General features: G+C 33.9%; 3 protein-coding genes and 1 long non-coding RNA gene across 5 annotated transcripts; 2 read left to right on the forward strand and 2 right to left on the reverse strand.

The window, feature by feature from the left end:
* Positions 1-1,060: 1,060 nt before the first annotated feature.
* LOC141671928 (immune-associated nucleotide-binding protein 9-like) lies at positions 1,061-7,688 on the forward strand. 2 transcript variants are annotated; one of them, XM_074478377.1, is made up of 6 exons: positions 1,061-1,212; positions 1,999-2,246; positions 2,426-2,703; positions 6,531-6,695; positions 6,767-6,850; positions 7,288-7,688. In XM_074478377.1, the coding sequence occupies exons 2-6, from the start codon at positions 2,015-2,017 to the stop codon at positions 7,489-7,491; spliced, it is 963 nt and encodes a 320-aa protein (XP_074334478.1). In that variant the 5' UTR covers positions 1,061-1,212; positions 1,999-2,014; the 3' UTR covers positions 7,492-7,688. The 2 variants fall into 2 exon arrangements, with proteins under 2 accessions (XP_074334478.1, XP_074334479.1); XM_074478378.1 differs by lacking the exon at positions 1,061-1,212 and having other exon boundaries at positions 1,987-2,246.
* A 559-nt stretch (positions 7,689-8,247) lies between these two features.
* On the reverse strand, positions 8,248-11,240 carry LOC141670445 (glycine cleavage system H protein 2, mitochondrial-like). The gene is made up of 3 exons (XM_074476285.1): positions 11,045-11,240; positions 9,535-9,794; positions 8,248-8,585 (listed from the first exon to the last, which is right to left on the reverse strand). Exons 1-3 carry the CDS (start codon positions 11,118-11,120, stop codon positions 8,457-8,459), a joined length of 465 nt encoding a protein of 154 aa, XP_074332386.1. The 5' UTR covers positions 11,121-11,240; the 3' UTR covers positions 8,248-8,456.
* A 561-nt stretch (positions 11,241-11,801) lies between these two features.
* Positions 11,802-17,661, reverse strand: LOC141672370 (uncharacterized). Its single transcript, XR_012555480.1, has 3 exons — positions 17,574-17,661; positions 17,349-17,439; positions 11,802-12,126 (listed from the first exon to the last, which is right to left on the reverse strand). It is a non-coding gene; the product is annotated as an uncharacterized LOC141672370 (long non-coding RNA).
* Positions 17,662-28,188: 10,527 nt separating this feature from the next.
* LOC141672439 (F-box protein CPR1-like) lies at positions 28,189-31,067 on the forward strand. The gene is made up of 4 exons (XM_074479043.1): positions 28,189-28,287; positions 28,413-29,572; positions 30,466-30,550; positions 30,787-31,067. Exons 2-3 carry the CDS (start codon positions 28,413-28,415, stop codon positions 30,524-30,526), a joined length of 1,221 nt encoding a protein of 406 aa, XP_074335144.1. The 5' UTR covers positions 28,189-28,287; the 3' UTR covers positions 30,527-30,550; positions 30,787-31,067.
* Positions 31,068-53,391: the final 22,324 nt, after the last annotated feature.

Below are 53,391 nucleotides of genomic sequence, written 5' to 3' on the forward strand. Positions count from 1 at the left end.
CGGAGCCACATTGAAGCTTTACGTCGATACATTCCTGCAAATATGGTTAAACATGTGGTTGCGCTCACTAAGCATGGTAATGCTGCCTCAAGATCAAAGCATCCACGTCAGCTGAGAGGATGGGCTATCAAATTCGATAGTGAGCAATCGAAAATAGCATTTTTACAATCTTTAAATGATAATGTCATTGGAACTGAGCTGGTTGCCAGTCCATTTACTGGTAACACTTGGAAGAGTGACATGCAGGTGGAGAGTGATGCAACCGTCAGACGTTTTAAGTCTGAAATGCTGGGGGAACTAAACGCACATATGTAGGATATTACGATAATATACTATGCTCAGTCCCTGTGCTTAGTGTATTGTTACTATGTTATGTGAACTCATTCTCATCATTGCAGATAAATACCTCATAGTTGTCACAGAATCTGGTCCTGTTTATAAAGAAAACCTTCAAATTTCATAGCATGAGGACATAAAATTATTATTCTATAAAGTAAATAAAGACTCTCATTACCTGGTGTATTCATGTTTTGCTCAGGAATAATTTCCGTGACAGTAGATGAGAGCTCTGACAGTACTGTTAAAAATTAATTTGAAAAATTGGGCAGATAAACTCAGCAATATGGATATACATATAGTACTTGAGTATTTGAATTTAATTGTTCAAATAACTTGATTAAAAAATTAGACGGTCATAAATAAAGGATTACCAAATCAAAAGAAAACATATTAAATTATATTTTATTATTCAATCACTTGATTAAAAAGATCAATGATCATAACAAAAAAAAAATCTTCATTATTTAAATTATTTAATTAAAAAGATCCGACGGTGATAACCAAACCAATCATAAGAAAGCATATCAAATTATATCACATTCAATAATTTAAAAATTTGAATGTTTGTAAGTTAAATAAAAAGTCTGATCAGTATTTAAATTCTACAAAATTTATATTTCCCATTTAATTTTATTAATAATTTTATTAATAAATATTCCTAAATTTCTAAAAAGAATAAAAAAGTATTAATCGTATTCAACCGGAGCTCAGAGTTGGTGTCAAACTCTACTTTGTCATTTTCCAGGGTCCTACATGTTAAGTTTACTATATTATACTCTACGCAGGATATAGATAAAGAAAAGTTGATTATTTGAATACTGTTCAATATTATTCTGGTCCTCTCTTTCACACCCTGCTGTTTCATCCTCCAAGGTATTACTTCAGCTACTAGCACTACTTTAATCTTTGTGGGTTTTTGGTTTTTATTATTATGATCCTTGCTTTGATCTGTTTCTAGTGTCTAACATAGTAACATATGTATGTGTGAGAGAGAGAGAGACGGGGAGAGATGGAGAGATAGAGATAGATAGAGAGAGAGAGAGAGATAGATAGAGAGAGAGAGAGAGGGAGGGAGGGAGAGGGGGGGGGGGAGAGAGAGATTGTTATATAATTATCAGTCAAGACTTGATTATGATTCTTTTAGATCCAAGATATTGATAAAGCACTTCAATTCATTTATGTTACAATTAGTTTGAAATTGCTTTTAGTTCTTGAAGTTTGTAAATATGTAACATCTGCTTTTGTTTTTCATCAAAATTGTTGTAGTTAGTGGGGATGTTTGTTTGTTATGAAGTACCAAGTAGGTTTCTTGATGTGGGATTCGATTGGATTGCAATTCGAGTAGTGTTAAGTAGTGTGGACTACTAGCTGACTACTAGCTGATTGATTTCGATAACTCTTTAATTTTTCCACAGTAAAGTCAGGCTAAATGAGGACAGGGCTTTAATTACTGAATCTGTTAAAAATAGTATCTTTTTCACATTTCGTGTTTGCTAAATGCATGTGTCGCTGTACTTCTGTTCTTAGATAAAACCTATCAAAGAATGAAGACCCTTTGATACAATCCCTAGAACAAGTTAAAAAATAATACAAGCTACCAAGAATAATAACCTATGTACTTATCCTAGATGATGGATCCTTTGGAAGTTCTTCTTTTAGGTAACGTAATTCTATAATGGGTGGGAGTTCAATTGATGATGATTGGGAGTTAACTTCTCCGTCCGGTGGACCTCGAACTCTAGTTCTGGTTGGATGTACTGGTAATGGAAAAAGTGCGACAGGAAATAGTATTTTGCAAAAGAAGGCATTTGTATCTGATGCGAACTCAGCCGGTGTTACTCGTACTTGTGAGATGCAAAGGACAGTATTAAAAGACGGCCAGATTCTTAATGTTATTGACACTCCTGGTATGATTTCTCTCTAGTTATTTAGTTGGATACTGCTATTTTATCTACTAAAATGTACATAATTATTATTTGGAATCCTTCATTTTCAAGGGAAGAAACTTTATTTTGTGCTGAATTGAAATGAAAGGAACTACATAGTGACGTGAAAATCATTAAATATTACACAATATCAATGGCAGGGTTGTTTGATTTTTCTGCTGAAACCGAATTCATTGGAAGAGAGATTGTTAAATGTATCAACATGGCCAAGGATGGCATCCATGCTGTTCTTGTCGTTCTTTCAGTCCGGACTCGTTTTTCAAAAGAGGAAGCAGAAGCTGTTAATAGCCTGAGGACGTTGTTTGGGAACAAAATAACCGATTACATGATTATTGTTTTCACTGGCGGGGATGAACTGGAATTTAATGAAAAAACTTTGGAAGATTACCTAGGTCGTGACTGTCCTGAACCATTAAAGGTATTTTGTGCTCAAGTCAATGTTTTTTTCGTCTACCAGATTACCTGTTTATCATACATTGAGAATTTGTATTATGAGTTCTATATAAACTGCCGGGGCACTCCTTTTGTTCTATGCTTTCTCTTATACTGCCATCTATGTTTGTGAAAATAAAGTATAAAAAATTCTAATTATCAGATGCTAATCCCATGATTAGTTCTCAGTAGGGGAACGGTCTATGCTGCTACAAAGCTCAATTTTGACTTCAAATTTAAAAAACTTGCTTCTTTTTCTTATTCACTTTTTTTTGTTAATTTTCTTTTCTGTACCTATGCTTCTTGTTGTTGAATTTGAGATCCTAAGATTGGTATATAGAAAATGCTGGAAGATAATTACCCAATTAATTTTGTATTGACTATTCTTGATTGTCAGATAATGCAATGTCTTTGTTTGGTCCTCTTAGATTTTTAGTTACTGTGAATTTGGAGGCCGGAAATTCGAGATAAATGTGCATGCAGCAACTCTTCTCAGCTTCAGAGCTTCGCTTAGTTATACAATATAAAGTTTAAGGCTGTCTTTTTTTTGTCAAATTTATAGCAGATTTCATTAACATGAAAAAAAACTCAATCGGGACAAACCCCCAATTGATCATGCAACAAGGTTAAAAAACAAATAGAAGAACTAAATAATTAGCCTCTTTGTTTCCGGATTGCTTAACTGACTGAATAAAAATATTCTGAAAATTAAAAATGAAGATAATGGTTTCTCGAGCGATCCAGTCTGCATCTCCACCGAACACAGTAGTTTCACAATTGACCCTCACATTAATTCCATGGATAGTACAATGTTCAGAGGACTCAGTTGCAAAATCTGAGAGGGCCCTCATGTTATGAACAAAAATATTTTGTGAGAGGTGAGCACATGCGATTTTCACTACCGTTCCAAAAGCACCCCAGCTATCTACCTGCCGGACACCAGCTATAAATCTGCCGAAAGTGTTGTTGATGCGAGATATCCAGATCTCCCAATATACCGTAAAATCCATTTTCAACACATCGCATAAAGCGAAACACATCGCACAAAGCGAGACAATCAAACACATAAATAACAACTCAATTAAACGAAACGAAAAAGAACCGAATTTTTGAACAAAATCCGATATTTATTGAAAGAAAGTTAAAAACAAATGATAAAAATGTTATATGGATGAAGAGAGAGGATGAAGATAGAGATGAAGATGGGTAGAAAGGGTGAAGAAGGAGGTGTGATGATTAGGGTTAAAGGAAGATGGGGCGGCTGACTCTCATCGAGAGAGATAAGTTTAAGGCTGTCTTAAATTAGACCCAAATCATTATTTACTAAAACCAGATGGATCTCCTGGTTCCAAGACAATCAATTTTGATATTGCAGTAGTCTTAATATGTATCACATAATAGATAATGAATTACTATAACAATGTATTTTTTTAGTTCTGAAAACACAATATGTTAAGACCAGTCCAGCCAGTGACGGAACCAGGAATCTAACATGGGGGACCAAAATAAATATAAGTAGAAAACATACGATTTATTTGAGATGTGCACGCCTTTCTTTGATCAAATAAAAAGAATCAATGATCTACTCGGCAGAAATGTTCTCCGCAATCTCCTTTTCAATATACACTATCAAATAATCCCTAAAAAATTCATCTTCCATTCGATTGCGAAGACTTGTTTTCACAATTTTCATAGCAGAAAAAGCTCGTTCAGATGTTGCAGTAGATGCTGGAAGAGTCAAGACTTTAGTTTTAAGCATCTTTTTTTTGTTTCAAATTGTACTATCTTTATCTTATATGTTTATTTATTAATTATTAAGATTAATGAACAAATTCCATGATTTCCATCTAATCAATATTATTTTGAATGAAATAATTAACAAAATCAATAAAATTTTGTATAATCGATTCTCAATTTCAAATTTTGTATAATCAATTCTCAATTTCTAGGGGGACCAAAAAAATTTTTGATAGTAAATTTTAAAATTTTATATTAAAATTTTGGGGTTATTCCGCAGTTAGCGGGGACCGGGGCTCCCTTCGGTCCCCCCCTAGTTCCTCCCCTGAGTTCAGCCCTGCTATTTGTATATATATATATAAAGAAACGAATTCTTTTATTGATAAACACACACAAAACTAGGTGGTATTCGAGAGAACACCCACTCTCCACAAACACACTTAAGTCAATCTTATTTCTTCCATGTCTCAAACTTATAAATGGCTTCCCTATTTATAACCCCAACCCAATTCATAATCCCTAAATTAAAGCTGGAAATATTATTATTCCCACTAAGTCCTTTTTTTCAAATTCATAACTGAGACACACACTAGTTATTCAGATTTGTAACTGATTTAATATTTATTGTATTTATTATGTTTCTTAACATTACTCGCCGCCCAAACTTGAACCTTGTCCTCAAGGTTCAAATGAGAAAATTGTTCCATTCTTTCTTTTTCCTTTTCTTTCTAATCCAGAATGCCTAATGCCTGCCTCTCTGCCAATAATTTTCTAAATTCCTCCCAGTTACAAGAAGGCCGTTGACATTCCCCGCAATAGTCCAAGAACAAAAGATCATTTCTTAAGTATACTGCAACCGACCAGACCTTCTTAGTTGGCGTTGAGAGGTTACCAAGTTCAAAAAAACTGTCAAAATAACTTTCAGCCTTTAACGACCTACCTTCAAGTTTTAAGCCTTCGAATATGACTATTTCAAGTTTTAAGCCTTCGAATATGACTATTTCAAGTCTTTGTGATAAAGAGTTCATGGATGAGTTTGGAGGCGATGAGACATCAAACAAACAAGTCTCTTGTTCTTTGTTGTTGCCATTATTAGAATTTGCCGGAATCTGCCCTAAAACCTCCAATATTGGTGGTTGCTGATGAGTCCTTTCATCTTCTTGAAGTTTTCCAAATTCAATTTTTAGAAAATCTGATTTAAGCTCTCTATCATTCGCTTGTACTCCCTTCAGCTTCTACTCAGTTTCGTGGACCGACTTCTTGGCCTGTTCCAAGCCTTGCGAATCCTCACGAGCAGACAGAGATGGTCCAGTAGTCTCTGTCCATTTTTTGCAAGTATGGCTACCATACCTTCTTTGAGGAAAGAAATGTTTTTTGAAACTTTTCAATATCCAACTTCAGGAATTTTGTTTGCAACGTTTCAAATTTTTTTCCTACAAGTCGTCGATTCGATTTTTAACTTGTTTTGCACTTGTCTGCCCCAAGAACATAGGTGCTCTGATACCACTGTTAGGACCAATCCAGTCCTGCTATTTGTATATATATATATATATATATATGAATTCTTTTTATTGATAAACACACACAAAACTAGGTGGTATTCGAGAGACCACCCACTCTCCACAAACACACTTAAGTCAATCTTATTTCTTCCATGTCTCAAACTTAGAAATGGCTTCCCTATTTATAACCCCAACCCAACTCATAATCCCTAGATTAAAGCTGGAAATATTATTATTCCCACTAAATCCTTTTTTTTTCAAATTCATAATTGATGCACACACTAATTATTTAGATTTGTAACTGATTTAATATTTATTCTATTTATTATGTTTTCTAACACAATAGTAGTAACTTACTGACTTGTGCGATTTCTAGTTGGAAGAGTGATGCACACATCCCCTTCATGCATGTCTCATCACATGCCCTACCTCATTCCTGCCTCTTAACAATAGTACATACTTATAATTGGTTTTCAATGTAGATTTGTAATTGAAAATATGCTTAAAGATATTAGGTTAAGTGAATTTGTTAATACAATTAGGTGTATTGATATATTTGTTGGACCTACTACAGGAACTTCTCAATCAATGTGAGAATCGCCGGGTGCTCTTCAATAACAGAGCAACTGACCGGAGAAAGAAAGATGAACAAGTTCAAGAGCTAATATCTCTTGTGAACCTTGTTGTAGCAAAGAGTGGTGGAAAACCATATACAGATGAGTTATTCGTGGAACTCAAGGTAACTCTTTATCCAGTATTATACGTTATTGCTGTGTTAAAGGTAATTACAACACTGAGTGCTCTTTGCAGAAAGGAGCTAGGATGCTTCATGATCAGACAGAAGTCTCTAAGCAGGAAAATGAGGAGAAACTTATTAAGCGATTAACTGAAATGGTATCTCTAAACTCTAGCCACAATTATTTTCCGCATATGTTACTTGCCTATATCAGTTCATATAGTGCTCAGTGCTCTCAATGACTGTTATACTTCATACTTCACAGTGAAATATAGTAGTTGCTTCTGAGTATCAGAGATAACATGAGTTGATAATCAGGAATTTTTAATTGACTTGGAAAAATAGAACTATCTGGGTAACCTTATGCATGGCAAGCTATTAAATTGTGAAGATCAATCGGATAATGATCTAAGTTGTGTATTGATGCACTTTGCACACAATAGTCTTCATAAACATAATTAGGTACTGAAAAAATATACTTTTGTTAAAGATATTTTACTTGAGACCATTAAAAATGTTTGATGGGAAAATTCAGTAATCAGTAGCCAAGTCTTTTGAAGAAAAAAAAATTGATCACAAAACTGTCATTCGGCAGGTTGAGTTGAAGGTCAGAGAGACCACTGCTAGGCTTGAGCAGCAGCTCGCAGAAGAGAAGGCTGCAAGATTGATGGCACAAAAGATGGCGCAGACCGCTCAAATGAAATCAAGTGATGAAATTCATAAACTGAGGGAGAGCTTAGAAAGAGCAGAGCGTGAACTCCGAGACCAAGCTGGAAAGGCAAAATGTGCTATTTTGTAGTAATGATTTTCAGATATAACTAATCCTTGGTAAATATTATCCCAGAAGTTACTAGTTCTATATGGAGGTTTCGACCTTGTCGGGTCATGACCATGTGGAAAGTTAAAACCATAAATCGTGTCACCAAGTTTGTTCGAAACAGGATTGAGTCTATACTTTTATCATCATGTTATGTTATATGGATATCTGTTTATATACCTTGTCAATTTGTCATGGCCAAGGATCTAAAAATGGTTATGAATTACATATTTTAAACAATCATGCTAAATTTTTTCATCTACTGTCTATGCTTTATGTAAGAATTTTTTAAGATCATGCCAAATTTTCCAAGTACAAAATGTATACATAAAATGTGAGCCATTCAAAATGAAATTCAATAAATTTTCGCAAATGACATATCATGTTTTAGTTATTGGTATCTGTATACTGTCTGTATGTACATAGCATTCATTTCTTTTTGAAGAGAAAACTAATATAATAAATTAAAATCTCATCACTTGAGATATTTTTTTGGGTTCATTTTATTTATGAGGAGAAAATTAATTAATAAATTAGCAACTCAGGACTTAAAATCTTCTTAAAACATTTCTTTAAAGTTTTTTGGAGATCCTGTATTCCTGTGCAAATATACCTAAAACTCTTTTCAAATTTGCAAATCAAATAAATATTTTCTCACATTTGCCTAAAATTTTTAATTTTAGTTTCAGTTTCAATTTCAGAAGGGAGGTGGTGAGATTTTGCTGCAATTTCAAAATATAATCCTCCAAGTAAATAGCTGGAAAGCCATCAAAATTATTCTTTAAAATAGAGACAACGTTATCCAAAGATAAAACATTTGCTCAGGTAAGAAGAAACACAGCTATACTAACTGGTTTTCAGAGAAAACAAATCCAGAAAAGCATCCATTCAACTTCCATTCAGGTTTGATGCTTTAAGAACACCCTTTAACCGTGTAGTAGGAATCACTAGTGCTTTGCATCTTCTTCATCACAAAACTTCGAGTAGCTGTCTGAATCCATGAGAGATTTTAATTCATCATTGTTGCTCAATTCCACCTTCATGATCCATCCTTTTTCATACGGACTTCCGTTCACCTAAAATAGAAAAAATGTTTAAATTTATGAAATTTAAGTATGGTAAACGCAATGGGAAGCAGACACAGACTAATATGCACCAATCTTTAGTAGTAACCATCTAGACTTGGCACACTAACAATTCAACTAATTAAGAGTCTATGTTATCTAGACTTTGCAATTCAACTAATTAAGAGTCTATGTTATCTAGACTTTGCAATTCAACGTATAATCTAGACACTGTATTGTAATTTGGATAGAACCTTGGTATGAGAAACACTAATATGAGATGATGCTAAATATAAAGCTAAGCCTCAAATGATGCATGTGGGCTGAGCCATTTCCATCCCAAGCGGTGGCCCGGTTTCGGCGTGGCCCGGCCCGAAGAGCGCTAGACCGAAGGAATGAGTCACAAGGTTGAGATGCTGACTGTCGTAACAGAGCCACAGATTTACTTCACTTTCTAACCAAGGCATGCCAAGTGCATTCAACAATTTTAAAAAGCTGGAATACTCTAGCCTCTTCAATGTATGATGACAAATTACACAAGTCATTCTGCAATTTTATATCGTTGCCAAAGAGGAGAGCTAGTTGAACACTCCAAATTGCTTTTGATATTAAGTGTCACTAATAGTATACAAAAAGAATCCAGATATATACAAAAAGTTACATCAATGACCCCCCCCCCCCCACACACAACAATGATGCAGCTTGATACTTGTAAAATGTAAACTTAACTAGAAAATATACTCAAGAAAAAGAAAAAAGGCATAAAGTCAATTTATAGCGAAGCTCACAGATTATCTAAACATTCACTTGCCTGTTCAAAATGTGCACAGTGCACTAAAAGAACGTTACTGACCGGTCCTTATCTTCACAACTAGAACATATATATTCTCAATTTACAATTTTAGTTAAGCAGGTCAAATTCATGGGAAAAATACCAGAGTGTTGGCTACAAACAACTCACCAAACCAGGAGATTCATCGAGTTCTTTATTAACCTCAACCACCTTCCCAGAAACAGGAGAATTGATGTCACTTGTGGCCTTTACACTTTCAACTGCACCAAAGCTGCTTCCCTGTGTAACAGCAGTTCCTAGTTCGGGTAGTTCAACATACACCACATCCCCTAAATGATCTTGGGCATGGTCAGTGATGCCTACGGTAGCAGAACTACCCTCGACCTTTACCCATTCATGTGAGTCAGCGTACTTCAGATCTTTCAGGACTGCAAAATTAAAAGGGTAAACATGTACCGCAAATTCAATTAGCTATGGAAATACTTGAAAATATGCCACCTTCAAACAAAATCCGACCACAAAAAACAATAACAGAATAAAATGTTAAGGTTGCATATATGTGGCTCTGAGGTCGAATCTGTAAGACTGAAATTATTTGGAAAAACAACATATTAAAGAATAAAGAAAATCTTGATGTAACTATCTACACTACACACACAAATCATATAAGCAGAACAGATGTCAAACATCTAGCAGCAAAACATATACTATGGTATCTATGAGATGCATACAGAAAATGTGAACGTCCAGATTTAAGAAGACATGTTGTGGTTAATGGCTACTCATCCGCAGTTAGAAGCTACTAAATCCTAAGATATGAAATCCTGTATAATCTCATTAATTCTATCATTATCAACCCTTCAATGACACACTCTTAAAAATTTTCATCTCATGCAAAAAACAATCACAGTATCACCAACACACACACAAACACCGGATGTCATATCATCAGATTAAATCAGAAAATGAAGAAATGAACAATATTATGAATGCCTAAGCGTTTTTGCACATTGACAGTAACATATGCGATATTTCTGAACTACAGACAGATACTATTAATAATTAGATTATGGAAGATAATGATTACATAGACAAATGTTGCTGAAAGAGGTTAACAATCCTATATCTTTACAAGACAAACCCATTCTTAGTGTAGCCTATAGTTCTAAAGAATAAAGAATACAATTTAAAGTTAAGCGAAAAGAAATAAAAGGTTGAACACAAATCTGCACAAGTTCTCTTAAGGCTGTACAATGATTTCTAATCTACTACTATAATTAAGACTACTAACCAGCAATCATCAAAACCTCCCATTAAAAAATTTAAACAAACAATACTCTGAGAACTATAGACTCTCTCTCTCTCTCTCATCGCTCTCTCTCTCTCTTCCCCTCCCTCTGCTCTCTCTCTCTCTCTCTCTCTCTCTCTCTCTCTCTCTCTCTCTCCCTCTCTCTCTCTCAAACACACACACACTAAAAGAAAGAGCATGCCGCCACCCTACATCAATCCATATATAAAATACCTAAACAACTCAGCAATACATCAACCAAAACACAAAAACAAGCACAACCCAGTTGATAAAAATCAGATCTTTACATCCAAGAACCACAGATCAAGCCTTTTTCATAACCAAAACACATAAAAAAAAGTAAATGCAATAAAAGGGGTTGAGATATACCAGTAGCAAAACCTCTGTTGAAGACTGAAATCTTGAAATAAGAAGCAGACTTTGATGCCCATAACCTCATTGCCATTTTTTAATCGCCCACCAAACAACACCTTATACTCTTCTGTCACAGTAGTAGTGTTGTGTGTATGTATTGTATGTATATGTGAATATGACTGCTGTTTGGCTTAATGGGTTGCTTGTCATACATCATGGTTGGTAAAGTAGAGATCTACTTCAATTTATACAGCTTATTTTATTTGACTTTGGACCTCAATATTCTCGAAATAATTCTTTTTAATAAATATTTATTGTTTCATTTCTGGTAGGAAAAATATACTAACTTAGTAATATTTATCATGTGAAATTACAAAATTTTTAACAAGTTGTGATTTTGTTAAAAGAAGCTTTTTTCGATAATTATAAATTGTTTACACGTCAAATTGATGTTTTTTGGATTATTGTTTACGACTTTTTATTTACACTGATTTTTAAAAATTTGTTTTGAGTTTTCACAATTAAGTGCAAGTGATAGTGCAAAGTGCAGTGAGAAAACACATAGTTGTGATTTACATTACTAGACTGGTGAAGCTGAGTTAGCGAGACGATGGCTTTACAATCCTTGTTGATCAGTGCATTGTTTTGATGGTGTGATTGGATTGTGCAATCTGCTCTTCACTTGAACAGGCTGAAACAAGTACTTTATGCTTTGTTAAAACTTTAGGTAATGTTTATAGCAGGAAACAACTGGAAACTCTGCTGCATTTTCTCCAAAAACCGGCCCCATCAGATTTGTTGATCAAAATGTTGTACGTTCTTATATCAGTTACATATGGTTCATTTTCAAGATGTTTAATTATAGCCTATTTCAATGCATACAAGTTTAGCATACTATTACAATATAGAAGTATCTGGTTGGGGAGATTAATGCATCTGATCCACAAATTCTTGGCATTTAGGTACATAGAAGTATCTGCCATTTCTGGGTCGACAGTCGAGACCAACCCTGAAGTAGGCTGATGAAAGAAGCATGTGGGGATTCTTTGGTCCAATCACTCCTAAGCACTTCATTCCTTCAAACATGGATTTTGCATCTAAAATTGCAGAGAAATCATGATTAAGACTTCAGCAGAACGAGAGTATTACATAAATGTTTTGAAAACGGAAATGTTGGGATAAGTGATTATGCGAACATTAGTTTAAATTCACTTTTATAGATGTGTAGTATCTACCATTAGTTTCTCTGCCGTCACAGTTTTATTTAGAGGAGGAAAGGCCAAAACATGAATTTTGTTATCTTAAGTTATTAACCTGCAATTCAAAAGATTAAAACTGCTAGCATTATCAGAAGAAAATAGCTGAGAATGAAAATACAGAGTTGAAGTCAGTAATAACTACAATTATATATCAGTTAGAATCAGTTTGGTTGATAATTTTGTCGCATTTCATCTCATTTACCATAATATGAAATCAATAATTTAATTGTAGCATAAAGATTCTCGAGGATAGTAGATATGGCTCCAGACTTCCAGTCACAACTCTGATCATCAAATTATCAGAAAGGGATAGAGTGTGAGGAGTTTTAAAATAACATATCATAGATTTAAAATAATATGGACAAAATGGGTATAAAGTTTGAAAAGTGACATTCCTTGTATTTATCTATAACCCACAAAAATGCATGAATTGTCTAAACACAGATCAAGGATGATATTAAAGATGATGGTTGTGCTAATGGTCTAAATTAGTCTTGGAGAAAATTTGGGACAATAGTTTAAATTAAGATGGACCAAAGAATGATCACTAATCCAGAACCACAAACTAATCACTCAAAGTAGCATCTTTTATTCATTTGCCGAATTTAGGAAATAGGTAGATTGACCAGAAGAAATAAGAAAAAAGGTTAACCAAACTCAGACCTTGTGTTCTTTGTGCTCTGAACACCAATTTTTAGATGCAATCTCGCTCTCTGTAACCGTTGTAACCCTGCACCTGCTTGTCATCCTCAAACCACAGCCATCGACAAGCAAGCCAACTAGTCTACCACCATGTCGACCCTGGAACGTTCCATGACAAGTCCGGCTTCCATGACAACTTTATCAATGAACAAATTCCCTTTCAAAATTCTAGAAGTCAAGGTCATTTCTGCCCATGACTTGCCACCTGTTTCAAAACGTTTGCACACGTATGTAATGGCATGGGCACACCCTGATCACAAACAGATTACGCCTGTGGATCACAAGGGAAACACCAATCCTTCGTGGAATTACAGGATGGTATTTAATGTAGATGACAAGTTCTTGTCATCGGATTCATCAGCTCTTATGATGGAAATTTACAATATTTCAAGGTTAAGCAATAAACCAATTGGAACCACATGGCTTCCTATTGAAATTTTGCTGAAAAATCCTCATTCAGAAATTATGAAAAAGCCATTGACCCTTCAGATTTGTCGTCCGTCAGGTGACTTCAAAGGTTTTCTGGTTGTAACTGTTAATCTTGTGAATACTACAATTAGAAATCGGAATGAAGATGATGAGCATACTTCACGAAGATACATGATTAGACAACTTAGCCATCGTCTTAGTCATTCAGAGAGCAGCAAACGGATGGCATATCTGGAAGATGAGGAAGAACATGATGATGACAACACGTTGAGCGATCCTGAACGTGGATCGGTTGATTTAAACATGAAACCTTTACCATCAGATATAGCAGTTGCACTCAATAATGGTGGGCTGTATTCACCAATTGGAGGCAATTCAGGTGTTGGGACAGCAGTATTCAACGAATGGATAGAAGGTGGTGGTGACCATAGCATCAACCAACAGGCCAAGAGGCTGTCATTCTTTCCATCTAAGAATGCTGTCAAACGGGAATCAAAAGCGAGGCCACGTCATAGGAGGTATTCCGATGGAGGGCTACTTTCATATTTTGCCAGTGCATTCATTTGCGGGGCCAGTAGTACGAGTAACAAAAATACAAACAAGATGTTAAAGAAGAAGAGCATGAGTATCAAGAAGAACAACAGTCATGTTTTGGATTATCCTCCTGAACCGCAAAATCTGCAATCGCCATACCAATAAATTATAATCAAGTTTTTTGATCAAGACTCAAATACTTTTAAGTTGACGCTCACATGTCCTTAGCACGTCTGTGATATACTCTTAACATCTACTCTTAACATTTTTGTTGTAATAAGAAAGGTCACATTTTCTTTGTAAATCTTTTGTTGGAATTCTAAATATTCATTTTGGATAGTTGCAGATTGTGCACCAGTTTCTTATTAGTTATTAATACATCCTTGTGCCTCTTGCTAAACTAATATCATGTTCTTAAGGGTTTGTCACAAACCAATTTTCAGGATACAAACGATTGTCAAGTATACCAAGACACCACCGTCCATAATAACTACTAGTGTAACAAATTTGGAAAACAAAGCTTTTTTATACAGAAAAGACAGTAGAGGAAGAGTAGATGCATCAAAATCATTTCATCCTCCCAGTTGTCAATACGTATGATGGAAAATAGAGAATTTACCACAATAAATAGACGTGGGCAAAGTTCTTGGGGCAACTAAAATTAGGAAATGTGGTCATTTGTAAATGGGATAGAGTACTAGTAATTCTCTAGGGAGGAACAAAAATGTTGAATGTATTTTAAAGGTCTGCCATTTAGCTTAATTCTTTTCATCAACTTGTATACAAAACCAATACGAATACCGGTTGATTAAATTAAATAAACGGGGGTGGGTGGACCTGAACCGAGACCACTACTTAAACCGAACTCTGATATCATGTTAAATAACAAACGGTTCTAAAACTAGGATGTTATACTCTTAACAGAATTGTTGTAGCTTCAGTTTAACATATACGATGTCTTGATGCGGACGCTTGGAATAGGGCATGCCTTCTCTTCATTTATCTTGGCCCTGTGGGCCTATTACGGGACTTGTGTTAGGAAGGCACTACTTGTTAGGGGAATACACAAAGTATAGAATCAAATAAATAATGCAAAATACACGCTCAATATATGACGCAGAAAAATCTACGTCCCAACTTGTATTACTAATCAAAACAATTATCAATAATACAATCAATCTCACTAAACGGTATTCACTCAAGTGATATTTAAGTCAAACAATACTCAAGCATATATCAAAACAATAACATGACTACGTATATATAGACATCACAAACTTTGCCAACAATACATACCTAATCTGATTACAATAATAATTGTCTACCCATACAATTATTACGCATTCCCATTATAATAATAATTGTCAACACATATAATTATTACCCAACTCAATTATGATAATAATTTTCTACCCATCCAATTATTATCCAATCCAATTATGTTTTCTATCACCAAGCTCATACTATCTATTTGATTTAACTCCAACAATCCTCCCCTTCAACCCAATATGATTTCATGCACAACCGAATTAACGGTCACCATCAAGCCATCAACGTCGATCCGCCAATACCTCCCCTCGAACAATAACCCCTCCTTCGATTACAAAAAGATTTCTCTTTTCTTTTCGACCTTTGAGTATCTCTAAATCTCCTTTAGTGACTTTCAACATACTGTTCTTCATCATAACAGTATATCCCAAATCAACTAATTTACCCAACGAAATTAGATTTCGATTTAACTCCGCCGGTATGTATCTTACTTGAGTTAACTTCTGAACACAACCGTCGTGGCATTTCATTGTTACCTCACCAATTCCAGCAACCTTTACCGTTTTACCGTTCGGTAAAGTTACAATCTTTCCCTCACACTTTTTGTAGGACGAGAACCACTCCCTCCTACCATATATGTGATGAGAACATCCCAAGTCAATCACTCATTCTTCTTTTGATCCCTTCTCTTCTTGAACCAAAAGAACATCTTCATCAGTTTCTACAAGCGAAACACTACCCCCTCGATTTTTCTTCAACTCTCTCAAATCTTCTCTTGCCTTTGTACACATAAATTGTATATGACCCATTTCCTCACAATAAAAACACCTGATATTAGAGTTATGTTTCTTAACATACTTCTTTTCCGTGTCACGCGCACGTACCACGAATGCACTTCCATCAGATGTGTCACTCGATTCTTGTTTCATCAATCTTTCGGCCTCCAGAAGAAAAACAATAGTCTCATCCAAATCTAACTTCGTTTTCCCAACCAATAAGAAGTCATCACAGTATTATACTTCTTCGGTAGAGACACCAGTAGTAGAACAGTTTTGTCCTCATCATTCAATTTTTCATCCAAATTATTCAGCTGATTGATTATGCCATTAAAACGATTCAGATGATCTCTTAAATCTCCGTCTTCTTCCATCTTGAGCCCGAACAAATCTTTCTTGAGAAACAGCTTGTTGGTCAAAGACTTTGAGTGATAAGTCTTCGTTAACTTCTCCCACAAATTCTTGGGATTGTCCTCTTCAAGAACATTATACTTGATTTCCGGTGCAAGGGCCAACCGGATCGTTGATGCCGCACGTAACTTCATGTCTCCCCATTTTGTATCATCAACTTTAGTAGGCTTCTTCCCTCTGAGAGTCGCATATAACCCTCGTTGAATTAACAGATCTTTTACCGTGCTTTGTCACAAGGTAAAATTGTTTCTTCCATTAAACAATTCAATCTTAAATCCCCCAACTTTCTCCATCATGAACCTTGGCTCTTGATACCAATTGTTAGGGGGAACACACACAAGTATAGAATCAAATAAACAATGCAAAACACACACTCAATATATGACGCGGAAAAACCCACGTCCCAACTTGTATTTTTAATCAAAATAATTATCAATAATACAATCAATCTCACCAAACGTTATTCACTCAAGCGATACTTAAGTCAAACAATACTCAAGCATACATCAAAATAATAACATGACTATGTATATATAGCCATCACAAATTTAACCAACAAGACATACCTAATCTGATTACAATAATAATTGTCTACATATACAATTATTACTCATTCCCATTATAATAATAATTATCAACACATACAATTATTACCCGACTCATTTATGATAATAATTGTCTATCCATATAATTATTACCCAATCCAACTATATTTTCTATCACCAAACTCATACTGCTTGCCATTTTCTATACAGTTCCTAACATTCATGGAATTCTGTTATATAGGCTTGAGCAGGTCAATGTAGAAAGATATTATAAAATAGTAAATGCTGCTGCATTCTGTTAAAACTTTGGCAGCAAAATATGTCGCTATTGTCTATTGCAAAATTTTATCACAGATAATATCTTCAAGGAAATGGTCTGAGACAATGGTTATACCTCTGAAACCGTGCTGCAGTGATGTTTAATATTCATGTTTGAAATCAGGTCCAACCTTGTGTTTGTGCAGGTATTCGGAGTAATAAGTGCACTGCAAAGTACGGCAGAAGACGACCATTTATATCAGTTGGATCTCCCATGATATAATAGAACCTAATCTTTGGTGCCATCATTCATCATCTTACAAAGATATAAACAGGATATAAGACATCTAAATTTTTTTACCTCTTGGACCTCGCCCACGTCCATAGTATTTCTTTTCTTTAGCAGGCTTTAGAGCATCTCCAATAGGATACCAAGAATAGTGGTAAAGTATCATATGCATGAATTAGCATGACATTCTTATTGGCCACTCATGTGAAGCTTATGGTATTAACCAAAGTATCAAACTTTTGACAACATTTGGCACCCTACCTAGTATAAACAATATTATACACTATATAGCTATTTTAAATTATGCTACCTTAAAGGTTTTTTAAAACCTATTATTATTTTTAGAAAAATATAATTTATATTTTTTGTAATGTCCATATATATTGTTACAACAAATATGTAAATATCTAGAAATATACAATGTGGATTGAATTATTATAATATAGAATAAAATATCTAATCATATTATATCATTGTATAATATATTTTGGTGTTTAAATAGCAATATCACTATATCATATTTTGGTGTTTGAAAAGTAGTAGAACGATCTAATCCTTTTATATTAATAATTTGTTAAATTCCTAATTTTTTTCTTATCGAGGATTGTATTAAAATATTGTATCATAATTGGTATTTGAATAGTAGTAGAATAATGTACATATTTTCTATTTGTGATTTTATTAAGAATTAAACTTATTATAATAAGGTTGGCAAAAAAAAACTTATTATAATAAGATATAATCTTAATCGTCTATTTTTAATTATATCAAATCAACGATTGAGATTGTTTTGGCGGTACATGACCAAAGTTTTGGATAAAAAGTGTCTTATGCTTATATTAAATATAAATGATATGATTTTATAGTTTTCATTTAGTGGAAAAAAACATTACTAATTGAAATATATAATATTATTGTTATTTCTATGTGTGTTTATGAAATACAATTATTTTTTAATTTAAACGATAAGTTTTATCCCGATTTAGTAGTATACAAATCATGTATAGTTTTATTTTAATTTTTTTTTATTTCGACACCCATTATACTAATTAAATCCAACTAATAATATTTAGTTTGTTTTTTATTTTGTTTAAAGCCGGATTAATATATACTTTCGTTTAACTCAGATAAATAGTACATATTATTTTATTTTAATCGATAGAATTTATATTGATTTTAATTTTGTTTATCGTGGATTAGTTCTATAATTTTTTAGCCGAATCAATACTAATTATTATTTTGTTTCAGCCCGAAATCCATTACACCAACTAAATTAAACTTATTATACGTAGTTTGTTTTAAATTTATTTTTAAACTCGACCAATAGTATAATTTTGTTTTCGTTAAGATGAATATTGTGTATTATTTTGTCTTATTTCGATGTCATTACACAGACGATCAAATTATCTCTATTTAAGTTTTAAAATAAGTATCATGAATAAAATAGATACAAAAACCAATCACGTGTATAATATAAACTCAAGTACTATATAAACCCAAATACAGTATTGATGAACCGACTACAAAATTTTTAGTGTTTCGTCGTACAATTCACAAATGTTTATTTTTTATATAACAAATAATCATTAATTTGAAATAGTTAAAAAAATAAAAAATAAAGTTCAAACAAACAACAAAATACATAATTTCATTTAATTTTATTTTGGCTCTATCTTAATTTCTATAAATCACATTTTGACGATTTTATAGCGCACACAAAACTCACGAATTAAAGTTTAATCCAGTGTTGGTTTAAAAATTTTGTCCAAAAAATATTATCCAGAATTAAAAAAATATATATAATGAATTTTGCAATTTATTATTTTGTCTGGTTTAGGATACCTACTTCTTTTTTGTTCAAATTATTGAAAGGGTAGGAAACTTTATTTAATTTAAAATTCATACTTATCATTGGTTATATAATATTATTTTATTTTAGATTCAACGGCTATGATCTATTTGTTTAAAAATTTAACGGTTCATATTAAATTGGTAGTAAATGGACCATAACAACCAAAAATTTGGATAAAATTCCCCTTACGCATATTATATAATAAGGATATAACTTGTATATGAATAGTTTGACAAATTTGAATGCTAATTGTTGGAGTAACTTTTGGTAAGAATGGTGTTAGAAGTAAATTTTATAATAAATTATAATTTTAATGTGTTACTGGTGGGATTTGAACCTTGCAGCTATTTATATAATAAATTTTGGGTTCTATCTAACGGTTATTATCAATTTAATCTTAAATATTTAACGGTTCTGGATTGAGTGACCGGAGGACTACCGACAAAATTTTTAATGCACCGTCTTTCATATAATAGTATATATAGATTGATGAGTTGACAATATTGGCAACCTTTGTTTAGCACCCCACGGAAGATGCTCTTAGAAACTTACTAATGCTTGGCAGTCTATACAAGATTAAATATGTACAATAAGATGGTAAAAATAAATAATTAAACAAATAATTATAAACACGAAGATTTAATAATCTTATAATTATAAGATTATTATATTTAATAAGATTAGATTATTTGATTTAATTATTACAATTATTTTGTAATTATAAGCGTATTTTTTTTCGTATAAGAGTATTTCCAATGGGGTTGGCTAAAATGATATAAAATACTGATTATCTAAATTTTACTGAACCTGTAAGAGATTGTACTTCAACGGAAGTGGCTATAATGATTGGATATATTTTTAAAAATGGTATGTTAATATTAATTCAAGTTATTATAAATAGAATATTTAATTTCAATATGGTAATAGACGATGTGGAGTTATGTTACAGGTCCCTAGTGGTTCAACAAATTTAGCCAATATGATGAGCTTAGCTAAAATTTTAACTAAAGGGAATGTCCCATTGGAGAGCAATTTATTTTTACAAAATCTCTATAATTATATATATGATATGCCACCTAGATTTTTAGCTAAGGGTTTTTGACCATTGGAGATGCTCTAAGATGATAATAAGTAAACAAAAGCATTCACTTGCTAACACAAGATCAAAGTATTTTTTTTCTTGGCTTTCTCCGACTTCTTAGCCACCTCTTTGTGTTTTCCCTTGACCCGGTACAATCGCCTACTATAAGCTTGGGCTTAAATCTTAAAGTAGCATGTTGAGCAGACGAAAGTTTTTTATGTTAATTAAAGTTCCTATTGCATAGATATGATAATACTTGAAATGCGACCTGGATTCTTAAAAAATTTAAAATTCTTGAAAACACTATTCACTCTCTTCTTCAATAATTATTGAAAGAGATTGTGAAGGAAATGAAAGTTTAAACTCCTTGGATAGCCATAACTAATCATAAGGAACCTTGGATAATTACCTTGCAATTTATCAAAGCTTGGATCTTGGAAATTGAATTTTTGTTCTTGGTTAAAATGAAGAAGCCGAGAGCTTCTTGTTCCTTTGGCAAAGTCAACTTCCAAATTTGTGTTATGATTTTCTTTGGCTTGTTTGATACACTTTTGTTGTTAAATTATTTTTACCATGGTGAAAAATGCATGGCTCACAATCAACCAACCATTCTTTCCACTTGTCATGCTTATGTCACCATGCTTAAGTCATCTTGTTAACACATGTCATCTCCTTGTTGGTGTGATGACATCATCATCCACTAACTTCTTTGATTAACCCTTAACTACTTGGCTAATGACCGCTTATCTGTTATACGGTTCGCTTAACTTTCGTTCTTGTTTATCGTTTGAGGGATCATACCTGAGATCTTATTACTTGGGTTCCCTTAAACCTTTCTCAATATTTTATATTCCTTTTATGATCCTCTCTTATAATCCTTGAATTTAAATCCTTTTTATCACGTTACCTTATACTCAATTCTTTCGGTATCTGGTGAATTTTCGGAAAAAATTAAAGTGTTCGAATTTGGATTCCGACGATCTATACATACACTTATATACCATATAGAGTACTAATAAGATCTCAGAATATCAATAAAAGAACTGCTACATAGTGTGGAATGAAAAGTTTTCTTATTCAACATAATCAGCAAAATCACTATTCATAAGGGTTACAAAAAGTCCAAAATTTTTGGGGTTATTACAATGAGTTTGTTCGGTTTCCCTACTTTATAACCCGTGTGGGGACAAATATTTTTAAACTCACAAGTGTTAAATATATGCACATGTTACATCAATAAAATATATGTAATTGTGTGTTGTTAGATTGAATTGCTTCCAATTTTGTATCGGACAATTGATAGATGACGTTTGTAAAAGATGTACTCGGAAGTGTTTTCAATTTTTGAATCTACGATTGTTGTCATTAAGAATGAATATTCATTATTTGACAATATCACGTAATTCGATTAAGAAGATATTGAGTTCATTTGTATTAGTTACCTTAATTTATTATGTTTGATGTGCACTATCCATGATAGAGACTAAGATCATATTGATACATGATGTGCAGTAAAAATTATTTCTTGTGTTAGTTGCCTTAATTTCTTAGGTTGAGTTTGCAATACTCACGATAACGCCTATCTCAATTGTTTTTTAATTAATTATTAGCTCATTGAAATTTTCAGTACCTAGATTCGTTAGTTTTAAAACAAATGGTATATCAATGCAATAAAGTATTAAATACAAGCTCTCAAAAAAAGTATTAAATACAAACATTGTTGAAACACTACTTTAAAATTATATTTTTGAGTATTGCAGAATGACTATACTCTAGAAATAAATACATTTTTTATAATTTTTAATATATGTATTTGAATGTTAAATATTTGAACATAGTTAATTTGACATAAATATGTCTTGTGAATTTATTAATAATCTAAGTTGTTAATATGCAATAATGAAGTAGTAATATATATTATTATTCATAATTAATGAGTTAGACGTAATTAATATATATTATTAAGTTTGATATTTATTAATATATTTATGTGGGCTAATTTAGTAATTTTAAATGAATAAATTGTCTGGAGCAACCAAATATTGAATTACCCATTAATAGTGATTTTGTATAATTTTTGTTGTGGATATTTCTCTTGTAGGTTTTTTAACTAAAGTTTTTCAGCCGAGATGCTCTCCCTGCTTGACTATACACAGTTGTGTATTCATGGAAGAGTTATGCCCAATTCTTAGCGGTTGAATTATTGCATTGGTTTAAGAAAAGAAATATCTTTAAAGAAATTCTTCATAATAGATTGATTAAGACCGACTTATACTATCACCACAACAAAGAAATCTTTAGCCAACCAAGGATTAGACAAGCCTAATAACCTCTTATTACTGATAACTATAATTTGAATCCAAAATGATGCATGGTTCATCTGTTCCCTATACTCAACTAGAACACCTGCTATCTATTCTAGGATACTTTTGCCTTAAGACCGACCAAGAATGTACAATTAAATTAACATACATTTACAAAGATGCTATGTTGTTTGCCTTTCAGTGTCAATCAAGTCAGGTTCATGGAGTGAAACTCTATCTCGACAGCGTTTCTCTGGAAAAGGAACTCCCCTTCAAAGTTGCAAAGAATGATTGTGAGAAGAAACGCCAAATTTGCAAAGTTTTACAAACCATGTTTATTTTGATTTGCATCACTAATTTCTACTACAAAATTTTATGCAAAAAACTAGTTTATTGGTAAATTATGTTGTGGATCTTGTAAATTAGAAAGTGTATGTGTCCTTATTTTCAGAAATTTCAAATTCGACCTCTAATGTGGGTGAGTCTGTTTAACACATATTACAACACCATTCAACATATAACATTGTCCTTGAACATCATGCTTGTAGACGTGAATATTAAAAGTGGAGACATGTTGTAGCTCGCACAAAGAATTTGGCACTAAAGACACAGGCCTCGTACCAGGAATAAATCGTTACACAAAAGTATTTGGCATAATAGCCCCCAGAAGGCAGCCTCACACCATGAATAAGTTGCTGCTATACCAATATCCATGATTTTGTTCGTGGACAAAGGAAACAGACATTACCAGAAAAAACAATCTTGTTGATTCATCACCAGATTCAACAGAAAAAACAATTAACTTCAGACTCATGGTCAACCAGACTGCTATCAACCCCTCCATCATTCTATTCATCATCTAAAATAATATCCAGGATGCACTTGATTTAGCCATCAGATACAATGGGTTTTTATTTAGTGCGTTAGAATAATCAAGTCGGCATGTTGAACAATATTATATCAGTCGCACAATATATTAGTCCAATTTCAGGAAAACTTCAGTTTAATATTAATCAAGTTATGTATATTTTAGCAACTAAATAAGTTGTAAATATCTTATATCCAACCCTATACTTCATACCACCACTATGACTTAACTATATCATGCAACTTATCATGTATCCAAATGCACAGTAAGATAAAAAGAGGAATCATATATCATTTGTTTCCTTTCAGTTGGACACTAAGAGTTTTAATTAACTTTTCTAAATGCACAGTAAGATAAAAGGAGGAATCAGATATCATTAAATTATCTAAATGCACACTATATGTATACCTTGGGCTTTTATTTCTTAACTTTTTAAGAGTTATACAAAGTATCATATGGCCGTTTATCGCACTAAGCTAAAGTTACAAGGAAATAAACAGTTTAGCTTAACCATTAGTTTTTGGAGCAGTTGAAAAAGATTTTGTAAAAAGAACATACAGCTTCAAAAGCTTCCTTATTAGTTGCAAACTGAACAAGTCCAGATCCGGTGCCGCTACCATTAGCGTCACGCAAGACCTAAAACCAAGAACTATAATGTAAATAGAGTATGTATGGAAGAATTTTCTTTTTTAAAAAAAAAAAAAGAGAAGAAGCAGGAAAAGCTGACACTGCAAACACTTGCACGTGACAAAGAGGACTATCAATGAAATGAGAGAATAATACTAACTACCTTGCATGAAAATGAACAACCATACCGAAAGAAGAACGCCTTAAGAGAATAATCAGTAATGGCTTGGTGTAAGTTTCTGACATGCAGTTGTTTAAGGTCAGCTTTGTCTTCATCTAAGGCATCCGCAGCAGCATGTCGCATATTTTCCAGACAACTTAAAGTCACGATTAAAATGCTTATGGTTTGGTGCATCACGAGCAGCTACAGCAGCATGTTGAGGATTCTCAAAAGTGATAAAACAAAAACGTTCTCCTTTATGATGTGTGTATTCAGATACACTGATAATGGGTCCATACTTGGAAAAGAAATTCCAGAGAGGAGATTTGGATGCTGAGCTGTCAGAAGTGATTAAGACAGATAGAAGTTCGGGGTTTGTATGTTCATAGTAACGCCGCATTGGATGAACTTGAACATGCTTGTTGTTAATGAATGCGCCATCTAGCTGCTCAATGGCAGTCTGAGCAGATGTAAAACAATTACCAACCAACAACATTGCTGGGTTCGAGTGTCGGCACGTGTACACCAAACCACCAAACCGGAAAATTGATTAACATGATCATACAACTCCTCATCCGTAACACTTTCATCTAAATTACCAACCAACAACATTGTCGAGTTGTGCTGGTACTTATTCTCATCGTTGCCTTCAAAGCCCTTGCCTTTTTCCATCCTATGTTTCAGAATCTTCCATCGAACCGTAACCTAAACTTGGTAATAATTATAATAATGTTATGATCTAGGCTTTTACACGTCCAAATTGCAATATGACAGTCAACTGATATACAGAGACGGGGGGTTTTCGTCTACCCCTGGTTTTTCAAGTAGCATGGATGGTTGAGAAAGACAAGGGTTCAATCCCTTCCAGCAGCATTTTCTTTTCTAAAGACAAGGTTCTATATAAACCTTGTTTCTAAATTTCGACCTCTAGTAATTTTGGCCCCTCTTTTTATAGAAGTTCCCAATGAGATGTCATTATATTATTGGTCAATGATTCATAAATTAAATGGACCCCTTTGCATACATGTGAGTCCCATAAATAACAAACCATCATGCACCATTTGGGAACGAATTTGGGATCCATTTCGGGGTATGTAGCATTGTTCTATCGTCCACTAGGTTTATGAGTGGAAACATGTGTTCAGTTATAGACTATTTTTTTGTTAACTGAAAAAATTTGTACTTGCTACTTTATGTTTTAAGCTCTATCTCAAATCTCTTGTACTTGCTACTTTTTTTTCCTGTTTTTGAAATTTGTAGCTCTATTTCAAAGTGGATGCAGGGTCCTTTTCATTACTCAAGTAGCTAAAGAGTAAAGACTTTGTTAATTCTTCAAAGTCTACACATTATGCAGTACTAGAAATAATTCCAGAATTCCAGGGTGTGCAGAAGCTTTTCAGTGATCGATGAATGAATAATACCACAGTGAGAGCTGCAGGCAGAACTTGACACTTGCATGCATTAAGTCTTGTATTCTATGTACTTTTGATATATGTTGTATCTTAACCAGATTGTTGTGCATTTAGACTTGGTTTGTATTTAAACTTGGTTTGTATTTGAATTCGGTCTGGATTGGTTTATTAATCGACACCGGTTTGTATCTAGACTTGGTCTATATCTTAATCGACATTGGTTTGCATCAGATTATTTTATACATTTGCACTGGTTTGTTTACTGTCTGGTAATTAGAAAGAAACTCAACTGATTGGCCGCAGTTGAATCTCAGCAGCAAAGACTGACATGCTTGTTGCACCGGTATGGTAACTGGTAAGCCTGAAACTGGTCCTGCCGACTGCCGTTATCTTTATTTTATCATCAGCGCAACTGTCTTGTGCAGCATTTTAATCTGTTTTCGTAATAGTCAACCTAACAAACATGCTTTCTCGTTTGCTGTAGGAATATCTAGTCTAGTACAACAATTTCTCTGGGGTTCTACCTCTTGAGAGAAACTTTTCTCGATTATTACCAGACAGGTACTTCTTATACCCTCTTGCAAGTCTCAGCTACCTTTTTGTGCTCTGCACAGACAGCTAGCAGCTTGCTAATGATACTAACCACTGCAACTTGCTAATCTACCAGGTATTTTACTATTCTGCTGGATTTTATTTTTTTTTGGACAGATTTTAGTCATTCTTGAAACTTCACAGACTAGGCTTGGGGATTATAGAGTGGAAGGCCAAACTCTTCTTTGCAGGTCACGGTTTTAAAATTTTGATTCTGTATTTTATGTAAAATTATATTTTGGCTTACCTTTCTTAGCTTGCCTTTGGTATATTTATATTCCTAAATACATGATAGAGAATATTACAGATGACTATGACTACACAATATGATAAACATTACAGAAGGAGATACATGATCTCTATTACATTCCCCCTCAAGCTGAACTAGAAGAAGCTACGTGAAGCTTGCGACGAAGATACTGAAACTGGTGAACTGGAAGAACTTGGTCAGAACATCTGCTACTTGTAACTCTGTCGGAACATAACGCATCTGAATAGCACCACTTGCCACCCGCTCACGAACAAAATGAAAATCTATTTCCAGATGTTTAATGCGACCATGGTATATAGGATTGGCTGTTAAATAGATAGTACTTACATTATCACATAAAAGTACAGGTGGTTTTTTCAGAGGTGTGCCAAGTTCCCTCAGAACATTGCACAACCATGACAACTCTGCAACACTACTTGCAACTTCACGATACTCGTCTTCAGTACTTGATCCGGATACAGTGTGTTGCTTTTGAGATAGCCAAGTAACAAGAACACCAGAATAGAAAAACGCTGGACCTGTTGTGGATCGTCTAGTATCTGGACAACCAGCCCAGTCGGAGTCAGAAAAAACAATAAGATCTGCAGACTTTGAAGTACTAATATAAAGACCATGATCCAATGTCCCAGCAATGTAAGGAAGAACGTTCTTGACAGCTTGTAATTGAGTGGTGGTGGGTTTGTGCATAATTGACAAAGACTGTTAACTGCATAAGAAATGTCCGGACGAGTCCAAGTAAGGTACTGAAGTCCACCAAGAAGGCTTCGATATTCAGTGGCATTCTCTAAAAGAACACCATCAAATGCAGATAATTTTGAACCATATATCGGCCTCATAACAGGTTTACATTGAAACATGTTGGCCTCAGAAAGAAGTTCAGTAGCATAACGGCATTAAGATAAAAACATGTTATTAGAGGATCGAGTCTCTTCTATGCCAAGAAAGTAATGTAAAGGTCCCATATCAGTCATGGAAAACTCAAGCTTAAGCATGTCTATGAAACTAGAGATTCAGTGTGAATCGGAACCGGTTAACAAAATATTTGTTTTAATTATAAATTTTAACTACTGGTCTGAGCATCATTTCAAATGAAACCAATTGTTGGATACACTAAACAAACCGAACACCCCTATTGTAGTACTAACATTGTACATATTATATTTTGTAAATGTATTACTTGATTGAATCAGACATGGTTGTATTTGCGACATAACATTAGTTTTCTATGTTCAAATATAAAATCATGAAAAGGATTTTCATTTTACACTTTGAGATTTTAAAGCGACGAATCCTTTAACATGATATTGGAGCTCAGTGTCGTGCAATGATTTATCGTAATTTTTAGAATAAGTTCATGCCAATCTAAATGTATGGAATAAATTGTTATTTTGTTTAATAGGATTGCTCTGTTATGTGTGCATTTGTGTTTCATTTACATTTCAGTTGTTGTTTATGCTAGTATTTGTGTTTGTCCTGAATAATTTAATATTTCAAGTCAAAAGTCAACACTATATCTTTGTCCCTCATTTCCCAACAGAGTAGTGTAGTGTACCAAAATTAGGGCACAAGCCGCACAACACAACTAAGGGAGAGAGACTCAGCACACAGCAGCTCAAGACAGGTAACTTCATCAACATGGTTTCTCTTTTCTATTACAATGTGTATGGTTAGATCTATTTAATTCTTTGCAGTAGCTAGACATTACTCTACTTGTTTTAACGTACTTGTTGTAAACTTATTTTCAAGATGGCATTTCCTTGTAAAATGTTGGATGAGATACTCTGCCGCCTTCCTGTCAAGTATCTTCTTCGATATCGATGCGTGTCTAAGGGATGGTGTTCTCTTATTGATAGCGACCTGTTTGTTAAAAAGCATCTTAGCAGAGCCCTTGAGTGTAATGTTGGTGGTCTTATTATCAATGAAGGTGGAAAGTTTTACCTGGCTGAGGATTTTAAGTCTAATTTGGATGGTGGTCATGACAATGATAATGCTGTTGCTGTAGAAATTATTGATCCTCTTAAGACTCTTATCTCCGGTGCTGATTTTGTGGGTGCTGCTAATGGTTTGGTGTGTGTGTCTAAGAATAAGATGAATGAGTTTATGGTTTTCAATCCATCTACTAGGAAGTCGAGAAAGATACCGAGTGCCCCTGCTGAGTTTCCGCGTTCTTTTCATATGATTGAGACTTCCCTTTGTGGCTTTGGATACGATCATGTTAATGATGACTACAAGATTGTGAAAATTGCTGAGTGTTATCTTCAGTTTCGTGGAATAATGGCCATTGTTTACAGCCTTAAAACCAATTCTTGGAAACGGATTCAGAATGCTCCAGTTCATAACCGAATTCGTTTCTGTGGTAATTGGGGAATGTTTGGAAATGGAGCTTTAAATTGGTTGGCACTAATGAATACAAGAAATTGCTACGATATCATTGTAAGTTTTGATCTCGGGAATGAACAGTTTAAAGAGGTCTCTTTTCCTGTTATTGAAGGGCCTTTTGTAAATTTTAATTCCAAGAGTGTGGTTTCTGATGGAGGATCCCTTTGTGTTCTTGATAATTACCCTAATTCTCGTATTGATGTGTGGGTGATGATGACAAATTCTGGGGCAGAAAACTCTTGGTCCAAAGCACTCTCTATGGAGAAAGAAGGAACACTTGCTTATTCGAGGTTTGTTAGACCTGTTTCTTTTTGCAGGAATGGCCTTAGTGTACTTTTAGAGGTTGACAGCTCAAAACTTGTGTGGTATGACCTTGAGAGGAAAACAGTCAAGAATCTTAGGATTTGTGGGATGCCGAATCAGTTTGATTCACATGTGTTCACTCAGAGTCTCATACCTCTCAATAAGCACAATACGCCGCAAAAGCCATCACAAGAAAAGCCTCATAACGTGCAACACAGGAGAAGGTAACTTATGTTTGTCTCTTGTGTTGCTTGTAGGTGTATTTCTCTGGAATTCATTGTCTCTTTTTTTTTTCCTTTTGGTTTTAGTTATCAATAAATGACATTGGCTAGGACATCAATTTCGATTGCATATGTAATGTGAAATCTATACTTGATAGTTGATACGACTTATAACAAACGCAATCATGTATAAATATGTATTGTACCATGTTTTTGAGTTTCACATAGGTTCACTATTATGGTTTAGTCTTTTTTTCTAGCTCATTTTAGGTTCCATTTCACCAACATTGCATATATGGGAGTTCTTACTTATTTTTTCTTGTAAACTGATGCTTGTGTAGTTTTTCATCTTTTCTAGGATATGTTACCTCATAATTGTCTTGTCAAGGAGCATGAGACAATATCTTTTACGTTCCCTAATCTTTTTGTCCTGTCATAATTGTGTGGTGAACTATCAAGACATATTATTGTCTCTGATGTAATGGCACAAAGTTCACATCCTAGTTTGACTTGCTTCCTACATCCCAATTTTGAATGTAATGACGGCTTGCTCTGTACTTTAAGCAAGAAGAGAATCTAATATTACCTTTTTTTGAATTTGCCTGGTTCACAGTTTGGTGTTTTTGAGATTTCATGTGCTGAAAGTTGCATATTATAAAATATGGTTAAATAGTCCCTTGATGAACCAGTATCATATAACATTGACGTGTATGCTGTATCTATTTTTGTAAAGGGTGTAATCAGTATCTAGAACTTACTAATCACATTATGCTATTTTCTCATTGTCGTTTTGCTTACTTGAGATATAATTTGCTTGATTGGGTCGATGGATAACTTGTTCTGGAACTAATAATCCTTTCTAATATAGTAACCAAGTGTTGACCTCATCGTTGCAGGGATGATATCCTTTCAAGGGAATTCAAACTGAATCTGCAGCAAGGGGTCTTGGAGGATTGAAATATGGATGAATAGGCTAACAAGGTAGAGCCTATATCTGTTGAAGTAGTGTTAACATCTGTAGGTTGTGAAACAGTAATAGTTTATCATTATTCGAGAAAACATGAGTAGCTCATTTAGTAATCACCTGTTCAGAAATACATTATTCAACGTAATTAATTCTTATAAAAGTATGAAATTGTTTGAGTTTGATATCTTTATCAATTGGAAATAATACCATAATCTGAACTTGTTTCCTGACAACATGGATTGTATTGCAGGTATGCACTAGATGGGAGGAAGCACAGTTCTAGATCGTGTTTGGAACATTAGGGAGTTCTCCTGAGGCGATGAATAAAATTGGCGTTCTTGTCATTGTTTATGTACCCTCCCCTTTTGTTTGTTAACTTAAGTAATTGGCAAGTGTTTAAGTGAAACAAGTACACTGTTACATTGAGAATGTGCACGCTTATGATGTTGTCTGTTACTTCTATTGGCCTGTTTAATTACAATGACTACCGTGTTTATTATATGTGTTGAATATCGATAGATAGCTGTCTTTATTTATCTGTTGTGTACTCTAATTCCTTGGGAAATAAATGTAGAAGTGTTATCGCATATAATTTAGATATTGACTTAAAGATTGTGATTGAACTCTGTTACATGTAACAACTTATCATCATGAGCTTTGAGTTTCTTGATATGTGTTTGAAGTTCGAGGCTCAACTAGAGCTTTTTCTTGACCAATAACTCTGCTTGAAGGATAAATCAAGATAAAGTTCGAAGTTTTTCAAACATTAGGGAAGTAATGTGCATTTTATAATAAAGTATGGAAAACGGAAATGTTGGAGTAAGTCATGTGTTGTCTTGTTTTAGTTTAATTTCACTTATATGGATGTGTAGTATCTAACATTAGTTCCTATGATGTAACCATATTGATTTAGAGAACGAAAGACTAAAACAGCATTTCTTTGTTATCTTAGTCTACTAACCTGCAATTCAGAAGTTGAAAATTGTTTGCATAGCTGCACAAAATAGCCAAGGACGAAATTACAGAGTTAAAGTCAGTTACAGTTAGATATCAGTTAGAATCTGTTTGGTTGATAATTTCACGACTTTTCACTTCATTTACCATAAGATGGAATCATTATGTTAAGCGTGGTATAAAAATGCTTGAGGGTACGTAGTAGATATGGTTTGAGTCACAACTCTGATCATCAAATTATCAATAAACATGGATTAGGAAGGGTTTAGCACTTCAATTTTAGCTCCTCCATTTGTTTCCACCATGGATCCATGATATCATCTAAAGATCGGTTTTGTTTGCATCCATTGTGCTGCATGAGAGAGAATATTTCTCGATGCAACAGCAGAAGAAAAGCTTTCATGATAGTTGGAAGACGCATTAAACAAGGCAGTCTATATCTGCTTCTGCTTGACTTAAAGGACTTGATCAGGTAAAAAAAGGGTTTTTTTTAAAAGCAAGCTAGTAAGCTACTAGTAATAGAAAAATATGAGAATTTAAATAATGATCTGTAATACAATTTATAAGCATAAATGTCTGGTTCATATCCAACTTCCTGTAGTTGTTGCATGCTCACAGACTTCTGCAGCTTGTTCAGGAAGCCTATTTCTGCAAAGGTACTCACCAGAGCAGTGTATGTGCACTTGTGCAGATATCAGGTGCACACTTATAACTTTTCATTTTACTAATAGCCTTCAAGATCATGTATTCCGTTTTACTGAAATATTTAAGAATAGTTAACTCTTTATAGGAAGAATAGACATCTGGCTGCAAATATATAGGAGCCTTGAGGGATTTTGTAAATTGAAATAATAAGCTACCAGAACCAGTTGAGTTGGTCCAAGACAGTTTACGGAGAGGGAACCTACAAAATCTAGATTTAAATGATACTATTGGTTAATCACTTTATCATCAATGGGTGTACTAAGCCAAATTCTCATAATTCTAGATTTTATTCTCTCCACGCTTGTATTGGTAACATAATTCTCTGATGCAGACAATATTTTCTTTTTCTATTTTTGGATCAGAGAAGCTTTGAGATTAGTGCTATTACAAGACAAACTGAGTAAGCCTAGTAATATTGGATGATTGAATGTGACATGAATTTCTGTTGAATATTAGGAGTTGCTCCTTCCTCTATCACCATGCATGCAATTGCTTCTCTATCTATAGTCTGCTTTGACGATGAAGCTCAATCTCTTCTATGTATCACTAGCTCCATCACTCACTCGTTTCTCTAAATGATAATTTGTTGCATCTTTCCAACTGCTTTTTTTGTGATTGTCGGATGTGTATTCTGAGGCATTAGTTGAAACCGTAAATTTAGTGAAAATCTTGTGTCCTGAACTCATGTGCCTCATAATTGTTATTATTCCTTCTTTTTAAAATAACTGCTATTATTTCATTTTTTTTGCCAAACAGTAGACTCCTCTGCCTATGAATTCTTCATGTTGTCGCTGTTTATGGAGAGCTTGGCTGGCAGTTTAATCTCAGTCATATGGTTACTGCTTATTACTTCTTATATAGTGTTGTTTTATCACAACGGCTGCTGCCTATGAATACATAACTATTCATTCGATGACTTCCATCATCACTACATTATGTCCACTGCCCCTGCTATGTCCACTGCCCCCAATGACAGGTGCACCACATCTGGATTTATTCAACATTTTGTACGGATGATTCAATGTTCTTCAGAGAGTTAAATTAGATACTTCAATTGTAGCTTCTCGAGTGAAGTTAAGTTAGATTAAGTCACACTATATAGCACCAACTTGGGGTTTTAGTAGGTCAGGTTGCACACGCTAGCTAGGCTGAAACCAGATGTGAAGTTTGAAGGTGGTGAAGGAGCTTTGTTCTCGGTTGCTGCAACTGCAAGGCTGTTCATCACTGGTTAATACAATTGTCGTTAACATGCTTTATATGCTTTGTCGACGCGGTGTTTTAAGTTGACATTTAAAAATCCCTTTGGCAAGGAGATTTCGGAGACATCTCCTTTGCAAGTGCCTAGTAATTTCGATTGATGCAATACTGCTGTGAGATAACCTAAAAGGAGAAACACAAAAAATGATAAGAAGTAAAAAGTGGGTGAATCCTATGTACAAACTACATGGCTACATGCCTCAAATGCAGAAACTTAAAACCAAAAGAAAGATGCATTGCAGCATCTGCAGGGATCCATAGGAAGACCAAGTGTACGTTGTGATCGACCAAGTAATGAGAGTGAAAATGAACATGCTGAACATAATAATGTTCATCTTTAAATGCCAGCGTTGGATAGTTTGCACTTATACCAGCATTGTCGAGTGCATCTTGATTTTGAATCAACTTTTCTGAGCTCTTTTGTTGTTTGTCTTATGTATTGGTAAAAAAAATAGTGTTTCCATCCGCATGTAAAAAGCTAGAGACTTGATTACTAACAGCAAACAAGAACTGTACGCGTAATATTACTTAACCCAAAATTTGTATCAACATATTTACAAAATAATGTGAAGGGGTAAATGTTGAAATTTAATTGGTGGGCACAAATTTGTATCAAAATATTTACAATATAACTTGATAAGAAAAGTGTTAAAATTTAATTTGTGGGCGCATATGAATACAAAAATTACTATTAATAAAATATTTGAAAAAGAAATTATAATAATATTCGAGTCCTCTGACGTTTGTCCTGCCATTAGTCGTCAAAACCATGCTCGTATGTCCTCAAAACAAAAATCCTTCAGGTTAATGTGCAGCTCATTGGTTGGTGCCCTGAGTAGAAAAATCTTATACACTTGCTTATGAGTACATGAAAATTAGGTTAATGTCCACTTTTAACTTCTTCTTTTAAGTACAGTAAAACCTCTATAAATTAATATAGTTGGGACCGGAGAATTCTATTAATTTAGAGAGGTATTAATTAATCGATAAATTAATAATTATTAATTTATAGAGAATTTTCGGTAGCAAACAAAATTAACTTTTGATTAAATTTTTATTCACATAAATTTAAATAAAATGAATTGTACAATTTATATTTTATACTTAATTCAATTAATTCAATGTATATGAATTTAGAAAGTAAATGTAATGTACAATATATTAGATTCAAAGTCCATGTAGTGTATAAGTTAAATTCATTGTATTTTACATAGAAAATATTCAATGTATATTAGGAAAATTCAAAGTACATGAATTAATTTAATTCATTGTATTTTACATAGAAAGTATTCAATGTATGTGTAGTCATAAAATATATTATATATACTGTATATACTAGATTGGGGGAAAATTATACAAACAAAACAATGGCTTCTCATCTAAAAGGTGTCACAAAATCAACAATGACGGATGAAGCAAGAAAAGCATTATGTGAATATAAGAGCTTTCAAGATGCAGGAATTAGAAGAGCTTTCAAGATGCACTATCGCATGAGATTTTATCGTGGGTTATTAGAAGGTTATGAGTTGGGACAATCTGATCCAGGAAAGATTAATGTTTTGGATGCTATCAATTATGCAGTCGCGATGTGGACGACAAATGTAAAATAAGAGTCAATAGCAAGGTGCTTTCAACATTGCAAAATTCGTTTCATAGATGAAATTTCGAGCAATTTAAATGAACATACAACTCCGGAAGAATACATTCATGAACTTGAGATTATGATTAAGGATCTAGGTTATCGTAATAAAATGGATGTTAATAATTTCTTAGATTATCCGGGTGAAAATGAATCATGTTCCGAGGTCCAGAGTATAGAAGAGATTGCAAACACCATCCTTGAAAATAGTGTTGAAGATGATCTTGAAGACGATACAACACCGTTGGAGCCGGTTACACGTAAAGAAGCACTCAAGGCATCAAAAATGCTTAATAACTTTTTGATGCAACATGAAAGCACCACACCCGAGCTTTTGGATGCAATAAGGAAGATTAGGGATGAGTTTCATGTTGATTTAAATTATATGAAAAAGCAAACTACAATTGAATCATATTTTACAAAGATGTAATAGCTATATTTTTATGAATATAAGGTAATTATTAATTTATAGTTTTATTGGGACCATATTTTTATACAGGGTTTTCAAAAAAATTATTATCTTATTATCTTATCGAAATTGATCATTTTTTGAACTGACCCAAGTCGGGATCGGACAAAATTATTAATTTAGAGAGATTATTAATTAATCGAGTATTAATTTACAGAGGTTTTACTGTATTAGCCTGATTTTGACTGAAATTTAAAAATTATTGACATTTTACAATTTTAAGAAACTGAAAAATATATTTTTATGGAATTTAAATATAATTTTAATAACATAAATTTTTTAATTTTTTTTAATTATAGTCAAAATTTGGTCAATAAATAAGAAGCGGTTAATTTGAAGAGGGAGCCCATGCCAACATGTTTGGCCCAGTGGTTTTAATGGGCCGAGATCACCTAATAGCAGCACTTTGATAATCTGGATTACTATAGCATATACAAGCGTGTTGCCGGTGGGCTGTTTATGTGGTTCTGAAACAATCTAATAGACTAAAGGGCCTTATGACTGTATAACTGGGCCAACGGAAGCTAATGGGTTGAAAAGACTACCATTTTTAGGCTCAAATGCTCAGATATGAAGAAAGTTAAAAAAAACTCTGAGAATGCATGATTATTTTGTATTTTCAGTTTTTTTTAAAGTATTTCAACTACTTGATAAAGTAACGGCAAACAAATTTTGCTTTCAAAAACCTGAAACGAAGTTGTGTTTTTACTCTAGTGACAGAGGATTATTTCTATGAAATCTGTTATTTGGAGCATTTAATTCAAATATTTTTCAGAAATGTCCAAGTAAATTATACATATATGAGTAGGACTTCTCACGAACCGAACTGTTCGTGAATAAGCTCGAACTCGGCTCGTTAAGAACTCGTTTGGCTCGGCTCGTTCATAAACTCGATCTCGAGTTCGAACACACAAATGTGTTCGTTAAGCAAAACGAGTTCGAGCCGTGTTTTGTAATGTATGACTCGAACTCCGCTCGAGCTCGTTCGGCTCAAGCTCATATTAAAAGCACGAAAATAATCAAATATTTCTTGAATTTTTTATATAGTAGCACTATTAAATTTAAAAAAGATAGAGAAACATAAAAAGAGATGAGGATAAGAGGTTGTTAATAGGCGGACTACAAAAAGAAATAATTGGGCTTGTGCTTGTGCGGAGGAAGTCAACTAGGGCTGCACATGGGCTGGGCTGGGCTGGGCTGGGTTGGGTCGGTTTCGACAATTTACTGACCCAACCCATTTGGTTCGGGTTTGAAAATTTTCAACCCATTAATATCAAAAAAAAATTATAACCCAACCTTATTATATGAGTGATGGGTTGGGTTGGGTAGGGTTGGGTTGAATGGGTTGAATAAGAGTAATAGTAGAAATTAAAAAAAAATGCTACATACAAGAAATAAATGATCGTTCAAATTATTACAGGTATATTAAAATAAGTATAAAGATATTTTATACCGCAAATATAAAGTTAAAGACAAACCCAACTTTCGAAAAAATAACTGGAAAGTTAAAGATACGGTCTTGATTCAAGAAAAATAAATTCTTAATTTCACCACCTATCAAAATTTACTTTTACTCTGCATAAATATATGATAAGCATAAATACTATTACCAATCAAATTGGTTTAATATAATAGTTTGTGAAAGAATCTTGTTATAGTGTAACTCATTGTCCGCTTCATATTACCCGCGTTCAATTCAATTTAAAAAGTTTAGTCCAAAAATATGATTAAATTTAAAATATATTATTGTTATTAGTTCATTTGTCTACTGCCTAGTGCATAGTCAGTTATGGGCAAAAGCAAATGTATCAGGCTGTGTCTGAAATCAAAATAGGTTGGGAGTCAATAATATATAATGAAAATGAGTTGGGACTCAACAATTAGACCGGGTTGGGTTGGGTTAGGGTTTTAAAAAGTTAAAATCTGAACCAACCCAATATAATCGGCCTAACGAAAATCTAACCCAACTAACCCATGTGTTTGGATGGTTCGGTTTGGTCAGCCCAATTAAGGGTTGGTTTGGACGGGTTTGCTAACCCATAAGCAGCCCTAAAGCCAACCGAAGCTCCATCTCTTTGTTTTGAGCCCTCATTCTTAGCTTTGAATAAGAAGTATAGCGTGTGTAATTAGTGAATACATAAGCACTAGTTGGTAACCCATTCGAAGTACGGGTCTGAAATTAAAAATAATAGTATCACATTATTATTTGCACTAAAACTCATAATTCGTGCAAAATACAGATCTAAATATAATATATAAAATGCTGTTAAAATATGTAATTAAAAAATCAAAGTTAAATGTAACTCTAAAATTTCACGGTAGAGTTCTAGTTATGCATGCACCTAATTATTTACTTATATAAATATGACATGTTAACTTATTAATACAATTATTTTAAAGTAAACCGACGCTTGGATGTTCAGCAACAAATAAAAATTGAAGGGAAATAAAATTTACAGAGAGTAGAAGTTAATTTTTGTTGGTTGAAATTTTATTACATAAAATTTTAAAAATAGATGTATAATTTTCAAGTGAGTACCAAGATTTAGGACCTAAACATGGCTTATTTATTAGTATAGATAGTTGATAACCCGTGCGACACACGGGTCCGAGACAAAAAAATATCGAATTAATATTTGTAGAGAATTATTCATAATCCGTGCAAAACACGAAATAAAATTAATATATTAATATCAATATTAAATTGGCACTTGCAAAAAAATAGTTATGTGGTTAAAAAGAATAGAATCAGTTATGAAATTTTCCACTATAATTCCAGTTTTGCATTGTTTTACTTGATATAGAAATCTAACATATTAGTTTTATTTTTGTGAAACGAATCGTATCTCTATCTTATGATTATGAACCAAATAGTTCTTTAGATAATTTAATATTAATTAATATAATTTGATAATTATCTTATAATTAGCCTTTTCAATATAGTTTATTTAATATTACTTAATTATCAATAAAAATTAATTTACAAATTAAAAGTAAATAGATGTTATTAAACTTAATTTAATATTACTTAATATAATCTAAATACAACCCATAAATTTGTTACTGTTAAAATATATTTTTTAATTTAAATTAAATAAACGTTGTGATGGACAATAACAAATACAATCGTTAAATTAATAATTTTCAGTTTAAAAGTTAATAAATGTTACTAAAGTCATTTGCTATTACTTAATTATTTTTAAAATAATACTATTAGTTATCGATAAAAATTAATTTACAAATTAAAAGTAAATGGATGTTATTAAACTTAGTTTAATATTACTTAATATAATCTAAATACAGCCCATAAATTTGTTACTCTTAAAATATGTTTTTTTATTTAAATTAAATAAATGTTGTGATGGACAATAATAAATACAATCGTTAAATCAATAATTTTCAGTTTAAAAGTTAATAAATGTTACTAAAGTCATTTGCTATTACTTAATTATTTTTAAAATAATACTACTATAAATAAAGTTTACAGAGAATAGAAGTCAATTCGTGTTAATAGTTTACTTTGTAGTTAGTAGTTTTTCAAAATAAAAGTAAATATATGTTATTTTACTCAATTTAACGTAATTTAATAAATTTTTAATATAATTTATAAATAAATAAAGTTTACAGAGAATATAAGTCAGTTCGTGTTAGTAATTTACTTTATAGTTTTTCTAAAATTAAAAATAAACATAAGGTTATATATATTTGATAATGTCATGGCTAATATGATTTATGTTTAGTTTTTAGATCTTACTTAAACAGCATAAATCAGTACTTACGGGAAGTCAGGACTTAAGGATATCAGTACTTATATTATCAGAAGATAATCATCAGAAGATGGATATCAGAACTTAAGTACTGAAGGACGTTCAGATAAGGACAGCAGCTGATTAAAGGAAAGAAGATCGAGACAAATATAAGAAGAGATATGCATGAAGAAGGAATTCTATGAAGAATAGAATACTTGGAAGAAAAGATATCTGATTGATATATTTTATGAAGCAGAATTATATTCCGTATCAATTAGCGATTATCTTGTAACTGTGTACTATATAAACACAGACATAGGGTTTACACTAAAAATATTATCATATTCGAGAAGATTATTCATTGTAACCCTAGCAGCTCTCGTGATATTTGTTCATCACTGAGAGGTAACAGTTCCATACTGTAACAGAGTTTATTGTTTCAATAAAGTTTGTTTTCTGTTACTTGAGTTATTAAAGTTCGATTTGATTATACTTTACACTGTATTCACCCCCTCTACAGTGTGTGTGTGACCTAACAAGTGGTATCAGAGCCTATCTTTTAATGCACAAACAGTTTAAGATCCAAATACAATCATGTCTGACACAAAAACTCCAACTAAGCCTACCAAAACTGAAGAACCTCCAAAGACACAAATTCAAAGTTGGTATGAGACTAACAGAGTTCCCATACTGAGACCATCTGAATATGCCATATGGAAGGTGAGGATGACCATGTTTCTGGAAGCCACAAATCCAGAATATCTTGATAGAATCAAGGAAGGACCTCACAAACCAACCAAGCTCGTTGTTGCAGTTGCAGGTGAAGCAGCAAAGACTGTACCAAATGAGAAGAGTGATTATATTGCTGAAGATATCACATCAATTGCTAAGGATGCTAAGGTACGACACTTACTGCATAGTGCCATTGATAATGTAATGTCAAACAGGGTAATTAACTACAAGACTGCAAAGGAGATATGGGATGCTCTGGAAACAAGGTGTCAGGGAACTGATACAATTAAAAAGAATAGGAAGACAATACTCACTCAAGAGTATGAACACTTTGACTCAAAGGCTAATGAGTCATTGACTGATTTATATGATAGATTTGTCAAACTCTTGAATGATTTGTCACTGGTTAATAAGAAGTATGATCTTGAAGACTCAAACCTTAAATTCCTGTTGGCTCTTCCTGAATGCTGGGATTTGAAGGCAACAACAATAAGAGACAACTACAATCTTGATGAAACAACTCTTGATGAAATTTATGGAATGCTCAAGACTCATGAAATTGAGATGGAACAAAGAAGCAAGAGGAAAGGAGGAAAGTCAAGGATAGTTGCTCTTAAGGCTGAAGAAGAATCCCCAAGGCAGCTACCTCAAGGAAAGACAAGGGTAAAGCTCTTTTCACAAAGTTTGATATTGAGTCATCAAGTTCTGAAAGTGAGGATGACTCAGATTCTGAAAGCTTGCCTGATACTGATGCTGATGAGGAGATGATGAAGCTGTGTGCTCTTATGGTGAAAGTGATCACAAAGATTGCATACAGGAAGTTCAGGAAGGGAAAGAAGTTTTCCAGGAAAGGCACAAGTTCTGATAAGAAGAATTTCAGAAGATCTGAGGGCAGAGGAGGAAAGTCTGATAGAGGAGATTATACCAATGTCAAATGCTATAACTGTGGTGAGAAAAGCCACATATCTCCTGATTGCAAGAAAGTGAAGGGTGACAAAGGCAAGGCTCTTGTCACAAAGAAGAAAAGCTGGATAGACACCTCAGACTCTGAAAGTGAGGAGAATTATGCTTTGATGGCAAATGCTGATAAAACAAGTGCTGAAAGCAGTTCTGAAGCTGCTGAATCAAAGGTACCTCAGACTACTTATGCTTTTCATACTGATGATATTAATGAGTTGAGAAGATATCTTAAAATCATGTTTGTTAGTTATAGAGATCAAACTTTAACATGTGAAAGATTAACTTCTAAAAATCTTGCTTTGAAGAAAAGAAATGATTTCTTAGAAAAAGAGTTAGTTATGTTCCATCAAACTCAGAAGGATAGAGATGATGCTTTTTATGTTAGGGATGAAGTGCTAAAAATGAATGAATCTCGAAAAACTGAGTTAGAAAAGGAAAGAGAGATTATCAGGACTTGGACTAACTCTGGCAGAACAACTCAAAATTTGCTAAGTAGTGAAAATTGGAAAGAAGGCTTAGGTTATGGAGAGGATAAGAATGATAAAGGAACTGTAGAAATTAAGCATGTTGTTAAGCAAAAGCCAAAGTTAAAACCTGTTAAGTTTGTAACTGTAAAGTCTGATAATGAGAAATCAGAAGTTAAAGAGGGATTAACTTCTGACAAACTTAAACAGGAAAAGACAGCTGAAGTAAACATAGGTTTAATGACTAAGAAGCAGCTTAAGCATAAGCTGAAAGATGTTAAGAACGCAAATAAGGTAAAATCACCTAGGAAAAATAGGAATGGAAAGGAAGGTGTGAATAAAAGCAATGATAATAAGCCTGTTCCTAAAGCTCCTAGGAAAATGTGTCATAACTGTGGAAGTTCTAACCATCTGGCCTCTTTTTGCAGGAAGAATAAGAACATAAACTCCTTACCTTCAAAGTCAGGAGTTAAGAGTCAGTCTGTTAGATATAAGCCACAAAATCCTTGTTTTCATTGTGGTAGTTTATGGCATTCCATTTATACTTGTAAGGAATATCATAGTTTGTACTATGATTATTATCAAATAAAACCTTCTTTAAAGAAAGTTTCCATTGTTTCTTCTAGTGTAAATTCTGATTCAAAGTCTGATAGTATAAGTTCTGATAAGAAAAATGTTAACATAAACTCTAATGCTAAATCCGCTGCAAATGTTAACAAACTTGATAAGGCCAAATGGTCCAAGCAAGTCCGGGTCCTTAAAACTAATCATTAGTGGTCTTTGTGATTGCAGGGCAACAGGAAAAACATCCTGGTTCTGGACAGTGGATGTTCAGGACATATGACTGGAAATAAAGCCCTGCTATCAGACTTTATGGAGAAAGCTGGCCCAAGTGTTTCTTATGGAGATGGCAATGTTGGAAAAACTTTGGGATATGGCAATATCAATCTTGGGAATGTCATCATTAAAGAAGTAGCTCTGGTCTCAGGACTTAAACACAATCTGTTGAGTATAAGTCAAATCTGTGACAGAGGTTATCATGTTGATTTCGTTGAAGAACACTGTGAAGTTGTGAGTAAATCTAAAGGCAAAGTTGTTCTGAAAGGATACAGGTGTGGTAACATTTATGAAGCTAAGCTTTCAATAAGTACTGATGGTTCTGCAATCTATCTGATGAGTAGAGCATCAATTGAAGAAAGCTGGAATTGGCACAAGAAACTCTCTCATTTAAATTTCAACAATATAAATGAATTAGTCAAGAAAGATCTTGTGAGAGGACTGCCAAAGTCAGTATTTGCTCCTGATGGCCTCTGTGATTCTTGTCAGAAGGCTAAACAAAGAAAATCCTCATTCAAGAGCAAGACTGAATCATCAATTCTTAAGCCTTATCACCTACTACATGTTGATCTATTTGGTCCAGTAAATGTCATGTCTATTGCAAAGAAGAAATATGCTATGGTCATAGTGGATGAGTTCACCAGATACACATGGGTGTATTTCTTGCACACAAAAAGTGAAACTGCATCTATCTTGATTGATCATGTCAAACAACTGGATAAATTGGTCAAAGATTCTGTGAAGACAATAAGGAGTGATAATGGCACTGAGTTCAAGAATTTGATAATGGAAGAGTTCTGCAAAAACCATGAAACTAAGCAGGAATACTCTGCTCCTGGAACTCTACAGCAAAATGGAGTTGTTGAAAGGAAGAATAGAACTCTCATTGAAGCTGCACGTACAATGCTTGAAGAAGCAAAGCTTCCAACCTATTTCTGGGCTGAAGCTGTGCAGACTGCTTGTTTTACTCAGAATGCAACACTAATTAACAAGCAAGGAAAGACACCATATGAGATGGTAAAGAAAAAGAAGCCAAATCTGAAGTATTTTCATGTATTTAGATGCAAGTGTTTTGTTCTTAAGACTCATCCTGTATAGCTATCTAAATTTGATCTAAAAGCTGATGAAGGAATCTTTGTTGGATATCCACTTTCCACAAAAGCCTTCAGAGTCTATAACTTGAGAACAAGAGTGGTCATGGAATCTATCAATGTCTCTTTTGATGATAAGAAGATTACTGGACTTGAAGATTTTATTGATCATGATCAGCTGAGATTTAAAAATGAAGACTCAAACTCTGATACTGAAAATCCTGACAATCTAAGTCCTGATACTGTAAACTCTGATGGATTAAACTCTGATGTTATTGAAACTGTGGTGACTACGCCAAAGGAAGATGCACCTATGCAGGGGGAGCATACTCAAGATATTACCACATCTCAAGAAGCATCAGAACATACATCTGGCTCTTCAAGTTCTGATTCGTCATGCTCTGATAAGCCAAGTTCTGATAGTACTGAAAATCTAAATTCTGAAGAATCCAACTCAGAGAGCATAGTTTCAGGGGGAGCATCAGAAAATGAAATTGAAGACAGCATGGATCATGGGGGAGCATCCAGTTCTAGAGAAAACCTTCCATCTGCAAGGAAGTGGACTAAATCACACTACACCTGATTTGATAATTGGAAATCCTGATGCAGGTGTCAAAACTAGAAAAGGTACTTCAAATGAATGTCTTTACAATTCTTTTCTCTCTCAGACTGAGCCAAAGAAAGTGGAAGAAGCTCTTTAAGATACAGATTGGGTGCAAGCAATACAGGAAGAGTTAAATAAATTTGAAAGAAATAAAGTCCGGACCCTAGTACCAAGACCAAAGAACAGATCTGTTGTTGGTACAAAATGGGTATTCAGAAACAAAACTGATAGTGATGGCATAATTACAAGGAATAAGGCAAGACTGGTTGCAAAAGGATATTTACAACAGGAGGGAATTGATTATGATGAAACATTTGCACCAGTTGCTAGGTTAGAAGCCATAAGGATATTTTTGGCTTATGCTGCTCACAAAAAGTTTACTGTCTTTCAAATGGATGTGAAAAGTGTTTTTCTCAATGGAGAATTAGAGGAGGAAGTATATGTTGAACAACCTCCAGGCTTTGTAGATTCCAAATATACAGATTATGTCTACAGGCTTGATAAAGCATTTTATGGACTTAAGCAAGCTCCTAGAGTATGGTATGAGACTTTAGCTCAGTTTCTTCTGGAAAGTGGATTTAACAGAGGAACTATAGACAAAACACTATTCTACCTCAGACATGGAAAGGACTTACTTCTGGTCCAGATTTATGTTGATGATATCATTTTTGGTTCTACAAATGACAGACTTTGTAAAGAAGTTTGCCAAACTGATGCAGTCAAGGTATCAGATGAGTATGATGGGGGAACTTAGCTATTTTCTGGGCCTTCAAGTCAAGCAGAATGAAGAAGGCACTTTTATTTGTCAAACTAAGTACACCAGAAACTTGCTGAAGAAATTTGGAATGCAAGATTGTTCAAGTGCATCCACTCCCATGGCCACTGTAACAAAACTGGACAAGGATACTGGTAAATCAGTAGATATTACTGATTACAGAGGTATGATTGACTTTCTACTCTATCTAACTGCTAGTAGACCTGATATCATGTATGCTACCTGTCTTTGTGCAAGATTTCAAGCAGATCCAAGAGAACCTCACTTAACAGCTGTGAAAAGAATATTCAAGTATCTTAAGGGAACAGCTGATCTGGGATTGTGGTATCCCAGAGAATCATATTTTAAACTAATAGGTTACTCAGATGCAGATTTTGCAGGTTGCAATATTGACAGGAAAAGCACAAGTGGAAGCTGCCAATTTCTTGGAGGCAGATTGGTTTCTTGGTTTAGCAAGAAACAAAAGTCAATTTCCACATCAACTGCAGAAGCAGAGTACATTGCTGCAGGAAGCTGTTGTGCCCAGATTCTTTGGATGAAGAATCAGTTACTGTATTATGGGTTAACATATTTCAAAATCCCTATTTACTGTGATAATCAAAGTGCTATTGCTATGACAGGTAATCCAGTTCAACACTCAATGACAAAGCACATCAGCATTAGGTACCACTTCATAAGGGAACATGTGGATGAAGGTACAGTGGAATTGCACTTTGTTCCAACAGATCAACAACTAGCAGATATCTTCACAAAACCACTCTGTGAAGCTACTTTTACAAGATTGGTAAATGAACTTGGAATGGTTTCAGGTTCTTTCTCTAAATCTTCTTAGTTTTGTTCTAATGCATCAGACTTTATGATCAGTATTTACAGAAATTACTCTCTTTGTGTATTCTGTGCTTAATTGAAAATTTGCTTAAGTACTGACTGTTGTCTGATGTAACTTTCTAAACTCTGAAAATGATATGTCTGTTTATGTAACTATTCAATCCTACGAGGATACCTGTGCTAGATGCTGACCTAGTAATCTTCAATATACTAATGATCCCATGTTAGAAGTAACTATTTATGTGGAAATCCATTGACACAAGCAATTTCTGATATTGAGCCTATTTGAGTTTACTTTGTCTATCTTATTACTAAGTCACAAACTAGAATATTGCTTCTCATATGTTAAGTTCTGATGCTAGTAAATCTGTTGAATGTACTAATGCTGACAAACCTCACTTATCAAAAGAAAAAGAAAAAGAATCAAGGATTAAAATCAGGTACTCCTTTGAGATCTAGAGTAAAAATGTGAAAGGGACGACCCAAGTGCATTGCTGGTATTAAGTAAATATGCATCAGAAAAGCAAAATATTTTCTTGGTGACTTTTCACACTCTATGATTACTGGAGAAATACTCTAATAATAGCATAAATTCTGATAAGCAGTCATGCCTCACTTACACTGAGAAGCCACTGTAAAATGGAATTTAAAAAGATGCACAAAATTAGCACAAAATAGTTGAGGTGGACTCTATCATGAACTCATTCAATAGTAGGTTTCAGAATAATGACAGGTTTTTAGTAAAGTTTTAGTTATGCCTTATTTCCAAGATGTACTGAAGTGAATCAGACTTTACTCTTTGTCTGATATTTAGCTTAATGCACACACTAAACACTCCATATGAATGATGAAAATTACTGTGGTGATCTATGTTGTTTTAGATGAACGGTTATTGTGTCACTTTGAACAAATTCTGAGGACAAGTTCTGATTGCACGTTCTGATGATTAAGTTCTGAAGAATCTATATTATAATTTGTGTGAAGACTTACTAAGATAGGCATTCATTTTTCGAGTTGAGAATTTATGTTCTGATAACTGTTAAGTTCTGATATAAGTCTAAGTTCTGATATTAAAATCTGATCCTTTACTTGACTTATTTGTGGATAAAATTTAAAAACAGTCTCAGTTTAAACCAGAATATGTTGAAGTGGAAGATTAACAATCATTATATTTAGGGATAGTGGTACTCGTACATGCACAATCATTTTTACTTGCTTCTTGTGCGCATTAAACCATGTTTTACCTTTCCAATGACTGTTTTTCTTTTTTCCAAGTCTAGGGAGACGAGGTAGAATTAATTCTACCTGTCAGCATTAAATTTTCTTGCGTCTCCTGGCATTCTTTTGCCTATATAAACACCCACTTCACATCAGCCTATACATCAATTCTTTTATCACAAACTCACCTTCATTTTCTTTATATCAAAAACACTATGGTCAATTACAATATGTTTTTGAACTATGAAACATTCAACATGGAGCTGAGCTGTGAAGCCTGGCAGCAGGAATGGCACGTCACTGCCATTCCAGATGAGATATGGGACTCAGTTCCCCAGGAGGTACTCACCCACCTCCCGTTCTTCTACATGGACTACCATCGCCATCTGGAGCGATTGGAGGAGGAAAGGCGGGAAGCTCTCCGCCAGCAAGAGCGAATCATACGACTCGCTGTTCTGTTTGTCGAGAGTAGGAAGAAGAAATGATTTATTTTCTTCTTCCTATTTTTCTTCATCGTCAGCCTTGCCCTGCTTCTTGAGCTAGGACTAAGGCTGTTGATGTTAGGTTTAGAAGCTTAGGACAATCTTGTAAAGCTCTGATGTAATTTAAATTTCATGAATGTATTCTCTCGATATATTAATGGAATTTCCTTTTTCTTTGCAAGTTTTTGTCTCTGAGATGTTTGTAACTTAAATGCACTGATAAATCCTGATATATCCATGTTCTGATGACCATTTCTATTTTGATTTAAATTAAGTTCTGATCTAACAATTTCAGTACTTATTTACTTGATTTATTTTGGTCATTCTCATTCTTGAATTTTTCTCAGAATATTGGAGTTGCAGTGAAAAATAATTGAATAAGTGGGAACAGTTTAAAGTTTGAATTAAAACTGATTTACCTTGATTAATGGAATTACTGGGTAAGTGGAACGGTTTTTCCTTGAAAAACTGCAAGTGGGTAAGTAATGATTACTGTTTTCTCGTGCCCATTAAATATTCATTATTGCTGCATGTCTGACAGGTGTCCAACAGTTATATTTTTTTACCAAGTATAAGTAAGAGAGAGAGAAGATTATACAATCTTTTATTTACTTTTTCAACTTTATCTCTCTCTTTGCTTTTACTCTCTTTCATCTCCTGACGTTGGTTTTTCATACAGACATTTTATCAAACGCCTAACAGGCACTCTTAAATCTCGATTTTTCTCATGGCACCTAAGGATTTGATCATTGATGGAGCTAAATTTGTTCCAAATAACTATGCTGCAATTCTCGATCATGTTGAAGCTCCATCTGAGTTGCATTTTGTGCAAAATCTTCTTGCACACAGTGAAAACGGGTATGCATTGACCCAGCCTTCAGTCTTTTCCGGCCAACAAGTTCTGACATTTTGGCGGACTGGGCACTTTGATAATGGTGGTACACATGGTACTCCCGGTATTGTTTTCGAAGTGGATGATTCTACACATGTGGTAACTCCTGGTATAATTCGAAAGGCTCTACATTTACCAGAAGGATGTACTTTTTCAACCCCGGAGGAATCGGCTCTTAAAGAATTAATGGCTAGTTTGGGATATGAGCAGAGTTTGGCAAAGTTTGGGCAGTTGAAACGGGCTCATATCAGAAAGGAATGGAGTTTCTTCTTCGACCGCATCACTAAAGCTTTTGGAAATAAGTGTTCCAACTTTGATGCAATCCCTATAATGAGTCAGCACATCGGGTATGCACTCATTAACCAAACTCATTTCGATTTTGCAAATGCTGTGATAGGTTTTATTGGGGATAGGATGACAGAAGATAGGAATGTTGTTTACTTTGCTAGATTTTGTCAGCTTATATATAATTTTTGTTGTGCTGATGAACCCCAACCTACCACTGACTTAACTGCACCTTTCAAAATTGCAAAACGAGCCTTTAATAATTTGGTAAATGCTGATCTTAAGAAAATAGTGGTTAGACCTTTACAGATTTCTCAGTCTGTAAAACAGATCTTAGTAGATGCTGATCCTGACACCTATAGATCTGTTTATCCTGATATCCAACCTACCACCACATCTCAAACACCACAGCAACTAATAGACCATACCACTCATACTACTCAACCATCCCTCAGAACATATCTCAAATCATATCTCTTCACTTCACAGACAGCTCAACCCTCATCCTCAGCACCTACTGTGAAGCCTTCATCTTCCAAGCCTAAGAGGACAAAGACTGTTCCTCAAACACCTCAGAAGAGAAGGAGGATTGTTTTGAGAGATGAATCTGACAGTGAGGAACAGGTTTCTACATCAGAACCTATTGTCAAAGAAGCTGGGAAAGTTCATTCTCAGAAGGATTCTGGAATTGGGGGATCTAATTTCAGATGATGAGGAAGCAATAACTAAGGAAGGAGATCAGGAATCTCTGATCTCACAAGAACCAGAATCTGCTAAAGCCACTGCTTCTCCATCAACTCCAACTCAGGAAGCTGCTACTGAAACGGCCAACACACCATCTGTGTCTCCTGTTCAAAAGTCTGTATCTCCTGTTATTCCAGGCACAAGTGCTGAAATTGATATTCAGACCTTGGTTGTGCCTGAAGTACTTTACTTAGAAGCTCCAACAACAACTAATCCATCAACAACACCTGTTACTGATGCTGCTCAAACTCCAGAATTATCTAATACACCTTCTCTGCATCTAGATGCTGATGATCAGAATATAGGTGAGCATCAGGATATGGTTGTTGATCAGAACTTGGATCCAGATCAGCACTTAGAAGATGATGCTGAAGCCTCAATTGCTTCGCATACTGTTGTTTTGTCAGAAGATGCTGATTCTGTAAGTTCTGATGCTGCAAATGCTGGAGATACTGGTGATGCTGCTCTACAAGCAGATACTGATGAAGCAGGTCCTTCAAGACATGCCCCTCAACAAACAGTTCTTAAATCTGAACTTGTTAAGAAGTTTGTTACCAGATAAGCACCAGTGCCTTGGAGTGAAACTCCTGCTGGTCAGGAGTGGATTAAGGAATGGAACGCAATTACTTGTGTTCCATCTGCAAAGAATCTGGCTGAGCACTTGACAAAAACTGATGAGATGTTAAATACTGATGCTTTCAAAATACAGCTTAGAGTCACTGCATTGAGTACTAAACATCTACAAGGTCTCCATTCAACTACTCATGCAGAGCTACACAAGATTCAGGAAGAATTCATCAAACAGGAACAAATTCAGAAAATTGACAAGAAAAAATTGTTCCAACCTACCTTATATTGAGAAGACTCAAGAGAAACAACAAGCTCAGATTGATGATATTCTGAAAAATCAAGCTTCTCAGCAATCTCAACTTAGTGAAATCCAAGCCTCAGTGGAATTGTTTGTCTCTCTTCTATTACCTGCTGATGCCAAAAAGGGGGAGAAAGTAATTAAGTCCAAATGCAAAACTGATAAGACACTGAAAGGGAAGGATGATGAAAATGATGACCAAGGAAACTCTGGAATGGGTAGAGGTCATAGTCAAGGTAGAGGTTTCTCATCAAGAAAAGCTGAAATCACAAGTCACAGGACAAGTTCTGATACTGGAAAAAGGATTAGTTCTGCTACTGGTGAAAGGATAAGTTCTGATGAACTTTTAGATCTTGATGAAGAAATGTCAAGACAGTTATTTCTTCAGGAAAATCCAGGAATGGACTTGGAGAGTTTAATGGAAGAAGAAGCCTGACTTAAATCAGAGAAAGTCACATCTAAATCTGAAGCTTCTGGTAAAAAGACACTTCCAAAACTCAAAGGCATTGTGATAAAAGAAAGGACAAATATTGAAGCAACATTGGCTAAATCACAACCGCGGATAGATCCAAGATCCAAGGGTAAAGAAAAGGTTGGTGAACCTATAAAGGTTTATGTGCCTCCTGAGAATGAAGAAATTACTGATGAAGATGCTGATCTTGCTCTGACTTCAAGAAAAGTTCTTAAGACAACCTCTGACATGGCTCAAGTTGTTCAGAGTCAAGAGATAATAAGTTCTGATATTTCGAAGAAGCGAGTAACCTCTGACATAGCTCAAGTTAACTTGATACCAGAAGATAAATCAAAGACACTCCTACCAGGATTCACTAAAGCAAAACAGACTCAACCTTTGAAGACTGCTGCAAGTGGTTTTGAAGCAAGAGTAGTTACTGGAAAGGAAGCAAGAGATAAAACTGGATTGGGAAGTGCTGATGAAAGAAGAATACAGAACACTACCAATAATCCAACTTCCTTGAGTGAACCAGGTATTGGAGCAACTCCTGAGAGATTGAATCAACTAGAATCTGTACAAATGGTTTACCATACCTACTTGAAAGAACACATCTTGTTGTACTTCATGACAAATGGTAGGGTTTATCATATAAGGCAAAATGCCATTCCATTGAAGTATTTTGAAGAATTGGAGCATGTACTATTCTTACTTCAAGTGAATGACAGATTGACAGGAAGTGCTGCAAACTATTTGAAGGATCAGATTCAGAGACAGAAAAGGCTTTATTCTGTTAAGTCTGACAGCACATATGTTCCAAAGTACAGAGATCACAAGGGTGATATAGTTGAAATGAAGCCCAACACTGCTAAGATTATAACTACCTTTCTGGGTTACAGGGCTGTGGAATTCAATCTTGAGTCTGATAAAGCTTATTTGATCAAACTGGATCAGGATATAAGAAAAGCTAAGATTAATGATCTCAGGGCTGCAATCTTTCAAATTGGTGAAGATACTGCAGAGCTTAAAGATGCTAAAAGGAGGATGATTGATGAACTCAGATATGCTGAGAGATGTTTGTTGAAGAACTATCTCAGAACAACTCCTGACATCAGAGAGATCAGAAGATGAAGCAAAGTCAAGATCTATAACTGCTTAAATTCTGATATTTGTACAGACTGAAGTTGTTATCAGAAGTTAAAGATTGGTAAAGCTTTAAGGACTGTAAGTTGTAGTTATCTAGTCTAATTCTCATGCATTTATACTTAATGTTTTTGACATCATCAAATATCTGTTAAACTTGTATATTATGCTAATTTACAAGTTGGGGGAGATTGTTAGATATATTTGATAATGTCATGGCTAATATGATTTATGTTTAGTTTTTAGATCTTACTTAAACAGGATAAATCAGTACTTACTGGAAGTCAGGACTTAAGGATATCAGTACTTATATTATCAGAAGATAATTATCAGAAGATGGATATCAGAACTTAAGTACTGAAGGACGTTCAGATAAGGACAACAACTGATTAAAGGAAAGAAGATCGAGATAAACATAAGAAGAGATATGCATGAAGAAGGAATTCTATGAAGAATAGAATACTTGGAAGAAAAGATATCTGATTGATATATTTTAGCAAGCAGAATTATATTACATATCAATTAGCGATTATCTTATAACGGTGTAGTATATAAACAAAGACATAGGGTTTACACTAAAAGTGTTATCATATTCGAGAAGATTATTCATTGTAACCCTAACAGCTCTCGTGATATTTGTTCATCACTGAGAGGTAACAGTTCCATACTGTAACAGAGTTTATTGTTTCAATAAAGTTTGTTTTCTGTTACTTGAGTTATTAAAGTTCGATTTGATTGTACTTTACACTGTATTCACCCCCTCTACAGTGTGTGTGTGACCTAACAAAGTGGTAGATCCTTTATTGATCATACACTATCTTCGTGTACAAATTCCTATACCCAGTAGAGCCCTTATAATTGTCCCTTGAGACTAAGAACTAAACCAAAGCATAGTTCAGTGTACACAAGATGACTATGATGACCTCAAGTCTAAGGATACTTGTACAACTGTCACTATGTGAACAACTGCTGACACGTGAGTGAACTCCATCAATTGTTCAGCTGTGTGAGTCATGTTCAGTGAACTTATTCTATAATAAGCACCTACATACTAGCTATAGTGTCACCACACAAATGTCTATAAGAACAGACATCCTTCATAATGAAGCAAGCATAGTATGTACCGATCTTTGCGGATTTAATTACCAGTTAGTAATCCTACGACCATGATCTATTTAAGTTTAAAGTTATCATCTTTTAGGTCTCATTATTATGATCTCATCACAATCCATAAAAAGCTTTACTCTAAACTGTGGTATATCTTATTTAAACATTTAAATAGATAAAGCCCGCAATAAAAACAAAACAAGCCTTTTATTAATATCAATGAAATCAAAACAGATTACATAAAAGTTATTCCTAAATCCTCATACATGATTGGACTTAGGACATATCTCTTTTAGTAATATATATCATATGGTTGGTAGTTGTAATCTTGTCTCAAACTTAATCATGTTAGTAGTTAATCGGGGTTTATGCTTATTTATTGTTAGTTTAATATTGTGTGGATTCTCATTTCCTAACCCCGAGAATGAGGGATATATATATTATGAATTTTGACTATAAATCTGACACTTATTAGTGAGACTCATATTATAATTAAAGTTTTGTCCAAAAAATCAGGTCTAGTAGAGACATCATATTTAAAAACTTGACTTTATTAAAATTTTTAATTTCAAAGTATTAAATACAACATTTCATACATTAC

The sequence above is a fragment of the Apium graveolens genome, chromosome 7 (assembly GCF_009905375.1).
Source record: "Apium graveolens cultivar Ventura chromosome 7, ASM990537v1, whole genome shotgun sequence".
Classification (NCBI taxonomy): Eukaryota; Viridiplantae; Streptophyta; class Magnoliopsida; order Apiales; family Apiaceae; genus Apium; species Apium graveolens.

Coding starts and splice junctions, on each gene's coding strand:
- LOC141671928 (XM_074478377.1), top strand. CDS start 2,015: ATGGGTGGGAGTTCAATTGATGATGATTGGGAGTTAACTTCTCCGTCC. Junction 2,704..6,530: donor ACTGTCCTGAACCATTAAAG/GTATTTTGTGCT, acceptor GACCTACTACAG/GAACTTCTCAATCAATGTGA. Junction 6,696..6,766: donor AGTTATTCGTGGAACTCAAG/GTAACTCTTTAT, acceptor TGCTCTTTGCAG/AAAGGAGCTAGGATGCTTCA.
- LOC141670445 (XM_074476285.1), bottom strand. CDS start 11,120: ATGGCAATGAGGTTATGGGCATCAAAGTCTGCTTCTTATTTCAAGATT. Junction 9,795..11,044: donor CAACAGAGGTTTTGCTACTG/GTATATCTCAAC, acceptor TTAATTTTGCAG/TCCTGAAAGATCTGAAGTAC. Junction 8,586..9,534: donor TCGATGAATCTCCTGGTTTG/GTGAGTTGTTTG, acceptor TTTCTATTTTAG/GTGAACGGAAGTCCGTATGA.
- LOC141672439 (XM_074479043.1), top strand. CDS start 28,413: ATGGCATTTCCTTGTAAAATGTTGGATGAGATACTCTGCCGCCTTCCT. Junction 29,573..30,465: donor AACGTGCAACACAGGAGAAG/GTAACTTATGTT, acceptor TCATCGTTGCAG/GGATGATATCCTTTCAAGGG.